The following is a 57315-nucleotide window of genomic DNA, read 5'->3' as shown; positions in this document are numbered from 1 at the left end:
TTTTGTTCCAAATCGAATTTTCACAGCAGATATCATAGAAACTGGAATATCAGAATAAAAACGCCTCACTCAACGATATGTGCGTGCAGAATTCGTCGAAAATTAAATTTTAGTTCTTTAATCATGCATAATCCATCGATATCAGTTTTTCTCTTCGATATTTCATGTATCTACGTGACATAGTCACGAATAAGGAATATCTGAACGATTTCGATGTTGAAATCCCCGAAATACAGTTTTACGTATCCTAAAGTGGGAATTTTGTTCCAAATCGAATTTTCACTGCAGAATCATAGAAACTGGAATATCAGTATAAAAACTTCTCACTCAAAGATATTTCTCTGCAGAATTCGCCGGAAATTAGATTTTCGTGTCTTAATCATGCTTAATCCATCGATATCGGTTTTTCTCTTCGAAATTTGTGATATCTACGTGAGATAGTCACCAATAAGGAATATCTGAATGTTATCGATGTTGAATTCGCCGAAATACTGATTTGCGTTTCCAAAAGTGGGAATTTGGTTCCAAATCGTATTTTCATAACTGATATCATCGAAACTGGAATATCAGAATAAAAACGTCACACTCAACGATATTTCTGTGCAGAATTCGCCGTATATTAGATTTTCGTGTCTTAATCATGCATAATCCATCGATATCAGTTTTTCTCTACGAATTTTCATGTATCTACGTGAGATAGTCACGAATAAGGAATATCTGAACGTTATCGATGTTGAATTCGCCGAAATACTGATTTGCGTTTCCAAAAGTGGGAATTTGGTTCCAAATCGTATTTTCATAACTGATATCATCGAAACTGGAATATCAGAATAAAAACGTCACACTCAACGATATTTCTCTGCAGAATTCGCCGTATATTAGATTTTCGTGTCTTAATCATGCATAATCCATCGATATCGGTTTTTCTCTTCGAAATTTGTGATATCTACGTGAGATAGTCACGAATAAGAAATATCTGAACGATTTCGATGTTGAAATCGCCGAAATACAGTTTTGCGTTTCCAAAAGTTGGAATTTCTTTCCAAATCCTATTTTCATAGCAGAAATCATCGAATCTGGAATATCAGAATAAAAACGTCTCACTCAAGATATTTCTCTGCAGATTTCGCCGAAAATTAGATTTTCGTGACGAAAACCTGCATAATGTATCGAATATCAATTTTTCTTTGCATATCATGAGGAATCTATGTGTAGTAGTCGCGAATGCGGCATATCTGAACGTTTTCGATGTTGAAATCGCCGTAATACCGTTTTGCAATTCCAAAAGGTGGAATTTTGTTCCAAATCGAATTTTCACAGCCGAAATCATCGAAACTCGCATATCAGTATAAAAAAGTCAAACTCAATGATATATCTTTGCAGAATTCGCCGATAATACGATTTTCCTGACGAAAATCTGCATAATCTATCGATATCAATTTTTCTTTGCATAATATGATGAATCTATGTGAGGTAGTCTCGAATGCGTCATATCTGAACGTTTTCGATGTTGAAATCGCCGTAATAACGTTTTGCGATTCCAAAAGATGGATTTTTGTTCCAAATCGAATTTTCACTGCAGAAATCATCGAATCTCGATTAACAGTTTAAAAACGTCAAACTGAACGATATTTCAGTGCAAAATTCGCCGATAATACGATTTTCGTGACGAAAATCTGCATAATCTATCGATATCAATTTTTCTTTGCATTATATTTTATCTATGTGAGGTAGTCACGAATAAGGCATATCTGATCGTTTTCGATGTTGAAGTCGCCGTAACACGGTTTTGCGATTACAAAAGGTGGAATTTTGTTCCAAATCGAATTTTCACAGAAGATATCATCGAAACTCGACTATCAGTATAAAAACGTCAAGCTCAACGATATGTCATTGCAGAATTATTCGAAAGTAGGTTTTTCTAAGCGAATACCTACTTTTCTTATCTACTTCAATTTTTCGTTGAATAATTTGACGTATTTGAATGAGATTGTGCTGGATAACGTATCTTTGAACATTTTCATTGTGGAAGTCGCCATAATAGCGTTTTTTTTTTTGAAGGGGTACAATATTTATCATAATCGAAGTTTCGCAGCAGAATTCATCGTCATTCCAATATCATTCATGAACGTTACTCTCAACGATATATTAATGCAGAATTCACCGAAACTAGGATTTTCGTGTCGAATAGTTATATAACTTATCATTTCAATTTTTCTTTACAGAATTTAAGGCTACTGAACGATTTAGTGCTGGATAACATATCTCTGAATGTTTTCGATGCCGAAACTTCTGTAAGAGCGTTCTACGAGACAAAAAGATACTATAAAAGATACTATTTGATACAAAATTGAATTTTCGTGTCACAATTTGTCATAGCAGTGCGTGTTGGATAATATCTGTTCATTTTCGATATCAAATTCATCGTAACAGCAATTTTCTTGTCAAAAAGTTTCAATTTTTATCACAATCGAATTTTCGTGATTTAATTCATTGTTCAAGTTCCAGATAGATATCTCTTTCTTGTAGCGAGTAGAATTTCATAATTCAATATGTCTTTAACGTGGATTTTTCTGCTCAAATTTTGAAGTTGTTATTAACCTCATTTTTTTCATCTTATAGTTCAACGCATTTCGAGGTTCTTTAATGTTACACCTGAAAACACAACTCTGAATGATTTCCAATTATTGCCATAACAGCGGTTTTTCTGTCGTAAGGCTTATCGTTTGATGAATGTGTTTTCTTTCAAGGCAGAATTTGATTTAACACGTATTTGTCCTAGGAACCGTCTTTCTGATGGAATTCTATGCCCTGTAGTAATGATTTTTTTCAGTAAAGTTATAATTTTTATCATTATCTATTTTTCAGGCAATAATTCGACGAATTTGTATGAAAATATCATATTGATCGTTTTCCATTTTTTATACCTAAAAACAATTGTATTCTTATAATATTAATGATTGCTTGAATGAAGATATACATTTTAGTTCAAGAAATTTGTAAAATTCTTTAATAGTTCGGAAGAAGATTGGATTACCAGTCTTCAAAAATTATTAAAATTTATATATATGAATGGGTAATATATAATCAATATTTTTCATCAAATGCAAAAATTTATATTTTTTTTTTATTTATAATTTTATTAGAATTTTTTCACTTAATTTTGTAGAAAATTTCGATATAGAATGTGATTTTTCTTATAGGATATTAATATAGTATCTGTTTAATATATTTTAATATATTGTATCTGTATCAAAGTCTGTAAGGATTAGCAATGTGATATTAGATAGAAGTTTGAAAATGATATAATAAACTATGTAATTGTAAAGATATGTAACAGAAAATTGAGAATAAGTTTATGAGCGAAATAAAAATAAATCAGGCGATGTTTTGATAACAGGAGGCATTTAGAAGCATTCAAAAAAAAAAAAAAAATCAAAATGCTGAAATTATTGAATGAAACAAATATATAAAAAATATAAATAGTAAAATATATGTAATAGAAAACAATTATATGTAATAATATATGTAACGTATATGTAACGTATAGCAAAATTGTCATATTTCACACTAAACGTAATAAATTATTGGTTTATATATAACTTTTATATATGGTTTATATATTACATTTGGACTATTGACATTAGTACTATTAGTTTAATTAATCGAGGTTTTGCTTATAATTTAAGATATAATCACAAGAATTTTTTTATGCTATTTTATAGCAGAGAAAGAAATTGAATTATTATGTAAAATATGATTTCAATGATAATATAAATAAATATAAAGTAATATATTAAAATATTATATACAGAATAATTTATTTTTGAACAAAAAATTTCTTTGTGTATGTGAAATCAACTCTCATTTTTTTCATGTTTTTTATTCTGGATATTTCCAATTTCTTCTGGAAATATATTATTTTCTATTTCCGATAATAGAGATAGAATTAAATATTATATAATTTAAAATTTTATCTTGAATTATTATTAAATGAAATTATGTAAAGAAAGATAAATAATATTGAAATTTGAAAAATTGGTTTTTTTACTTTGAAATGATATTCCATAATAAAAAAAAATAATTTCATATTATTATACTCGCAATATTTCATATAAAACAGAATTATTGTTGATTTCTATAACACAAATTTAATTGAATTTGTGTAAAGTGAATGAAAATTTCTGCGACTAACTGTACATAGAAAGTTCACATTAACAAGTTAATAATAATAAATAGTAAGTAAATATATTATATATAAAATGAATTATACTTAAATTAATAGAAGTATTTTGTTCTAACATATTATCTAAATTAATTTAAAAAAATTAAAGATTGATCTTATTTTATATGTGTATATATATATATATATATATATATATAGAGTAGGTTTTGTATTCTATATATATATATATATATATATAGAGTAGGTTTTGTATTCTATATATATATATAAAGTAGGTTTTGTATTCTTTTATAAAGGTGAAAATTAAAGAAAATTAAAGATTTTCGATAAAATAACTAATTTATATTTTTATAAAAAATTTTCATATATATTCTGTGTTAATATCGGTATTTTTTATTCGGTAAACAAATTCATGACACATATATTTGTTACTTAATTTATTAAAATATGTATATAACAAATTATGTTAAAATATTATTGTCAACGGATATGTTTAATTTTTAAATTATAATTATTTGATATCCTATGTTATTTTAAAAGTTAACATTAATTTAAATTATTAATATTGTATTTGGTCATTTATTTATTTTCGAAAATAACTTCTTCGTATATATTTTTTGTAATTCATATTCATATATAATAATATAAATAAAAATAAAATATATATTATAAAATATAAAATGAAAATACATTTCATGTATAATTTTAAAACATTGCTATGAATATATAATATGTAACATCAATAATCATAACCTATATAAAAGTATAATATTCGATAATAATAATTTTTTTTTAATAATAATTAATAATAATTTTAATAATAACTTTTTTATTGAAAGAAAATAAAAAATAGAAAGTAATCGATGAAATAAATAAATATTTTAACTAATCTTTATGAAATATTTTTAGTTTTCTTATGTATTATATTTTTAATTATATTAATTATATTATATTCTTAATAATATTTGAATGTTTAAAAAAGTAAATAATTTAAAAGTTTTTTATCATCAATATTTTTTAACAAATTTACAGTACAATGATAACAATATTTTATATAATAGAACTATAAAATATAAAAAAATATAAATCTCACATAGAGACTCAATCCATATCAATATACATAGTTTTGTTGATTTTAAAACGTTATAATTACAAATTATAAAAATGTAAATATACTCTATCTCATAATAATTTTTAATTATAAATATTAGTAAACATTCTTAATCATAATATTTTATTTTAAATATATTTTGTTTAATAATTTAATTCTTTATATTATTAATTTGGAATAATATTATTTAACATTTTGCAACAGGCTCTCACTCCTTTCTCTACGTCTATAGTTTTAGGGATTATATTAGGAAAAAGAAGATGTAAATTTACAATTTTTTATATCGTGAAATATTTGAATGATTTTCTGTGTGTTGCAACCGAGGAACATTCTTCTTTAGAAGATTAATCTTCTTTTAATTGTAACTAAATATAATTTTTTTATATTATTTTTATTTTTATTTTTTATTGCAGTATATTTTTATTTTGTTTAATTTAATTTTTTAAATGTTTGAATTATAATTTTTTTACAAGAATATATTTATCGTTGATTTAAAAAAGAAACATGATTCAGAACGTTGAAAAAAATTAGAAAAAGAATTGATTCAATATAAATCAAACTGTTTAGAGTATTATGAATGTGAGATTTTGATCAGAGAAATGAAGATGATGTTCGAAGATGTTATTAGATAATTTTGAAAGGAAATATATAAAAACAAGCGAAGTAAAAGAAAAGAGCAAAATTTGTTAAAGGAGGTATTAAAATTAAATAATCAAAATTGAAACTTAAATAAAATGGTGGAAATATATATAATTCACTGTTGAAAAGAATCCTCGAGAGACGGAATAGGACCAAGAGATATTCTTTGCAAGAATTATATTGCAAGGAACTATCTTTCAGATGTTTTGTTGATGCCACATTTTTGGTACCACACGCTATTAGCAGTAAAAGAGATGCTATACTTTGAATGTTCAAAATAGTGAGAATTATTTTATTTATGAATTTTTCATAATCATCTAAGATTGAAAATTAAAATAATTTTTTTTTCGAAACTATAAATTAATGATATAATAATAAAATACCTATAATATGTCTACCTTATTCGTATATATATGATTATTATCTTAATTATACAAAATACAAAAAAAAAATACAAAAAAATTAAACTATTGTTAAAATTAATCTACATATTATGAGATATTATAAAAAAAATATAAAAAATATTAAAAAAAAATTTTTTTATATTATATGAATATATTAGAATATTCTAATTATATGCCTACAGTGATATATCGATGTTAGATTCTTGCTTTATAGTTCTTCTCTGTTACAGTTGAATTAATATACTACTTTAGGAACAAAAGAACATGTAAAAATAGACGTTTATTTCTACATTAACTAATCAAACCGTTTTTTCTTTCCACAAAACTTTTATTTTGAATGTACGTATAGGTATTTTAATATTATTATTTTTAATTTTCAAAAAATCATTTAAAGTTCATATATATTAATATTTATTATATTATATTATAATATTATATTATATTTTATTTATTATATTATAATATTACTAATATTAATATTTAATTATCAACTTTTGAGATAGGGGAAAAAGAATTTTAATTTTTTTTTTTAAATTCTGAATTAAGGTTTATAATTAATGTTACATTGTTAGCTTCAATCTTTTCCTGGAACTGTGGTATAGAATAATAAAAATAATTATTACAAAATTCTTTGTTAAAAGTTCAATTAATAAGATGATCAAAAACAAAATCCATATGCTAATGACGATTTATGTTTTCACTAAAATCGAAATTATATGTTCGGAAAAAGTTCTAAATTCAAAGAATTCTTGAAAAATAAAAGATTCTAAAAGTTCGAAAGATTTAACGATTCAGAAAGTTCTGATAGTTCTGGTTCTCGAAATTCTGACAGTTCAAAAAGTTCCAAAACGATGGTATTCTCTAATGTCCTCTCCATATTAATCTCACGAGCTTGCAGATCTTCAGTGAGGTATGGTACAGTGAGTTGGTACACTGTCCAATAACACTGTGGATCAGCTCTCTGATTGAGCGACATTCCCAATCCAAAAAAAATTCCTGAATGTGTTTAAGGAGCTACGCCACTCCATTGATTCCCAGGAAGCTGTTGCGCTGTGTTTGCAGTAAGATTCTTCTCAAGTAGGATGTAGCTGATTGCCGTTGAGATTGTTGGAAGTATAGTTTCAGGCTCCAAAACCATATTGATACTCCAGCTATTCCAAATTGTTTTTACATGTACAAAGCGAAGGATTATCAAGTTATCAGTTTTTCTCTTAAAAACGGCATTATCTTTACAGAATTACCCTATCTGTTCAATATCTGTATACCAGTGTCTGAATAATTATTGTTGTTTAAGATAAAGAAAAGTGCAACAAAAATGATAGTGACAAGATGCAATTGGACAATTTCTTTATTTTTTTTATTTTCCTATTTCGTTTTTTTTCTTTTTTCTTTTATTTATTAATATATATCTTCTTTTTCTCTAAAGCGTATAAAGGATTTTACATTCTGGTGACAATATTCTCAATTCAGATTTTATTCGTTTATTCTAATTTTATTGTAATTTCTATGTTTTTATAAAATTCGATAAATGGCTAATATCATTAAATAATTTTAATTTTAATATTTCAAATATTAATTAACATAATCAACATAACATAAATTAATAAATAAAATACAATAAAATGTTACTACTGTATTCAGAAGTATAATATAATAAATATCATATGTTCATTATGTAAAAATCTACGTCAATATACAAGCAGTAACTCATATCGATTCGGAAATTTCGTGACTGACTACGATCACGAGAGTGACTAAAGGAACAAAAATGCATACGAGTCGCCATTAAATGGAAAAAATCATACATTGCCATCGTTGCTGACCCATGGAATATAGAAGAAAATGGAAAGAAATAAAAAATAATCAAATCAAATACAGAAATAAATCTGTATAAAAAAAAAGAAAAAATCATAATTTAAAACTATATATATACATATAATGATTATTTAAAAAAAAATTGAAATAAGAAAAATGAAACTCTAAGTTGATGAAAAATATTTAATAAAGATAATTATCTCTTCGCGTAATCAATAATTCCACTAATTAATAATAAATATTCGAAACATAGTTATAAATATTTGAAATAAGAATGTAATTTATTTAATCTTTTCTACTTTTATTGTAATATTTTTAATAATTCATCTGTATCTATCATGAGTTACTAACTTATCAAGTAGATATGTATTGTTACAATAAAAAATAATAATGAGGAAAATAAAAATGTATATATTTTCCATATAAAAAATCAAATGTTACCACTTATCTGATTAATCATTGTGTTGAACGATTATTGAAACGATTGTTCATATTAAAATTTTTTTTTCCCCTTTTAAATTAATAACTTACAGAAAAAATAATAAAATTTTTAGAATAAATATATAAAATTTTTTTGAAAATGTGTTAATGTATTAAAATAAGCCAATAACCAAGTTCAAATTTTATTTTAGAAATTGATAATATCTATTTCACGAATAAATTTAAGAATGTAATAGTTTAATACAAAAAATTGAATAAGTCATTCTTTTTGAAAGAATTATTAATTACAATAATACGTAATAAATAATATTAAAAATTATTGAATAAATTAAATAACAATATATAGGAAAAGTAAAATAATTAGGGAATATAATAAAAAGAAATTACAAGATAGATTAGTCATCTAACGAAACATCCAAAGACACAACTTTTGACGGAAGAATGACATTTCGCTGTGATTTCGATTATCGAATTGGACGAAGAGGAAGAAAATATGCTTGAAGTTCGGCAACAAATCGAAGTATGTCGAACGACGTACAATCATGAATCATTACCTGAAAACAAAATTTTTTCTACTTTGAACGTAATATAAAAATAAATATAAAAATGATACATTCTATTTTGTAAACAGACAGATTATTATAAGAAATATTCTCAGTTTTGAATCGAATGCTAAATAGACATATTTAGCATTAAATAGACATATTTAGTATACGAGAATGTGTATAAAATTAATTGACATCTCGTCTAATTACTTTTATTTCTTAATTACTTTATAAATGATTAAAAAACAAGAGAAACTTATAATAATTACTGTCTTCTATTAAAGTAAATCAAATCTTACCATACTTGCACGAAAGTCGTGCATAACCAAATTCGAAGTCATTCCACTAATTATCTAATCTCCATTATTTAATTAAACGATAATCTACAAATATAATAATTTTACATTAAATAATGTTAAAATAAAAATAACTAAATTCAAATCCGACTTCGAATATTTTTAGTATGGATTATTGGTAACAGAAAATCAATTTAATTTCGATGTAATAATACTTGTAAAAAATGATTCAATAATATATTAATATAAAAAAACATTAATAATTTACAAATTAAACCATTAAATTTAATAAATATCAAATTCCACAAATTTCGATATATCTATATCGATGTAATGCAATTCCCTCTATTGATTTTTTGACAATAGACTAATATCATATGCATTGATTCGTTTAAATTGTGAACTTATGCAGTTTCCTGATTGGCTGAGTGACATGGTTTCTTCTCAAATCGAGTAAATCGCGCGAAAAAATAATTCAAATAATAATAATGAATAATTTAATAACAAAGTTTAACAAGAAGATAAGAAATTCATCATAAGATAATTAAATACATAATAAATAAAATTTAAAATATAGGGAAAAAGTTAAAAATAAATTAAAAACAAAGCAAATAAAACACAAGAAAATCATAAAATTACATAAAACTGAATAAAAATCATTATATACTAAAAAATATAAGAATTCTTTCAACAGGCTTTAATATAGCAAAAATTAGAAATTTCATTTCATCATCGTGATAATTTTCGATTGGTTTGCGATTTTAATTTATGATTATAATTATTTTTAATATTAATAAATAACATTTAAAATATTTTAATATAACATAAAAATTAAAGAAATAATGTAAAATTAGATTAAATTTGTATTTGTAATGCATAGGAATATATTAAATTTTAAATATATTATTGTAATATAAATTAATAACAAAAATCTAACAATAATTAAATTGAATTATAATAGAAAACTTATTTTTCGTAACACATAAAATACATGAATACATAAAATACATTCAAATATAATCATTGTTATCTTACGTTGCATTACGATTATAGAGAAAAAAGATCATGATTTAAGAGTCACTTTCAAAGATCAAATTTATGTAAGAAATACATCGAATTCAATTTTTATCTAATTTTAATTCTTAATTTACTTTAATTTTTAACATTTAATTTTATTTCATTTCTAACTTTCAATTTTCAATTTATTGATTAACTTTTTATTCTTAAATTGTTTAATTATTTTATTTTTAATTTTTAAATTTATATTAATTTAATTTTATAACTTGCTTAAAGTTTTGTTATATTTAAAGTTTTATTTTATTTCATTTTAATTTGTTCTTCAATTTTTAATTTTATTTTAGCTTGTTATTTAAGTTCTAATTAAATAATTAAATTTAAATTTAAAATTTTTTTATTTATTACTTAGATTCTAATTTACCTTTCAATGATTAATTTTAATATAAATTATAATTTTTTATTTAACTTTTGATATTATTTCAATCTAATTATTAACTTAACTTCATTTCTAACACATAATATAAAAAAAACTTTTATCTCTAAATTTAATTTGATTTTAAATTTCTAATTTTTTAATAAGCATGAATTTATAATCTTTTCAATCCTGAATTAATTTGTAAATTATATATTACATTTATATAATATAAATATTATATATATATATTGACTAGGATGATTTTTGGATAGCAAAAAAATCAAATAACGGTTATAGATCTCTATGGGAAACATCAAAATATTGTTCAATCTCATCGACCAGTTACGCGTATATTAATCTGAATAGTAAATATAATAAATGCTTTAGGTTTTTTGGGAATTGATGAATTAAATGTTGCATGATGATTTGAATTTTAATTTAAATTCAATTGCCATAATTACTAGTAGAAATTATTATTAGCAAACAAAATTAGAATTACTCACTATTACCCACTATCAATTTCTTGTTTATTTAAAAAGTTTTATTTTATATTGTACCGTTATTTCCAATTGATCACTATGCGCATTTTAAATTATAGATAAAAAACGGCCCCTTATCATTTAAATAATCAATAATTGATTTTCACATAAAATGGCATTTAGAATATTTTAATACAATAACAGTTTCAATTTAGACGAAAACTAGTATTACAGAAATTTAAAATTTAGTTTTGTTTATAAAAATATATCAATTACGTTTATTATCGTAATAAATTGTTAAAGACGCGATAAAACGATAAAAATACATCAATTTTTTTATAAAGATACATAATTTTTTAATAAAGATACATCAATTTTTTATCGTAATAAATTATTACGATGTTATTTATTAGTAATAAAAGTTAAAAAATTGTTGATTTATTCGTCGTTGTACTCGATAAGTCAGATTTGGCGCAATCGGTAAAACGTTTTCGTCAAACTTCGTGACAGCGACAGCAATCTTTTACATACATACGATGCGATAGAGCGGTCACATCTCACGAACACACGTGTAGAGAAGATCGTTGATATTTTAACTAAATTTTTATAATATCGAGAACATTTTTTTAATCATTTATTGTGAATAATGAAATAAAATTTATTTAATACATTACTATCGTATGTTATTTTATTTTTTAATTAATATTTACTTATCGCTTCATTTATTTAATCATCAGCAAATTCATTTATTTAAATATTTATTTTATAATGTATTTCTTAATATATAATTTTCACTCATTTATTTATTCACTTATTCTTTTATCTATTTATTTCTTCTTTTCTTTTTAATTTATAGTTTATTATTTTAATATATATATTTTGTTTATTTACTCATTTATTCTTTCATCTAATCATTTTTAAATTTATTTCTTGATTTATTCTTTAACTTCTACTCATTTATTTATTCTTTTATCTATTTTACATTTATTTTTTGATTTATTTTTGAATTTATAGTTGAATGTGAGTCTCGATATAGTTACCACCTCGCTGGTCACCAACTACTCGGTAATCAGTTTCCAATTCTTTTTTTCAAAGTTTTGTCCACGTTAAAAAGAAATTATTCATTTCATGGAAATCGATGGCAAACCAAGAACTACGCATATATGCATTCCAATCTAAACCTTGCACGATTTATTATTTTTCTCAATCATTACACTGAATTGCATATAAAATTTATAGAATATTTTCAACTTTCTCTTACTAAGCATTGTAATTTCTGATATAAATTAATTATATAATTTTTCTTTTTTTCGCTTTAAATGAAATGAGATTATAATAATTATATAAGATTATAATATTTTTGTTATGTGTTATAAATTTAAGATTTACATTACTATTAATTATAATAAGTAAATTCAGATAATTAAAAATAATGTTAATATTTTTTTTGGTGAATGAAAATATTTGTAATAAATGTTATAATAGATAGAAAATTTATAGATGAATTAATATATAGATCAATATTTGCTATTCATATATTCATTTTAGTTGAATTTTAAAAAAAATATTAAAAATCTTTAATTATTTTTTTATTTTTGGATGCAATGAAATAGTATTTAGTGAATTGAATGATTACTTTTTTTTGAAAAGAATTATAATTTTTATTAGTATTAAAATATTATAATTTTTATAGAAAAAGTTTTCTTCTCCTTAATTAAAATTTTTTATCCAATATTTCTTTACTTTTCGAGATATTGCAATCTAGAAAAATCTTAAAAAGAATCATCATAAAAAAAGAATTGAAGTATAAGTTTTTATATTTTTAAGTGCTAGATATGATATGATTTTTTAACTAAGAAGGATAAGAGTAGTATATATCTAGTTAATTTTGATTTTTATAAATCATTTAATTCTATTGATATTCCCCCGTATACACACTTTCACGATCAATCTCTCTTACTTTTTCCCTAATATCTTTTGCATATAGTTTTACATTTGCTTTCAATTCGTTATGGGTAAGTTGATACACGCAATATATCCAGTCCAATAACATATCACATTGTATCATGTTCAACGAATATCGCCGGTATCATTGTTTTCTCGTGGATATGATAATTGCAAAAATATTCATCATAAAACATAAAGAAAGAGAAAAAGTGCAAATAATAATAAATCATCCTTAAACAATTCTGACAAAAAGATTGAAACATCATTGATTATTTTTTAATATAAAGAAATTTAAATCTGATATACGGTACTATATATTTTCTTTGGATTAATATGTAATTAGGATTACGATTATATGTATATGCTTGTAGCCAGATATATTAAATACTTTCAGAACTAAAAAAAATTAATAATATAATATATCTCATTTTATTTATCCAATGTTTTTTATTAAATTAATGTATAAAAAGAATAAGGAATTGATATAAACAATTTGATAGATATAAAAATAAATTTAAAAAATTTATTATATTATATATTATATATTATATATATATAAAATAATAATATTTTATTATAAATAATATTATATGTAATGAAATTGTATTGATATTTTAGTTATTAATGGAACCAAAATGATACAAGGAAAATTAGAATTAAAAATTATTTTCATCATCCACATCCTATTTTATTTTGCATCAAATTGATATATTTTAAAAAAATGTTATTTAAATTTTTGTAAATCATTTTTATGTGATCATATTCCGATTGATATTAAATTAAAATAAAAACACTACTAAATTTTTAGGCATTATTAATCATCCATTAATTACAATTTTATAAATTACAAGTATTGTTAATAATAACAAAAAAAATTTCGACTATTTGTTATATTATAATTTTCAATAATATAGCAAAAATCATAAATATAATTAATCGATATATCTTATTTTATCATATAATTTTGATATGCAGACAGAAATTATTTCTTTTGATACAACTAAAAAAAGAGAAAAAATAATTTAATAATTGAAATTTCTTTGCTAAAAAAAAATAGTTGAAAAAATTAAAAATCACAACTTTTCTTAATAATTTATTATATTATTAATAAATAAATTTAAATTAAAAAAGAAAATAAGCACCGAAATAATAAAATTCATATTAATATTCATATTATTATGAAAATTTTAACAAAAAATATTGTATAATTTTAGAAAAATAGCAAATGAAATTAATTTAAAAAACAATCATTTAAATTATGATCTATAATATATTTAAAATATTAAAATATAATGCAATTTAAACAGAATTAAATTATTTTTAAATCATCTGTTATATATAAAATGTAAATCTTTTATAACAGTAAAATCTAATTTAATCTTATTGTCATTCCATAATAGAATTAATAAAATTTATTAAATACCCTACATAATTCTCTACATTAATGCAATTATGATCATATTAAAATGATTTTCTAATGATATTCTGATTTTGTTATATTTTAATGTGCTGAATATGAATATGCAAATTTTTTTTCAGAATCCACAGTTTTTAAAAAAATCTATTTTAAAAATATCAATTTTTTATTTTTGAAAGTATTTTACATTTTTATAATAATAGATATATAATAGATATATAATAGATTATAATAATAGATATATAATAAATATATATAATAGATATTCACTTTCTCCTAAAGAAAAAAATTGATGATAATGAAAATTCACAAGAAATTTTCTCGAACAAAATGATATAAGTAGATAGTTATCGCAATTATAGGTATTACGATTAAAAGTAATGTAAATGATCAAAAGTAACAGAATTTCGAAAATACATTCATTTTTCTGATATTTTTCAATTTGTTTTATATGTTTGTATATCATAAGCAAATTGATAATTATTCGATTTTTTTTTCATTTCTTTCGGTGGAATTATTAATTCTTCATCATTTATATCTGAATACAATCATTCAATTATTTTATAATTCAACGCCAATCATTTGCACATCGATTATTAAGTTTCAATATTTATTGGAATGTATCCTTGATTCGAAATTTTCCTTTTTATTTTTTTATAACAATTATTATTATCATTCTTCTTTTTTGTTATTCATTCTATTTGATCAATCAATTCGTTATTTTTTTCAAACTTATCAAGGAAAGGTACCACAAAACAGAGAATGAATTGTATTAGATAAATATTAGATATAATAGTTGTTATAATAGATATAATTTGAATTTTCAATCTAAAGAAAATTGCAAATGAATTTGATAGAAATAAAAAATATGAATTTAATTTAATATAATAAGATAGAAATTCGATTTAATTTTGAACTAATAAATAAAGATAGTAAGCGATAGAAAATACATTAAAAGAAACATTAAAAATAAACAAAATGCAAAACTTTTTAAACTTTCTTCAAAATTTTTTTATTTTATTTATTACTTAATTTTATTTATTACTTAATTCAAAATCAATATAAAATATTATATGATATCAAACTTTTAAAATTTTACATTTTTATATTTTTAAATGGAAAAAGCATGATTTTATTTTTATATATAATTAAATACATTAAAGGAAGAATAATAATCTCATAATTTGTAAAAGAAATTCATTAATAATATAATAATGTAAATGTAAATATATATATAATAATATATATGTAAAATTCTCTGTTAATCTATTATTGAAAAGATGATTCCAAAAAGTTCTTCAGTAAATGAAATATATATATATATACTACAATTTTATTTTGCTCTAACAACAATGAATTTATTCGTCATTTTGAAAAAAATCATAAACGATCACGGAATAGGTTTTGATTCATTTCAAGAAATCTTTGTCATATAAAAGAAATGATTTGCTTTCATATCATGACATCGGTTAAAATATTTAATAAATTATTGTTTTTAATCCGCACTGCTATTCTATGAGAAGTTATTTCAAAAAAAATATTCATTTTATCTAGCATCAAGAAACTTTGAGGTGATTCGTGATATCCTTCATATTAAAAACATAGATATATCACTACATGATTTTTAGAATCTATTGGTGTTTGCTATTTGCAACATTTATGTGATAACGAGCCACGATATATATTTTATACATAAGATCAGATTTAGATTTATGCACCGGGAGTGCGATATATACCATGAGACATTATTATAAAACAAATTCTTCGTGTATTTATAGAATTATTTCTCCAATGAAAAATTTCAATTTTTGAGGATATTTCTACATCTAGTTTATCATTATTTTTAGACTAAATATATGTCCTATATTTTAAAAGATATTGATTATTATTATTATTATAATATTTCAAATCAACCATAAAATATTGTAATGCTTGAATTAAAGGATCGAATATATCTTGTGATTAATCTAATAACTAAGTTATTTTTGAGACTTATTTAAAATCGAAATGTTATGTCTTTTGAATTGAAGAATTTCAATTTTATTATAATTGATCTATTCAATAAATCACTTTTTATCTAAATTCCTGATAGAGATTCCATTGTTAAATATTATAGTTAAAATTAATCTATTTAATAATCAATAATCTATGAATAAAAAGTTTCAAAATTTTGAAAGAAAGGGATCATTCAATAATAAATCTCAACTTCTATTTTATTAATTTCTAATTTTAAATTAATAATAAAAATAATAATTTTTATTATAAATAATACAATATTTTTTATAAATAATACATCTTGTATTGAAAAATAAATATTCTTTTCTTTATCTATAATTTATTTCACATAATGTGTAGGTGTTTACAGGCATCGTTTCGTTTCAATTTTGGATTTGTTCATGCTTCAAATTTGTATTTGTTACATGCTATTTGTTACATGCATATACACGTTTCATTTGTAATAAGCTAGGTAAATAAAACCAAGAAATAAAATCAAATTGCAAATTAATTATTATTTTTAATTTCTTAAAAATTCAACGAATAAAATGCAATTATATAAAAAATACGTTATTTAAAACTTGTAATATAATTCTAATTTTTAAAAATATTATTTATGAATTATTTCGATTTTTTTTAATATTGTATTACTTATAAATTATTTTTCAAAATTTTTGAAATATTCCAAAGTTCAATACGAGCTCTAGAATAAATATATTTCAAATATTGAAAAATTATTTTTTGATTGTAAGTTAAAAATTTATAGAACAAAACATGATTAAAATTGATTTGTAAGTATATATTGAATTATGAAGTATATATTGATCCTATCTTTAACCATTTCTATAATAATCTTTCAGAAAATTTTTAATTTCATATTATGTATGGAACCACTTATTTATTTTATCTTCTTTATTTTATCGAATTCAATTTTCAATATACGGTGAACAATTTTAACTAATATTTTATAATATTTCTAGAAACAATCACATTTGGTATATCTTTCACAAACATATGCACGCGCATGCATATTCCATGCAATTATTAAATGATTTAACGCATGTGAAATAGAAAGTAAAATAATCTAATATCAAGTAGCGTAATTGAAATGTTATTAAATATTAATTGCTTCAGTTCACAGAACCACATGTTCCGTCTCTGAAGATACATAATAATAATAAAATTAATTTATTACAAAGTTTTATTTTAAAACGATCGAAGTTTATATCTTCGATCGTTATAAAGATTTATGTTTATCACTAACTTCACAAGGTTCTATTCGTTTTTCGAGATTACGAAATTCAAGAATTCGAAAGACTGATATATATATATATATATAATATAAACAATTTTTTTTCTATTTTTTTCTTTTATTAAAGCTGCTATAGAAAAGTTGTTTTGATCTATCATTTGAGTATCATAGATAAAATCATATTTGAAATAAAAACATTTTAAATTTTAATATAAAAGCACATCATATTTATTTTATAGTTAATCTTTTAATTTATAAATTAGTTTTACTTGTTCCTCTATTATTATATATGTGTAATATAATATTATACATATGTATAATATTATTATATAAAATATTATATTATATTATATTATATATATTATTTATATTTACATAGAAAAAAAATTTTGAATTGATTATTATCAGTTATCCAAATTATTAATTCAAACATAGAAGTAATTTAAATTAGTGTATTTTACAATGTTTAAGCTCCACGATACAATATTTAAATTTTTTCTTTTATTAAATGAATATTTTTTTATGTAATATTTAAAAGTTATTTGATTTCTTGTTATTTTACGATATGTTCACAAATTTAGTAAATACTTCCTAACCGAATTATTTGAAAATCTGCATATTTGAATGGACTTCTTTCCCAGTTAATCCAAATAATCGATATTTTATTATAATCTTCGAGGTAGGAATAAATCATTATTTGATATTTGATACTCTCATCAAATAAACATCAAGTAAATATTAGACTGAATATTTATGCAAATTATATATATTAAAATATATAAAATATAAATAAAATTTATTAAAAATAATATATTATAATACCAATGAAACACAATATAATATAGAATAGTGTATAACATTTATATATCACTATTCATATTCACTATTATATATCATTATTTATCATTATTTGTAATTTGCATTATAATATATAATAATAATTTTATGTTTCAACTATCAATTAATATCTTTTATTTAATTTTAAATAGATTAATTTATATGTTAAAGATGTTCTCTCAACATCACAAGCTTTTATTTTAAGTAAATATTCAATATTTGAATCAATTAATTAATTAATATAGATACTTTATAATAAAGTATCTATATTTAGATAATATTTATAATAAAGTATTATTTAGATAATATTTCGAATTTTAAATTATGTCTTATAATATCTATAAATTAATATATAAATAAAATATATAAAAATAATATATTTTTTTATTGCAAACACATACAAGTATCATTTTCAAATATTTCCAATTTCAGATTTCGCTTAATTTCGCTATTGATAAAACTAATTTTTAAATTCACTTAAATTTTACTACCAACAATCTTATGCAACTGAATATTGTATGATAATATTACATTAAAAAACAATATGATTTTTTATGATATCAATTTTGTGTATGTATATATTTCTTTCTAGAATTTATATATAATTATTATATAATAATTATATAATAATAATATAATTATAATAATTATAATAAATATATATAATAATTATATATAATAATAATAATTATATAATAATATATAATTATTATATAAATAATATATAATTATTATATAAATAATTATTATAAATGAATGTGTGCGTGCGTACATGTGTGTTATGATTCACAATGACATCATGCAAAAATATGATAATCTAATAAAATTTTCTAATTGAGATAGATATTAAAAATTATTATTTAATTGTACTAAAAAATACGTATTATGTAAAAAATACGCAAAATAAAAAATATATTTTTAGAATCCTAATCATAATATAAACTCATATCTTGATCTACCTAGATATTTTATCTATTAAAATATATTTTGTATAAACATCCGCAATCTAGTAATATATTTTACAAACAAAATTTAATAAAATAATTTATTCAATAATACAAATAATAATGATTTATAGATCATTATTATTTATATTATATGTTAGATCAAATAACGGATGATCTTGATGGTCTTGTGGTGCGACTGCCACAAGGTTTTTGGAATTTGTTAATTCGAAGATTTAATTTCAAATACTTAGAAAATTGCCAATTTTAAATTGGAAAGTTTCCTAATTCATAAATCAGAAATATATAAGATTAAATGAGTCCAAGTGAGTCTTGGTAATTATTTTCGGTATTTCCAGGTGCCCGGATCTGACCCGGCGGAAAACCTATTGTTAGATTATATACCGATGGCTAACCTCATACATTCCTTTTCTAAAACACATCTCATAGTAATATTTCATACAATAAATTTGTTCAATGAATTTAATTCGTTTTTTATTTCTTCAATTTGGAGTAGTCCTTCCAGCTAATTATTAGAAAAATCTGTTACTCCTCATGTTAAATCAAATCAATCTTTATAAATCAATTTCAAAAGATCTATGGGATTGAAGAATTAACATTGTATATATAAATTAATTGTTTAATTTTTTATGATTTTCAAAATTATCTATATCGATATCATACTTTAATATTGAAAAATATTTTAACAAATTTCAAAAAATTTATCCACGATTGATAATTATAAATGATATTTTTTGAATTTATTTAAATTAAAGAATAAATTTAATAGTAATATTCTTAAAGCCATTTCTCGCATCATAAATTTGATAATCTAAAACTAAATAATAATAAAAAAAACTCATTTACAGATGAGCAAAGTCAAGTGAAGATAAAACATAATATACATCACATCCGAAAAATTAATTTACAAATTAAATAATACAGAGATAAAACTAAATAGATTTGCAGAATATATTTAAAATTCTCATAAAAATAAAAAATGAATATAATAAAATAATTAATAATTTGCTAAAATTGAATGAGAATTATTTCATTTTACTTATAATAAGTTTTCTATTTATTAAATATTAAAATATTTAAAAACGATATAATATATAATTCTGATAATTTTTTGATAATTTTTTAATTTTTTTTTATTTGCTTAATTTTCAAAACAATTAATGTACAATCAATAATAAATTAATAAAACTAATAATATATAAATAAACTAATAAACTAATAAAAATATACTTTATTATAACTAATATATAATACAATAATATAGAATCGTATTTAAACCAATGTTTTCCTATCAATGTCATAGTAATACGAAAATATCTTAAATATTTGATATTTATATTTATTTACATTAAAGCTTATTTCATTGACGATCTTATTTTTAAGCTTATTTTTTTGACGATCTTGAATCTTGTTGTTAAGATCAACATTATAAATAATTTTTCTTTATATATGTATAAATTTAAAATCTCAATTTTATAATGATTCGAAATTTTCATAAATAAAACAAGATTTGGTTAATATTTTTGTTAATTATTTAGAATAAAAGATTCTCGTCGATATAATTCTAATTTTAATAATTCTTGGATGTTATAAAGAAGAAAATTTTGAATTTTTTTTATAACATAATTACCGCTTGACATTAGTTTTCGATTTTAGAATACATTTACTAAAAAGCATTATGCTCTTTAAGCATATACTATTTCATTATATATTCATATATTCATAACTATTTATAATTATTAAATTGAACGTTACAAATATTTTTATAGAAAATAGATTTACAAAATAAATTTCGTGATTCAAAAATATATTTTTTATTTTGCATATTTAACATATTGTATATTATATTATATTATACATTTTTTTTTAATATTGTTCGTATTCTTTGCATTTATCTCATGTATTAATAATATAATAATTTTTATTTATCTATTTATCTATTATTAAATAACTATCTCGCTTAGAAATTTAATCATATTGTAAATGATAACATATATATTATATATATAAATATTGATATTTATAAAAAATATAAATATATGTTAAATATCAGTATATTTACTTTCATCGAAGGGAAAACGACGCAAGCAACATTGCAATACGATATTGTCGTGCACTCAACTGAGTGTTCTCACTCTTTCATCGTCTCGCTCTATCTAATGCAAACTTACAATGCTTATAATTAAGCCTTATATGTGTATATGAACTTTTTTCATCGTTTGATATCTAGAATCCACTCTCCAAAGGTATCTCACATTTTTATTAACATCCTATATTTTATATGTATAGAATTGTTGATTTTAATTGATTATTTTATATTTATATATTATAATATATATCTAATATAAAATATATATAATATATTTGAATTAACAATTATAGAAGTTATTAATAAACGAGTAATTAATAAAAAATATTTTTATATATGTATATTATATATACGTATAGATACATATATATTTATATATATATTATACATAAAGATTTTCATATTTTCTTTTTTTTTTTTAAATTTTTAAAAATATTTAATATTTAATATTTAATATTTAATATTTAAAATGGAATATTTAAAATGGAAAAAAATATCTGGATTACAATAAAATATTTATTTGATAATTTGTTACATTTAAAATAATGTCTATTATATTTAAAAAATTATTAATTATATTCTATGATATTTAAATAAGATGTTTAAATAAGATGTTTAAGAACTTTACATTTTTTAGATATTATTAATTTTCTTTGTTTTCAGAATATAAAAAATAAAATATTACATATTAAAATATTTTACTAGATTTTTTTATATGCAATAAATTTTAAAAAAGAAATGAATTTTCATGAATAAATTTTGAATAAATTTGAGTAATTTGAGCCAAAAATTTGAACTAAAATTAAAATCAAGATTTGATTTATAATTATGTAGGTTATAGATTGCTAAACCCATATATTTCCGAATACATAAGCATGAAAATAAACAAAGCGAATTTATTTCAACTGTTTTATAATTTCATACATTTTACCATTTATAATCTTAGATTTCATTGTTTCTTATTGTGATCATAATTTTCTTGTTTTTTTTTTTTTTTTTTCTATCTAACGAAATCAAAAGGAATTTTTTTTTTTAAACCGATGAACGATTGCACATAATTGTGAACACAATTGCGCCTTTTTATTTCGTTTATATAAATAGTTGCGAGAATTCGAATTTGACCAATCATTTTTTTCTTTTTTCTTTTTATTTAGTTTTCTTCTGATTAACGATCGGTTTCGAATTTCGATAATGATCAATTCATGTACTAGTGATGAATTAACTAGAAGTTTCCTCTTAGCAACGAAAATAAGAATCTAGTAACAATCGCTTAGATATCACTACGAAATCTTTATTTTTTCTTTAAACCCATTGACAAATCCCATCATATTTTTCCTGTACATAGATCGCTTGCGCAGCCGATCATGATGTCTTGGTCTCTTGTTGGAGCCCAATTGTTTATCTTTTGCAATCGACCAGCTCTTGAAAGTTATTCAATTCACTTCTATTTTGGAGAACAAGTGACACAATAACCGTACCCATTAGAAGAATCCTTATGAACATCTTCGTGTATATTGGTTAAATCAAGTTCTTTAAAGTCCTATACATATAAAAGTATCTTGAGAGCATGTTATCGAGCATTAGAGAATTGATTTGCATTGATGAAATGATCTCTGATATGAATAAATACGGTGCAAAATTATGACTTTTTAACAATTCGTAAATATTTACGTTATTAGAATTATATCAAAATTATCCTACAATATATAAAGAATTATTTCTCTTTAAATATGAAGAAGTAATGATATTGAAGATTGATTATATTTTATTTGATTATGATTGTCGATCATTATAAGATATTTTCGCTAAAATAAGAATATTTTTTCGTTAATTTGTAAATGTCTGTGAGAAAGAATTTTTAATTAAAGAACAAATAATTAAACTTTTTATAATTTTAACGTTGACATATCATTAATTATAAAAAAATTTAATTATAAAATTATATTTGCATATAAATATAAATAGATATTCTATATATCAATATTATTTTATAAAAAAAAATAAAATAACGAATTATTTTTTATATCATTTTTACATATATTTTATTACTATTTAATATAATAAGAAATATTTTTCATTCATTCACATTAATTTTTATTTATTTTATTATTATTATTTTATCAAATATAATGTCACACACACACATACACACACACAATAAAATGTTGTAATCATTTTTAACAATTATTCAATATAATACTGCTATTCTCTATAAATATAAAAATATTTTGATTATATTGATTTGATAAATATTTCTATAAATATTTTTTTTCAATAAAATAAATCAATTCTCTCGAATTAAAATGACGAAAAATTTCATTTGAATTCTCTTTTTGATGGCAAAGATATCTTGAAGTTCATAAAATTCATCGACATAAAACAGGTTGCGTAAATCTATTAAGGAATAATAACAGGTTATTAATCTCCTAGTAATTTGATCTTCTGATTTTGTAAAATGAGTCATACAAGGGATAGGAGTTGATTATATTTAGTCAAACATGCGTAGGTATAATCTATGCAGGTATATACTTAACGAAACAAAACAGTCAAAAAAATTTTATTTTTGCGATCTTTTGATGTCTCAAACAATATTCACAGTTAACGTGAAAACACAAATATTGAAAAATTTTTCAAAAATTGATTAATGTAGAATAAAAAGATTTATTTAAAGCGATGTTTTAAATGTTTTAAATGTTTTAAAAATTAAATATATTTTAAATTACAGAAATTAATTTATGAATAAAAAATATTTTGTTTAAGATATTAAAAATAAAAAAGAAAGATGTGGATTGAATTCATGAAATTGAAAGATGAATATCAAATATTTTCAATATTTTTTTTAAATACTTATTAAATGAAATAAAAAAAAAAATAGAGAATATATATTATGTACAAAAATAAAAAAGAAATTTACGTATGTATATCAATCAAATGAAAATTAAAATTAGAAAAAGAATTATGTTAATAGAGAAAACATTTTAAAAAAAAAGTAATTTGGCAGTTTTATTTTTTAAAGAATTTGTAATAATAAAAAGTTATAAGAAAAATGACAATCAAATTGTTGTTATTATTTTAATATCAAATATGTTATTATTATTCTATTTATATTTCATGAATCTAATCAAAGATCTAATACAATATTTTGCTAAAATATTAAGTGATTATCATTGTAATCTTTGTTTTTTTTTTATTAAATATAAGTTAAATAATTCTTATTAATATAAAGTTAAATAATAATCGCAATAAATTAGAATTCTTATAATTTTTTAAAATATAATTTATTTATATTCGGGAATAGCTTATTTAATTAAGCAAAAAAAAAAAAGGAAAATAATTTTGTGACTAAATTAAATGCAAATTTTTAAATCTAAATATTAATCATTAATAATAATTTTCATAATTTCATACAAAAAATAAAAAATGATTATTCATCTCATATTATCAAAATATTTATTACATTAAAAAAAAATCGAAATTTCTTGATAAAGTTTATTATAATATATATTAGTTATAAATTTTCTTCTAAAACAAAAATGAAAAATCGATCATTTTACGATAATTCATGTAATTCATAAATTATAAGACAGTCGAATAAATGATCATTTAACTAGTAATAACAATATGAATAAATACCTAATGATATTATATTATATTATCAAAATATTATATTATCAACTAGAATATAATATTGCAAAATAATATATATTAATTAATAAATCATCGTGAATCCCCGCATTGCATAAATAAATCCTCAGCAATCTTGTTGCTGAATAAACATTTAACAACTGATTATTATAATCGATAGAAAAGTCAGAAATATGTAAAATATGTAGCCAATTTCTTTTGAAAAACTGGAGAAATCAAGACTAAGAAAAAACGCGAAACAATGAATATCAGATGCAAGTATGAGAAATTTCTATGTTTCACATGAAATTGACACTAAGGTTAATGAAGAAAAAAATATAACAAATGCAATTATTTTTGATATTGATAATAGATCGTGTAGATAAATTATAATTATATAAAACTTAAATAACAATAATAAAAGGAATATATAGAATTTATATTCGTAATCGAATTTTATAAAATAATATAATAGAAAACTTTTCCAAACTTTTACTAATAAAAAATGCATCAGAAGTTGAAAAAAATTATTTTTAAATATCATATATTTGATTTGAAAAATTTTTTAATCAATAGTTTAAAAATATTTTAAACTAAAATAGAAAATATAAATATAAAAAAATTTTTTTTCTTCAAAGTTATTGACAATTAACATGTTATTTTATTTTTACAATTTATATTAATAAATCGATAAAAAGATAGAAATTAAACTCATTAGAGATATTAAATATATAAAAGTTATAAAGATAACAAAAAATATATTGAAAAAAAATCAAAGTTTTGAAATCATCATATTCGCGAGCATTTATATTGCATATTATTACATATTAAGATTTATAAACAGCTTACTCTTTCCTGCTATTATTGCTCGGAGATCTCTATTAAACCTAAACAAAAGATGATATTATTTGAAAAAACGTTTTTGAAAATTTAGTTACACTTACAATTGTATATTTTTGACACACTGACACAATTCAGCCTGGTTGGAGTAAAACCCGATTCTAAAGATGATATTTCAAATATGGTTGACTTAACGTAACCAACATTATTCTAATTCGAAAAATTTTTCTCTAATTTGGGGATATCGCGAGTCAGGTACTGATTATTATTAGTTATTATGCACACCGAGAAATTGAGATCTTCTCAATTGAACTAGGAAGGAGGATATGAGCTTCATTTGAATAGAATCTCATTGCAAACAATTTTCTTGTAATTAATTATTTTTTTTCAATATGTGATATTCAGAATAAAACTGTATTAAATACATTCTGTAAACTAAAATCTTCTCTTTTTAGATTTCCTGTAACTCTTTTTTATATATAATTTATTGAATTATAATTTTTCTATAAACATTATAAAATTGTAATTATTTTTTATTGAAATTTGTTGTAAAATTTTCTTGTTTTATCTTTTTTTTAAATTTTTTTTTAAGAAAAAATCCCAAAAAATTCGGAGATTCAAAAAATTATAAAACTTAGGAGATATATCCTTATATAAGTATGCATAATTGCATAATTTTTTTCCTGCTTGAAATTACTTCAAGGAAATCAACTCTTAAAAATTCTATTTTTAAATTATTTTTCGATTTTATCTTATAAATATATATATATATAACCAAACTATAAGAAATACGAAAAAATGTTTTTAGACAAAAAGTTTTTTTTTATAAGAACATCTGGTAAAACAATTACTTTTTATACAATTGTTATATTTTTATATAATTATTAAAAAAATTATAATTATAATTATATATACAAAAAAAATTAATTTTTTAAAATTTGTTTTTCAACATAATAAAATTTATTTTATTTTATTACATTATTATATAATTTTATTATATAAATTTATTAAATTTATTAAACATAATAAAATTTTAATTAACAATATAAATAATTATGATAGTATAAAAAAATATTTTTCGTTTTTAATAAATACAATTTTGTCGTGTTCATTTTTATTGCTAAATTTTTAAAAATAGAAAAATTTATATTATATACTTTTATTTTTTATTAAACATTAGATCAACATATTAGATAAATGTATATTATGAGATCTTTTTATTTTTGATGAAGTCATCATTCTTTATTTTTTTATATAAATAATAAAGAGATTCAATAAGAATAAATAACAGTGAGGTGAATAATAATGAACATACAAGTTCAAAACATAAATAATATTATGAATTATTCTACATGATAATAAAATTTTTTAGAAAAGTGTTGTAAACATAGAAATTTATGCACATCATATAATAACATGATTACCACATATAAAATGATACATATAAAATTATCATTCAAAATCTTGTTGCAAAAAAGCAAATTCTAACAAATTTTTAAAATTATTTGATTTCTCATCATCATATATTGTTTAATTATGCATAAATAAATACTTTATAATATTTTTGAGATGAAAGTTGATTATGAATGAGAAACTGTAATTTAATATTATTTCATAGATGTAGATTTATTGTAATTATTGTTGTAATTATATAATATAACAAAATTTCTATATAAAATTTTTCTATATAAGTTCTCTATATGCAAAATTTTTAGCACATTAAGCACATCACATATAATTTCTATAATTTTCTCGATGATTGTAAATATTTCTATATAGATACTACTTTGTAATGTAAATGGACAAAAACTAATTTAAGAGTTTAATAATAATAATAATAAAACATTCTGAGATCTCGTATTTGGAACAAAATAAATATTTGTTAATCATTTATTAAATAGTTTTTTAGAAATTAATTTTCCAAATGTGAAGAGCACTACATAAATGTTTCACAATTGAAATAAAGATTATTTTACGCATAAATCGAAATCAGCACTTTGTTCTCTTAGAACAATAAAAAATAAAAAAAGAAATTTTGCTGTAACACTTTTTGATAATATATAATAAACAAAAAAAAATAAAAAAATTTGATAAGTATATTAAAAATAAGAAATATAATTAATATTTTTAATATAATTAGTATTTCTCTCTCTAAAATATTTATATATATAAGTTTTTTTTCTTTTTTTCTTTATTCTCATGTGATATATTGATATAACGTTTAAGAAAAGACAAAAAGTATATAATATATATAAACATATGATATATAAATTTGTCTATTTTCGAAAATTTACCAACGAAATATAGCAAAGCTATTTATTTAAAAACAAAAAATATTTTTTTATAGCATTGCATAATTATTTAAATTGCTGATTAAAAGAATGTAATAGTATAGATTTATGTTGAAAAATTTAAAAAAATTAATTTTTTGTTTACAATTTTTTTAATTATATAAACAATTAAAAATGTTTTACCAGATGATAATTATGAAAAACTGATTTTTTGTCTGAAATTTTTTTTTATTTTTCTTATAGTTTGGGAGTTATGACATAAAATCGGAAAATCGGAAAATTGGAAAATGAATTTTCAAAGATTGATTTTATTCCCTTAAAATGATTTTAAATTAAGCGATTGATTTTTTTTTTCATTTCAATTTCATTAGTTTTTAAACCATTAAATAAATTAATTTTTTTAAAATTCATTTAACAAAAGAATATAACATAGAGCCACTGATTAAAAAGAAATAATTTTTAATATATTAAAAATATTTAAAAGATGATAAACGAAATTAAATACTCAATTTTTAATATTTCTTTATAAACATTAATTTTTTTAATTACTATTTTAATTCTTTTAATTTAAATTTGTTAAATCTTTTGTTATTTTTAAAATAATGTAAAAATAAAGTAAAAATTTCTTTTAATATTAAACAATAGTATTGAGACAGATTTTTATTTTCTGGCATCTAAAGAATGTAATAGTATAGATATTTGTGGAAAAATCGATTGACTAAAATAAGCATAGATTAATATAAAAAAAAAATATTATTTATTAAGTTCTAAATAATTTATTTTAATTTAGTTTATTAGATGAAATGAGATAGAAATAGAAAAAAAGAAATCGATAAAAATTCTTTTCATTTGAGATTTTTTTTCAAATAAATGAAATTCAAAAAGTTATCAAGTACAAGCGAAATTAATTATTTCTGACTATATGCGAATCAATTATTAATAAAAATTCAATATGTGAAAATAAACAGAAAATATAAAATAAATTTTGTTCATTTTCAAAAATTAATTTTCAAGAAAATTAAATTTAAAAATTTAATTACAACTATAAATGTTTCATCTCGATTTTCTCGACACAAAAAGAAAATTTAACCTATTCGTTCGTATTATGTCGAAATTTTATTTGAAAAATAAAATTCGATATAAAATAAAATTCGAACTTAATTTGTTCGAAAACAAAGCTTCAAATTTATATTCTACATTATTAAAATTAAAAAAAAAATATATATGAAAAAAAGAAAAAAAGATTAGAAGATAGAAAAGAAAAAAAAAAAAGAATTATAATTAAAAATAAATTAATTATAAAAGAATATGTTGTATCGCCATAACATACCAGTTCATTCAGTTTTGGAACCCAAACAAAATACATAAAAGTTATAATATGACTGCGATAAAGTTATTTTTGAATAAAATTTTTTAGAAATAAATCAGATACTTCAAGATTTCTCCGTTTTTATATTCTATATTAATTTGTAGATAAATTGTCATGATTTCAAAATTTCGCGGATTTCATTTTGAACATTATCGTATCTCTTTCATTAGAAATATTCGACACCACGAAAAAGATAGATAATCTTGATTAGTTTTCCAAAAAAAAATCAAGATCATGAATCAGGAATATTGTGGCAAAATAAACGAACGAAATGAGCAACGCAAAGATAGAACAAATTCAATCATCGCGAAAATAAGATCGATTAGTATCATCCGCAAACAAACTTATTTCAACATCAATAGCATTATTTATTTCTTATTAATGGACTGTCATTATTTCAATAAGATTCAGCATCATTAAATTGAAATTAAATCATTGGAAGCGCCATAACAACATACTATTGAAACGTTCTCAACAATATAAAAATTTTATTGTATATATATATTTTCGACTTAATTCTTCATATAAAATCATTTCTTTCACAATTATATCATCATCTGCGGGATGATAATGGGATTTATAATTTCTATTAAATAGTTTATAATAAAATACTTTATTTTTTGCTATTTATATATTATATATCAATATGTTGTAAAGTATTTCTGTTGATTCATATATATTTAAGTTAAATAGAAATCAAAATTATACTAGTGATTTATATTTTTTCGTTATTCATTAATACTTGTTAAAAATCATATCAAATCATGTTCAATTTGAAATGAAATAAATTTTACTAAAATCTTTTTTAATACATTGCGAAATAATTAAATAAAAACTTTTTAGGTAATGGTTTGAAAGATAATTATAATTAAAAAGGAATAAATATTCTATAAGTATAATACTCTTTAAGTGTATAAGATATATTTTTCTTATTTGCTTAATAATATTGTTCAGATAATTTAAATATAATTTTAATATAAATATTCTATTAGCTTCTTAATTTATAGAGAATTGTGTAATCAATCGTTTTATTAATTAAGTTATTGCGACAATTCATCATTACTTCATATGACAATTTAAGCGACTTTTTTTAATTTATAAAATTATATATAAATTTATCTTACTAATATATATATTATTAGTATGGAAATATTGATACAGTTTTTCACAAGTATATTAAAAAAAAATTCAGCAAATCGTATATATTAAATAATAACATTACATATTAATACATATATTCCAAAGTTCCGAAGAAATATAAAATTTTCCGCTTTTATTCGTAAGTTTCGGATGTTTGATATCGTACAGGTACAATTTATTTCGCATCTATAAGAATCTATTATAATATATGAAAGTATTCTAAAAGCACATGCCAATTTCTGGCTCTTGTTTCACAAAAGGCTTTAAGCAGATCTCGGTTCGAAGATATGTATCCATTTACATATTCAATTTACATACCAACAATTTTTTATGTCTCTAAGCCAAGAAATTCATTTTTTGTAAATCTTTTGTATAAATTCAATAAAACTTATGGTACATTACATTTACGATTATAGAGTGTAATGATGCGTCAAGCAATGATTCATTTTACTAAATAAAATCGATTAAATAATATAAGTTAATTAAGTTAATTCGTTAAAAGGTTTTACATAGATCGAGTTTTCATTTTGTGATCATAACGCAAATAATTTTTTTAATTTTTCATTTTATATTTTGATATTTACATATAATGATTTAATATATTAATTTAATAGTAATATTATGGTTTAAAAAATGTAAACTTATTAAAAAGAATGATGAAATCTTGAAAAAATTCAGTAATATACAGAAAATAATGATACAAGTTGAAAATGAATGATTTTCGTATAAAAAATATAATTTTGGTATAAGATTTTGTTTTTAAAAAATCAATTATGAAATTGGTATTATATATAATACTTTCAAATATTTATTTTATAAAAAAATATTATAGATTACTTTATATATATAGTAATATAGTGACATAGTATAAATATAATAATAATAAAAAGAGATCATAACAAGTGATTGCATTGTAACTATATGATTCGGATTTCTTTTGTTTTTATCTTATGTCTTTAACGATGTATATACATTAGTATATACATTAATAAACTATACAAGTATTTATTTTATTATTCTTTTATAAAGGACACTTTAAAAAAACACATATGAAAGAATATTCTAATATATAAATAGATCACAATTACATAAACGAATTCGATTATTGGCATATTCGATATTGGCAATATTCGATTGTTGGCATAAAGTAAACTATTTTCTCTTGTAATTGACTTTCACTGATTTGAATGATTTTAAATTATTATATAAGTACATCTTAAAATGCTTTAACAGATCATAAAAGATCATATTATTTTTAAAGAAAAAAAGGAAATTGATTTTTCTATGATCTACATATCTATCAAAAATTATTTATGTTAAATTATGTATTATTTAATATTATACTTCAAATTTTTCTTCTACTTTGATTTGATTTTTTCCTATTATTAATAATAACCAATATTCAAAAATAAAAATATGTTTATTTTACATTTTTCATCGTATATAATAACAAATTTATGTGAAATCGAAATTACATTGTATTATCATTTGAAAATAAAGAATAGAAATACAGTTCTTTATAAATATAGTGAAAAAAAAGTTCAGCAAATCATATATATTAAGTAATATATATATATATATATTTGAATCTCTTTTTATAGAATTAATTTATACAGTTTTTCAAACAGATTTATATTTACAAGTTTGACTTATTTTTAATTATAAAAACTCACACTAATTTATTTGGCAAAAGATCATTAAATTTTACGTCAAGAATATTTGATATTCTTCTTAATATATTGTATAGTGCAATTGTATTTATTTTTTTATATTTCATATAGTTCTTTGTATAATATGCACACATTGTAAAAAAAACTCTTAGAAAGACAGAAAAGAATTATATTTTGGATGCATTTTACTTTATAGTAGACCATACCTTCATTTACAAAGATCATGTAGATTATAGCGAAAAAAGGAATTAGTACTGTTCATGAGAATTGGATCGCGTTTTCTGTTCTAAGACATAAAATATTTTGTTACGATAATATTTTCAGATAAATTATTTATAGATATTTTGAGAGTCGTGATTATCTTGAATAATTTTATGATTTTTTATATTACGAAGTAATGTACAAAATTACAAGAACTTTCAGTAAGAAATTACATAATCTTTCATTGCAATTTTTGCATTTTTCTTCCTCTCGTTTGTGTTTCTAGACAAAATAATCATTTGTATAACATTGATAACTCTAAAAATTATAAGCAAGATTTGTTTTATTTTGATTTCATCTTTCCTCGTTATGAATTCCTAATAGACTATGATACACTTGATTTAAAGATTTTTTTGTAAATTTATTTATTTAAATTATGAACTTTTAAAATTATATGAAACTGATTTTATTTGATTGCTATATTTGAATTGATTGTTCAATATTATTATTTATTTATTTATATATTTTATATATAATTATATATAATTTTATATATTTTATATATAAGAAATGATGGTACAAGAATAATAAAATTTTCTTTAGTTTCGTTATATGTTTTTAAATTACTTTTATTTAAAATTTGAAGAAATTTCTTTCTTTTTTCTGGATTTCTTGTTTCGATTTTATACTAAAGTTTTTTTTAAGATATTAAAAATCTGTTTACTGAAAGATATGAAAACGTAAGAATTCTATCAGCGTTAATTGGTAATATCAATCAATTTGAAAAAGCGTAAAAAATATTTAAAAGAAATCAGAAATCTCTTTTATTTAAAATTTCAATAATCTTTCGAAATCTTTTAACAAATAAATTGTTTTAAATATATGTTTTATTTTCAATATTTATTCTTTTCTTTGTTATAATAGTATTTTTTATCTAATTTTCTCGATAAAATCATGTGGAAAAGACATAAATTTAAAAATTTATAATATTTAATCGGTAGAAGAAGAATAACAAATCATGTTTCTTTGAATTCAATTCAATTCATTATTGACCAAAACTGAAATAATTTCTCATCGTATCGCGATATGGAACACCGAATAAGTTCATGAGCTAATAAATCGTAATAATCCTGATATGTTGGTATAGACTTACAGAAAATACTGTTAATGTGACGTTAGATAGATATGAGATACAAGAATCGTGAGATACATCCAAAAAAAATGAAAATTTAAAAAAATTAATAAAACGAAAATTTAAATTTCGAAAATTACGAATTTTTATTCATTTCGAATGAAAATTTGAAATTTGATAAAATCGAAATATCCAAAAATTTAAGACTTCGAAAATCTAAAAGTTAAAGTACTTCAAAAATAAAAACTAAATTAATTACTTAAAGATTAATTTAATTTTTTTAATTTTTTTTTTAATTTTTTACGATTAATAAATAGTTAATAATGAAAAATATTAATAGGAAATCAATTAGTTGAGAAAAAGGATAAAGTATTATATAAATGTTATCAAAACTGAATATTTCTTGATGATGTTGAAAAATATAGTATGGAAAGATTAAAAATAAAAAAGAGAATAAAAATAGAATAAAAATAAAAATTAAAAAAAATAACCCATCTAAAAGTTAATGACCAGAATCATTCAGTGATAAGTAAAATTTAATAATTGAAGTTACGAATAAAGTTACTTCGATAAATTACTTCAATAATTTATTGTTCAAAACATAACAATAATCGTAAATAATTGTAATGCTAAACGACAAGGTTATAAAGCGGAACAACTATAATAGCTATGAATAAATAATGTTATTTTAATATTTTAATAAATAGTTACTTTAAAATTTTTAAATAGTTACTTTTTTAATGGATTAATGCCCATTATATGTGCACACATATCTAGAAAATTGTTGCGATAATTTGATAAAAATAATTTTTATATATAATAATTACATATAAAAATTTTTCATTATGCATGGTAATACGTGGAATAGTCCGTAATGCATTAGATATATCCTGCATTTGCATGTATGCGTATAAGTGCTAATTTCATGAAATCTGCTTATCGCGGAATATACATAGCCACGGGACACCACCGTCAAGTTTTGCTTGTTGCGTTCGGATTCCAGATAACCTTCCTATCATCGTTATTTTTTCTATTTAAATAAAATATTTTTTATATTTAAATAAACAATTAACGTATTCTGTTTTATGTACAGAATTAATTTTAGAAATATCAAAAAAAACTTTGAATTTAAAAATTTTTTTTATTTTTTTTTAATTTTTTAATTATTTTTTTTATTTTAATTTCTTTAATATAAAACTTTAATTTAGATTAATTTCTTTAATATAGAACTTTGTATAAGATAATTTGATGCTTAAAAATTGCATAATATTCAGTAAAATTATTGTTTTGTTATTTCAGTAAAATTTATTTTATATTAAGTTTTTTTAAATATTAAAAAATATTAAAAAAATTGTTTGATATTAATATTAGGATTTTAATATTTTCAGTAAATCTAGAATACTTCTAAAAAAATCAGTAGAGGATTCTAATGATTTCATTTTTTTTTTTATTTTAGAATGTTAATTAAATTATTAAATTTAAATTTTTAAATTAAAAATGAGAATTATTTATAACATTTTAAATATTTAATTACAGAAAATAATATGATACTTTTCTCTAAAATTTATATCGTGAAATCTTAATTTTGATAATCATACAGAGATCACAATGAACAAATTCTTTTGAAATATTGATTCTCATCAACTTCTTAAAAATCGAATATACAATGGAAGTTACACCTTTTATTCATACTTAACTTTATAATTCTCGTATATTCGGGAAATGTGTTTTCGTGCCTTTATATCATATTACATATCGAATGCCAATGACTAGTCGTCAACAAACTAGCTATCGACATATGCAGATATTCGATTGATGAACAATTTACGGATATATTTTCACTTATTATTTCTTTATGATTAGTTACTTGAAAAATTAATATATATCGCAATATCGTGTGAATTTTATTAGTTTAAAATAGACATGTTGCAAGATAAACTTTCAAAAATATAAATGCCAAATAATAAGTAAAAATCAGTATCATTCCAGACTTTCTGGAATATTTTCACAAATGTTGGGGAATTATTTTGTGGATTATGTATTAAACGATTATGTTAATAGAGATAATTAAAATTTTAATTAATGGTTATTCTGTTTTATATTGATCGTTTCTTTATAGAATAGCGGAATATTAATATTAATTGACAATATATTAATTTAAATAAATTAAAAAACAATAAAAAATTAAAATAAATTAAAATAAGTTAAATTAAAATAAGTATGAAATATTAATATACTTATGATTGTTCACACCTGCAATAATAGTATTGTAATGATTTTGATGGATATAAGCTAATAGCTGGATACTGAAATACCCTTCGATAGATTCACAACAAATGGTATGCTTTTTAAAGATGACTGATAAGTGGATTGTATAAGTGGTTACACATGCGGAGCGCGTGTCAATTAGAGAGCATGGTTTCTCACAAAATCGCAGTAAGTAATCGTGTTCCACGGTCAGGCACGATGTAGTGTTAAAACAAAACTGATATAATTGTATCTGGCGATCGGACTACAACGTGTTCACAATGAAATCTTCTTAATAAATGATGTTCGTGCCTTCAGAAAAATCTCTTTTTGATTCAATTGAGAGGGTCACAATTTCTTGGTGGGGCACATCAATAACCAATAATATCGCTGCCGATGCCCAATTTGCGACAAATTTGAGGAAATTCCTCGCTTGGTGATCTGTATTCAAAGATCTCATAAACAGGAACAGATAAATGAATTTCTCTTATAGATTCCTTGAACTAGAATGTTATTTGTCTTTGAATTAGCCGCGTTTGGAATATATTACCGTTAAGATCGGTTTAGTTAGTTTGAAGTATGTCAGAAATATACAATTATAAGTGTCGGCTAAATTCTCAAAAATAGTCTTCTCAGATAACACTGTCTTTTGTTTAGGCTTAATAGAGATCCGCGTGTGGTAAGAACAAAAATTTTTTATATGACAAATTTCTTGAATAAGCTGTTTATAAATCTTGCGAATAATAAATATTCGCGAACAGATATTTTTGGTCGATTCTAAATATACACTAAATAAACACAAAAATTGATATAAGGTTTTCTTTAAGGTTTATTAGGTAATTAATAATTTAAATTAAATTAAATAAATAGCAAAGCAGATTTCATAATTAAAATCTCTTACTATCTAATGTAAACTTCAATTTTTTGTAACTTAATAAATAAAGTTTCAACATTTTTATATTTATTTGATTTCTAAAATTGATTTTTCAAGTTTCGCAAATGTAATTATATTAATATCTTGTATTATTATTATTATTATTATTATTATATTAATATCTTGTTAAATTTATCATATATGAGTTTACTTATACAAAAATAATTGTATAAAATAGATAAATTAATGCAAAAATTAGAGAAAAGAAATTATCTTGCTTGTTATGTTTGAAAAATTATTTTGTTAGATTTTATTTCATTAATGATTTTAATAAGAAAATAAAAAATAAAAATAATAAAAAAATTAAATAAAATTAGTTTTATTTACATAAAAATATTATAGTATTATGTCATTGTTGTTTTAATGATACATATAATATAAATAATCAAATAATGTGTTAATTCTATCATTCATCATATCATATATCATATCATATAATTGTATATAACCAAACAAAAATATATATTTAGTTTTGTATTAAATTTTTCTAAAATTGGAAATTTAGAAATTTAAAAAATTAAAATTAGATATTGCAAAAAATTGATATTTTCTTCGTTTTATAATATATTTTAAACAATCAAAATATTAAAAATTATTTTTTATTAACAATATACTTTATATTTTATTTCTGTTCTAGATGAATTTGATACTTTTTTCAATATGTATTATTTATTCATTCGATAGTTCAATTGTTTGCATGAGAATATTTATACAACTACAATATTTATAATAATTTAATTTGAAAATTTAAATTTACAATATATAGTATTGTGCAAAGACTCCAGATAATTTCTTTAATTTTTCTTTCAAAACAAAAGTTTTAAAAAATTTTTATTTTTATTTTTATTTTTATTTTAATTTTAATTTTTATATTTTATAATGCCATATATAAAAGAATATTATAAAAGAAAATAATACTATTAAATCAACGTTCATATATGTTTATTTGGAGAATATATATATTAACGTTCCTAGTCATTCCTGTAGGTCTGTAAAAAATCAGTAACTGTTTACATTTAAATAATATTTTTGCAGTATTATTATTTCACTTGGTAGTTTATTGCTAAATTGCAAAATCGCAAAATAGTTCAAAAGACACCTGTTAAAATATACAAAATTGTTATAAAATTATTTTTTAGTTACCTTATAAAATTGTTTCAATATTATCTATCGGCAAGATAGGTAAAAAGAAGAATATAAAATGATATCAATAAATATTGCGCAAAACATAGTGTAGAAGATCGTCTACGAAGCCTCAAAAAATCATTAAAAAGATTGATAAAATTATAAAATAAAAATCAATTGCGGATACAAAGAAAATCTATCAATATCGTAGTTGTATTACAAGCAAAAAACTTTGCTAATATTATTAATAGAAGTACAGAGATAAGAAGATTACATAAAATTATTTGGCAGAGTTAGTGCTAAAAAATCATTGATAAATATAAAAAATAAAATAATTCGATTAATGTTTGCCAAAAAAAATATACTTTAAAATCTAAATTCAATCTTTTTGGAAACGATTATATACGACAAATGTTATATATAATGTTATATCCAATTGACACAAAAAACAATATCAAATACCAAATACCAACTATTAACCATAGAGAAAGCATTATGATTTGGACAGCTTTTTCCGTTCAAGAAATTGGTCTTCTTATAAAAATTGAAGATATCATGAATGATATCATATATATAAGAAAATTCTAGAAACTAATATATTATTATATGCTGAAAGAAAAATGATATAAAATTGATACTTTCAACATTTGATACTTTCATAAAATTGATACTTTCAAGACAATGACATGACTTAAACATGCATTGAAAATTGTAAAAAGATGGTTGTCTCCAAATGAAGTACAAGTTTTAGATTAATCTTTTTAATCTGCAGATTTAAATTCAATAATAGAACATTTTTAAAAAAAAGATGAACATCGAATGAAAAATTATAAAAATTTTAATAATACAGAATGTTTTCAAAATTTAATACAAAAATAGAATAAAATATATGATTATATTACTCGGTTAATTGAATTCATATTTTGTCGCTATGCTGCTGTAATTATCAAAAGATATGGTTATAAAATATTAATATATAATAACTTTTGCACGCCACTGTATATATATAAAGTTCCCGGTCAGATAATTTCTTCAATTTTTTTTCCAAAATAAAAGCCTTAAAAAATTTTTATCAATATCATATATAAAAATATATTTCATAATTGAAAAATATATAGATAGTATTTCCCGGCCTGTTTAACAAATAAAATGTTTATTTTTCATTGTGTACATATATATATATACATATATATAGGGCACCTAATCTAATTTATAAAAAATCAATTCTACATTAACAAACATAACAAACTGAAAAAAATGTTGAAAGTAAATTAAACACAAAAATTAATATATTATTATAATATTATAAAAATACTAATTTATTTATTAATAATAAATTTACGATTAAATGAAATAAGATTTAATTCCTGCTAATCCACAATCTCATTTTATGTATTTCATTTCACTTGACATAAATATAAATTGCTTATTATTTAATAAATATTATTTAAATTTTAATATCTTTTGTACTTAGAAATCAAAACTCATTTTATATATTAATTTTTATATTTGTTTTGGTTTCCAAAAATAATTCTCTAATATTCTTTGATAAATTTTCAAAAAATTTAAGAAACTTAAAATTCTGTGTATGTATTTGAAGCTTATAAAATTTCCAATGATTTTATATAAGTAGCAATTAGTTAAAAAAAGCAAATAAGTCATGAATTAAATATGCTGTTATAAATACTAATAAATACTATATATTAATATAATATATATTACGTATAAATAAAATTATAATATAGTTATGAATGATATAATCAATTTGATGATTGAACAGTTAAATATATATTATAAATATATATTATAAATATTATGTGTTATTAAATTATATATACACTAATAAAATTTAATCGAATATTTCATTTTAAATAACAAATAACAACATAGTATAATAATTATGCTTTAGTACAGACAATATTATTCACATACTTCGCTATTATAAAATCGATTGAATAACGTGTAATTTAAGCCACGTATATAATACGTTATATAATCGCCACGTTATATAATCGCTTAAGCGATTTCATAATGTAATGTAACTGAGAACAGATCAATGATTTTTAATGTATATATATTCAAGTGTTTGGATATCAATAAAATATATAAAATATAACATTGGTTAGTTTTTAAATTTCAGGAAGTTATCTTGAATATTTTAATTTCATATTATAAATGACATAATTGAAAATATATTAAATAATTGTTAATAAATAATTGGGTAAGTTACTTATTACTATTTAAATTAAAAATTAATTTATTAACAATTAATGATTTAAGATATTTTTTTCATAATTAAAAAAAGTTTATAATTACATCAATTAAAAAATAAAATTGAATAAAAGAATTTATTATATTTATATCAATTCATATATAAAATAATTATATATAAATTTATTTTCAATTATAATTAATAAAAATATTTATATTGTACACTAAAAAATAATTAATACAAAATACATAAAGTTTGAAAATAGAAAATTCAAATTCTTTTAGAATTTTATAAGTTTTGTATTTTTGAATTAAAATTATTAATAATAAATATATTAATAAATAGAGAATCAATAAACACTTCATTTGAACTTATATCTGTTTAAACAAATATATTTGTATAAATTATTTAATTTATATATCATATATTTTGTTTCAAACTTTCTAGGAAAAAAGTTTAATGTATATATTATTTAATATCTTGATTGAATCTTCAATCTATATTGCTATATATAACTTTATGTTATATCGATACTATCATAGAATTGTTAATTTTATAAACAAAAAAAAAATAATAAATTATTAATAAATTATAAATTATAAATAAATTCTATTGTTATTATAGTTATATCTTTATTATACTTATAAAAATATCAATTTAAAAAAAATATTACTAATAATTAATATTAAAATCTTTTCGTAACCATTTTCATTGTTTTTTTTTTATTTTTTTAACTTTTATATTTCAGCATTTATAAATGTAATCAATTTTGTTCTAGTATATTTAATATATAATTAAAAATAGTTAATAAAACTTAACTCAAATGATTACATATAAAAAATTCTTGAAATTTTAATCTTTATAAAATGAAACTTTTCCTCAATAAATATATATATTTATTATATGTAAATATATATATATATATTTATTATTGAGATATATATTATAGATATATATATTTATACATATATATCTTTTTTGATTTCATATTATAAATCCATGACTAGTGATGGGATCAAACTAGTATCAATATACTAAATATAATCGTAATATATATACGTAATATATATATATATATATATATTATATTTCAATATTTATATTTATAGATATATATATTTATACATATATATCTTTTTTGATTTCATATTATAAATCCATGACTAGTGATGGGATCAAATTAGTATCGATATACTAAATATAATCGATACGTACAAACGTGTTTTAAATCCATACTATATAATGTTTGACCTCGTTTGACCTTAGAAGTACTCATGAAAGCAAAATGTATTAAGTTTTTGTTGATTGTATGTGAACGTAATAAGTACTTTAACAAATATCTATATTCAAATAAAATATATTCAAAGCTTATTATCTCAAAGAACATTATTAATCCTATTAATAAAAATATTACAATAAATCGATTGAGAAATAAAAAATTATTAAGTTAATACATACAAAAGATGACATAATGATATAATGTTTTAGTTCTACTTTATAATTCATATCTGTTATATTATATTTATTTATTATTGTAATTATTATATATATAACTATTTAAAAGTATATTATATATATAACTATTATAATGTAACTATTTAAAAAAATAATTTGTTTATAATTTTTGTTTATTAATCTGTTTCTTTCTTTTATCCATGTTGTTTTTAAAAATATTCTCTCAGCGGATTCTATGTTAGTATGATATATGTTAGTATGGTATTCAAATAATTTCTTTATTTTGATAATATAAGATATTTGATATTTTCGAATCAAAATGAAAATATCATTTGATATATTCTTTCATTAAATAGTTTGAATTATATTTTTATTTGAAACTATGATATCTTTATTGAAAAAAACTCAAAACTTGATCGAATTATTTTTATTCATATCATTGTTTTTTTTTTACATTCTAAAATATTTGTATTTGTCTCTCACTATTATAAATATTTGTATTTATAACTCTGTTGTTATTGGAAACATTAATAATTCTAATAATTGAATCCTGTGAGTTGATTCAATTTTAAAAGTAAATTGAAGAAATTAATATTTTAATATATGTTATATTTTTATATATATTCATACATGCATTCAATTAGTTGCATATGCATTCAATTATCAGTTTGATAATATTTATATTTTATTTATTTTTATAAATATATATATAATATAAATTTGTAATAAATTCAATATTATGAAATCAGAAACTACTATTTGTTACTATTTCAAAATCTTTCTATCAAAAATATAGTTTTTGATAGATATTATATTTTTTTATTTATATTTTTATTTATATTTATTATAAATATTTAATATAATTTTCTAATAAAAAATTTTTCTAATAAATCATATATCGTTTATAATATTTCGAATGCAATAATAACAAATCGCCAATAGCTTTCTATTTAGTTTATAACTTTTATGTTTATAACTTATGAATTCTAGAGAAATTATGGTCATTCCAAATTCAAATATTACTTTTGAAAAATTTAAACTATTCAAAGAAATATCAAAATATTTATAAATACAAGTATATGTATATCCTATAAAATAAACTTTTTTTATTGGATTTGATTAGATTTTATATATATCAATCCCATCATTATCCGAGATATATTTTTATTGAATTATTCAGAAACTCATCATTTGTAATTGTTTCTATTTCACAAATTCAACGATGAATAACATCAAAAAAACATTTTTATAATATGACGAAAACTTAAGCTTTATAAATAATGACTATTAGTACGTTTTTCTCGTATTTCTTATTATTTCTTATATCCTGATGGTGGTCTCGTGGTAACCGGTAGTAATTTTATATTATATATATATATTGTTGAGTGATGCGCGTTTCTTTGTAATATTTTGATTTTAATTGGTATTATTCGTCATTTGAGATACACCGGTAATCAGATTTGTTTTTTGTTCTATCCCTCGCGTCCAAATATCTTTTTGTAAACGGTGACTGTTTCCTCTGCCCGTTCATTATCTAAAAGAAGTCGACGCATATCTCTAGTGTTTATGTAATTTGCGTAGCTAGTTAGTTCTCATGCGATCTAGTCGTATATTCATTTTTTAAAGCTTTGATTTATAAATTCTCATTTCATTCAACGTTGCTATTTGCGTTTATATATACGTGGATATTTTTAAAAGATATTTAAAAAATATTCATATCGGATCAACTCAAAATTGTTCTTCTTAGGTATTCGTTTCTCGGTTGAATATCTCTATCCGAAAAATCATCGCTTTTAGAGAATTTTCTTTCCGTCATGGTGAAAGTGCAAATCGACAAGAAAAAGGCGCAAAGAAGTCATTCGGATAGCGACGAGGGACTTGGTCTTGAAAAAAAAGATTCGTCGCGTGAAAATAGTCCAACGAAAAAGAAAACTTGATTCTTTGCGATTATAGACGAAGAAAAAAAATTGTTTTCCCTGGATTCGGTTCCAAAATGAGTAATAGTGGTTTCTTCGTGTCGCAAATTAGATAACTTATAAGGATTAATTAAGGTTCTAGATGAATAATAATCTTCTGGACTGGTTTTATTTCTGTCATTAAGAAATATGCGTTTTGAAATAATCCGCATAATCCGTGCGTTCACATCTCAATGATATATCTGTCTCTATATTTGTCCGTTCTCGTTTCAATTGTATATCTATTTCGCGGTTTGATATCGATGTATCTATCCGATAGAATTTTATTGGTAATGTTTTTTTCGTATCCGTACGACCATTGTTTTCGTGGATCTTCTATTCAAAAATATACTTCTTTCTATTCTCATGATGTACATATCATCATGTAACGTTTAAGTGAAGCAATGCAATTAGGAGTGATCAGAGATGGAACAATCGGTCGATAATCTTGTGCTCAGATTTCTTCGGCATGTTCGTACTGTTCTTCGCAGCGAACAATCGATTGAATTTAGATTCAAAAAAATTACATCTTGCACTTAATTCGGATATCTTATTCGATATTCCTCTCAGGATTTATCTAGTAAAAAAATTCGTTATTATTTCGTTATCTAGCAATTGTACTATTGGCTCTATCACGACCGAAAGTATCTACGAATACTATGGATGTATAATTTTCAGATTTATCATATATACGCCTGTTTTTTTTTAAAATTTAATTCATGGTTTCCACGTTTTTACTCGCGTAATCTCTTATTCCAATGTAATGATTGATGAATTTATCTTTTTCATATCTAGATTTGAACGTGTTGATTTCGTTATTGTGTCGCAGCTCATTATTATAAGAGAAATCCATTTTACGATATTTCTTCTTCGTTGGACTATTTTCATGCAACGAATCTTTTCTTTCAAGGCCAAGTTTCTCATCACTATCCGAATGACTTCTTTTCGCCTTTTTCTTATCGATTTGCACTTGAGCCTAAATCACATTATGCATAGTTTGCGGGGATAGCATACCACATATTTATTCAGACTAAGAAAATAGTCGATTGTTATTATGATCGAATCTTGAACCAAATGAGACCATTGTTTTGATCAATTGCGGTAATGATCGATTGCTGAATAATCGATGAATCATCTTATGTATTGTTAACTCTTCGGTAGATCGTTGTTGGAGGTCGTATCAGCTGATGTGAAGTATGCTATTCATATTGATTTTGTGTACTTCATCGAATCCAGTGTTTTTTACGATTAGTAAAGGACCAGTTGTCTTTTCTTTTTCCTTCTGTTCTCTCTCCTTCTTTTTACTTTTCTTATTATCCACTTCCAGTTGGATAGGTATGTCAATTTCTTTATTTTTTTTTCTCGATATTGGCTTTCCGATATTCGCATCCTTCTCTTCGATTTTTTCTCTCGATAGATTCCGTTATCTTTTCGGCATTCCTTTTATTTCCACTTCTTTGATTCTGGCCTATTCTCATCGTTTTCAATCTTCAAACCGAAATAAAAAGATTGTTGATCAATGTGAGGCGATACTTCGATAATAGGGGATAATTGCTTTTTCATTCGATTATTTTTACATTCGATTATTTTTACATTCGATTACTTTTACATTTGATCCAAATGCAATCCTTCTGCTCTCGCTACCACTCCTCTTGCGATGATCGTAACAAGTTACTGATGCTATGATTAATCGACTTATGTTTCCTTTGTAACTTCAGAGAGAAGAACTTGAATGGACTTCTTAGTTTTTTCATCTTATATCGAGCGGTAGTTTTGGCTTTTTTTTATTACGATGCATTGGCAATGTGTTGAAACAACCTAGCAATCATCTGTGTCGTGAACAACGCAATGAAGGCTCCCCTCTTATTGAAGCACCAGCGCCACCTCCTGGATTAAAATGCTGATCGCTTCTTGCTCCTTGACTATGTTCTCCTAATGGATCGAGATGATGATCAACCTGTTTCCGTTAACTCTTATCAGATTCGCGGTCACGCGGGATGCTCCACGTCCTGAAACAATTTAATTAATAAATAGTTTAACCGAAGATTTGTAATAATAGTAGTATAATTGGTATAATAAGTATAAATTGGAAGATAAATAAAGTTTTAAAATCATGAGTATAGTATAGTATCATAAATTTTGTTATGACTCTGTAGAGTTCTATAGAAAAAGAACACAACTATATTTTTCTCAATTATTTCTCTTTTTATGCATTATTCATTAGTTTCTATTTATTAATAAGATTTTATTAGTATAAAATTTTATAAAAAATTTTATAAAATTAAATAAAAACATAAAATTAAATATAATTAATTAATTTTTCAATTAATTTAACAATACTTAATAATTTAATAATATTTATTATTTTACATAATTTTATATCAACTTTATTTAATTCATATCTATATAATCAATATGAAAAAAAGAAATCTATCATTTCTGGAAATTGTTTTGATATTAGTATTAAATAATTTTTCAGCTAAATTTCATTTTTTCTTAATCGTTTATTATATATATTCTTAATCGTATATTAAAAAAAATTGTAAAAAAAAAAATTGTAAAAATTGTAAATTGTAAAAATAAAGATTCGAAAGTTGTTTTCAATCGAATATTATATAATTTATAGAATACATGTAAGATAATTAAATAATAATAGAATTAAAAAATTATGATATATTATATATCTAAAATAATTAAATAAAGTTCAAATAACAAAATAAACTTTCTATTCACGTATCACTAATATAAAATTTTCATAATTCTTATTAATTTAATTTTCTTAGCATTGTACGAATTATTAAAAGGAATGTTTTTTATAGATTATTAAAAGCGAGAAACAATAAATTAACAATAACTTAAACAACTAAGAAATTAATGCATTCTTTCATAGTTTTCTCTGTTAATTTAATAATTTTCGTATTAACTTATAGATAATCATTCAAATATTAATTATCATTCTTATAAAAATGCGTCAATAATTTCCAAATCCTATCATATACAAATCCTAATTGTATTATGATTATGCATTATTTCATTAACGAAACGAACGTTATGTTATGTTTATTCCAACATAATCAATCTATTAATAATTTATAATGAAATTTAAACATTATTTCAAAGAACAATCATTATGATTACTTTTCCATTAATATATAATTAATATTTGTTCTTGTCAATTTAAACAAATTTTACTTTTAAACAATGAGTGTGAAAATTTATAGGATAATGAAATAAACATATTTATGTAAATAATCTAAAATTTCTTTCAAAATATTAATTAATTTAAAAATTTAAAATTATGAAAAAATTAAATAAAATAAATTCCAAGATATTCTAATATTTTTATAAAAGATTAAAAAATTAGCAAACAAAATATTATATTTATTATAATTCTAAAATTTTTAGAATACAAAAAAAAATTTGAAAGTAAATTTCTTCATGAGTCTTACGAACAAACCGAATCTATCATTTATGTAAAAAAAAATCCGTAAATATATAGATTAGAAAAATAAAAAAAAACTTCATTATTTAGAAATTAGTATAAATCATCATAATAAAATATGATGATTGATTTTCTTTTGTGTTTTCTTTTTTTTTTTATTTCTTCTTTGTCTCTAATAGTTAAAATTAATCTTGCAAGAATTGTAACTTAAGAACAAAAGAATTCTAAGTCGTATAATTTTAATTGGATGACAACGATTGATTGAAGAACGTTCATTAATAAACGGAGAAACAAAGTGAATTCTGTTGAAAATAATGGATTATTACACAAGATTTATTATTAGATTTATATATTAGTGATTTATATTAAATAGATCGTTGATCATTAACAATTAATTATTAAATTTATTTAAGTGTTAGTTGCTATTAAAATAAATCGGACATAAACTTTTATAATAACTCATTAATCGACAAAATATATATTTTCTTTTTATTTCTTGTTTATAAACAAATATGTATTTTCTTTTTATTTCTTGATCGTAAACCGAAACAAATATTTCGCACTACAACAAAAATTGCCATTCTATAATATGCAAAGAACATTTACGATAAGTGAACTAAATAATATGTTTGCTTTTAATAATCTTGTTTTTTAAAAATATAATAATAGATTTTTTTATTTATTATCTGATAATTTGAAACAAATATGTGACTTATATGAAAATCATTCAAGTCACTTTAAATCAATTAAAATAAATATTTTTTTAAAGTATTCTTCGAATACATTTATATTTTTTTTATTATTGTTTTTCTAATCACTAATACAAAAGTTACAAAACATAAATAATTTTAATTTTTGGATTTTAAATAATAAATATTCTCTAAATTTGATATCTCTTATTTTTAAATAATTGGTATAAGAAAAGTTATTCTATAATACATCTAAATAAAATTTATCATATAGTATTATCCATATAGTATTATTTGCAATGTTTTAAATCACATATCATTAGTTTGAATACTTTTATTAGTAGTAACATATATTAATGAATATTTATATATTTCATATTTCATATTTAAACTATCAAACTATTAAAAAAATATCTTTAAGTAATATTATATTTTAATTTAAAAATTTTTTTTTTATTATGTTTTAATTTTTAATTGATTTTCATATTTTATTTGTCTTGAAACTGCATTATGTATATATAAATGAAAAATTATATCAAAAAAAATTGATCTTTATATCTTCTCCATGCTTCTTATAAAAATAATGATATTAGATTCTTTCTTATCTCTAAAAACTGCAACTTTGATTTATTCAATCTATTTTTTTTTTATCATCAAAAACTATCATCTATCGAGCTATTCAAATGATTTGTTTTAAATTTCTATTTTATATAATCAATCGATTATTATTGTAATTGCAAGTTTTAATTGAGAATCAATTATTAAAATCTGCATAATAATATTTATTTCTTTTCGTTCATTCATTGTTTTATCTTATATTTTTTATTCCTCGATGAATAAGAACTTTAAATTTTTACATGATTTTTTATGAAATTTAGAAATGTTTTAAATATATAGTATAATAATTAAATAATTATCTATATATGTGTATATATAAAAGAATAAATTTTTTGCTTGTTATTATATAAAAAATAAGAAGTCTTTTTTGACAAATAAATATAGCTCTTTTTTTAGCATAAATAAAATATATGATAAAATATTTTACTTTTAAATGTGTACATATTCAAATGTTTTCCAAGTTTCAAAAAATAAAAATAATATTAAATCTAATGTTAAAATATTAATAAATATATATGAAAATTTTTATTGAATTAAAATGCATTTATATATTTATAAAAAACTAAAATATGAATAAATATATCTATATAATATAGTATAATACTTGTTATAATATTTAATAAATGAAATTAATTTTTATTTAAATTCTATTTGCATGTGAAAATATTTTAATTTTCAATTGTTATTTAATTTTTAGTCGATTGATTTTTTGAATTAACTTTAAATCATTTGAGTCTTATTAAATATGTCAATTCATAAATAATTATTATTATATTATATTATATAGAATATTATTATATAGGATTATTATATTTTTCGAATTTTCAAAGTAGATAATAGAAATCATGGCTCAGTTTAAAATATAATCGGTATATAATATACAATTTAATTTTTTCAATCTATACCTAAAAATTTGATTATAATTGAAAATTATTGATAGACTAGATAGAAGAATATAAGAATATATATTGATAGACTAGATAGAAGAATATAAAATAATGATTGCTGAAATGATTGTTCATATTGAAATTTCTTTTTCCCGTCTTATAGTAAACTAGTAATCTGCAGAAAAAATAATAAAATTTTAAAAATAAATATATAAAATTTTTTTAAAAATATTTTAATATAATTCTATTAAAATAAACCAATAACCAAGTTCAAATTTTATTTTACAAATTGATAATATCTATTTCACGAATAAATTTAATAACATAATAACTTAATACAAAAAATTGAATAATTCTTCTTGAAAAAATTATCAATTATAATAATACATAATAAATAATATTATAAATTATTGAATAAATTAAATAAAAATATATAGTAAAAGTAAAATAATTAGAGAATATAATAAAAAGAAATTACAAAATAGATTAGTCATCTGAAACGAAACATTAACAAAGACACAATTTTTGACGGAAGAATGACATCTCACATTGCGATTTCCATTGTCGAATTGGACGAAGAAGAAAAAGATATGTTTGAAGTTCGTCAACAACAAATTGAAATATCGATGTATGGTTATGAATAGTCGATTATTCGAAAACAAAATATTTTCTATTTTAAACGTAATATCAAAATAAATATAAAAAAAAATATAAAAACGATACATTCTATTTTCTAAATAGACAGAATTATTATAAGAAATATTCTCATTTTTGAATCGAATGCTAAATAGACATATTTAATATATGAGAATATGTTCAAAATTGATTGATAACAATCTCATCTAATTTTTATTTCTTAATTACTTTATATGTGATTAAAAAGCAAGAGAAACTTATAGTAATTACAGTCTTCTATTCACTTTTTCTATTCACTTTAGTTGCGCAAAAATTGAAATATAATTCAATTAATAATATTGAATAATTAATAATAAAGTTTAAGAAGAAGATAAAAAAATTCATCATAAGAATTAAATACATAATAAATAAAATTAAAATAAATCAAATCTGACTATATTTGCACGAAAGTCGTGATGCATAATCTATTATATCTTTGAAATCATTCCATTAATTATTTAATCAGTATTATTTAATTAAACGATAATCTACACAAATAAATAGAAGTTAGAACCGTAAAATCAATTTTACATTAAATAATGTTAAAATAAAACAATAATTAAATTCAAATCCGACTTCGGACATTTTGTACGGATTATTGGTAATGACAGAAAATCAATTTAATTTCGATGTAACAATATTTGTAAAAAATGATTCAATACAAACATATTAATTTAAAAAAAAATACTAATAATCTACAAATTAAATCATCAAATTCAATAAATATCAAATTCCACAAATTTCGATATATCTATATCGATGTAATACAATTTCTTTCTATGATAGACTAAACATCATGCGCATTGATTCATTTAAATGTTGAATTTTAGCGATTTCCTGATTGATTGAGTGATACGGTTTCTTATTCACCTTAATCGCACAAAAATTGAAATATAATTCAATTAATAATAATAATAACGAATAATTAATAATAAAGTTTAAGAAGAAGATAAGAAATTCATCATAAGAATTAAATATATAATAAATAAAATTTAAAGTATAGAAAAAAAATTTAAAAAATTAATTAAAACTGTTAATTAAATAATTATAAAATTATATTTAATAATTAATAATTAATTATTAAATAAAATTAAATTAATTAAAAATTAAAACTGAATAAAAATATTATATATTAAAATAATTCAATATTATATATTATATTATATATTGAATAATTCAAAACAAGAATTGTTTCAATAGATTTTAATATAGCAAAAATTAAAAATTTTATTTCATCATATCGTGATTATTTTCGATTAGTTGACGATTTTAATTTATAATTATAATTATTTTTAATATTAATAAATAATATTTAAAATATTTTAATATAACTTACAAATTAAAAAAAATAATGTAAAATCATATTTAATTTGTATTTATAATGCGTAATATATTAATTCTTATATGTATTATTGTAATAGAAATTAATAACAAAAATCTAATTAATCTAAAATAATTAAATTGAATTATAAAAGAAAACTCATTTTTCGAGAACAAATAAAATATTTAAATCCAATCGTTGTTATTTTACATCGCGTTGCGATTTCAGAGAAAAAAGATCATGATTTAGGAATCACTTTCTCAATCAAATTTTTGTAACAGACACATCAAGTTCAATTTTTATCTAAATTTAATTCTTAATTTACTTCAATTTTTAACTTTTAGTTTTATTTCATTTCAATCAATTTCTAACTTTCAATTTTTAATTTATTGATTAACTTTTTATTTTACTTTTAAATTTTTTAATTACTTTAATTTTAATTTTTAAATTTATATTAATTTAATTTTAATTTATAACTAAATTTTATTTATATTTAAATTTTAATTTTATTTTAATTTATTCTTCAATTTTTAATTTATATTAATTTTTAATTTTTAATTTTATAAATATTATTTGAAGTTATTAATTAATTTCGAATTAAATTTAACTTTTAAATACATTTTTATTTATTATTTAGATTTTAATTTATCTTTCAATGATTAATTTTATTTTAATTTAATTTATAATTTTTTATTTAACTTTTAACTTTTAATATTATTTCAATTTAATTTTTAACTTTCACTTCTAACTTTTAATTTAAAAAAAAACTTTTATCTTTTAATTTAATTTGATTTTTAAATTTTAAATTTCTAATTTTTTATTCTCATAGCTATTATTATTATAAAATTATTGTTCTATTTGTAGAAAATTTTTAATAGGAGTGAATTTTTAATAGGAATTTTTCCAATTCCGAAGTAATTTGTATATTATATATCATCTTTATATATTATAATTATTATCATATATATATATTGGAAGGTGATTTTAGGACTTAAAAATCAAATAATAATCGCAGATTTCTAAGGAAAATGTAACATCAAAACCTTATTCAACCTTATTGATCTCATCGATCAATTACATGTATACATACATGATCCGAATAGTAAAATTACTAAATGCTTTAGGTTTTTTGATATAATGGTAATGAATTAAATGTTGTATGATTATTTGAATTTTAATTTAAATTCAATTGAGATGATTATTAGCAAAAATTTTTATTAGCAAATAAAACAAGAATTATCCATTATTATCCAATATCAAATATTTTTCTTATTCACAAATTCTTATTTCATATTAAATTTCGTTATTCTCGATTGATCACTATCCGTTTAATTTTAATTTATAGTTATAAAATGGCCTATAACATATAAATTATCTATAATTGTTTTTCATATAAAATGACATTTAAAATATTTCAATAAAATTATAATTGGATAATTATAGTTAAATTGAAAACAAATATCACAGAAATCTAAAATTTAGTTTTAGTTTATAAAAATATATTAATTATTACATTTAAATTTTTAATTGTTATTAATTATTACACATAAAAATATATTAATTATTATGTATTTATTTACTATCGTAATAAATTGTTAAAGGCGTGATAAAACAATAAAAATAGAAAAGATATATTAATTTTTTATCGTAATAAATTATTATGATGTTATAAATTAATAATAGAAGTTAAAAAATTGTTGAATTATTCGTCATTGTACTCAATAAATCAGATTTGACGCAATCGGTAGAAAACGTACGTTTTCATCTAACTTCGTGATAATGACAGTGATCTATACATACAATAGAGTAGTCATTTTTCAACGAACTTATGTCGAGAAGATCGATGATATTTTAACTAAATTTTTATAATATCGAGAACATTTTTTAATCATTTATTGTGAATAAATTAAATTTATTTACTATCGTATATTATTTTATTTTTTAATTAATATTTATTTATCGTTTCATTTATTTAATCATCTGCACATTCATTTATTTAAACATTTATTTTATAATGTATTTCTTAATATATAATTTTCATCTATTTATATATTCATTTATTATTTTACTTATTTATTTCTTTTTTTCTTTTTTTTAATTTATAGATATTATAGATATTATTATTATAGATATATATTATTATTTAATTATTATTTTTAATTATTATTTAATTAAATCCTAAATTTATAAATTTACGATTTATATTACTATTAATTATAATAAATAAATTAAGATGAATGAAAGTAGTATTAAAGTATAAATTAAGCCTCATTGTTTTCACAATGTGGAATTAATTGCGAGCGATAAATTGCTATTACAATTCACTAATTTAAATAATAATTTCATTCGGAATTAATTTTTCTTTTCAGAGTTATTCAATTTTTATTTCTTATTTTTTTCTTCTTCCGTTTTTTGCATAATTTATTTAACATTAATTATTAATTATAATTCATTTCGATTATCAATTATTTATATTTTACATTTTTCTAATTTATTTATATTATATTAATTTTAATGTTTCGTACTTTATGTGTTCTTAATATATTTAACTGTTGTTGCATTTAATTTTTCAACGTTAGATGGGTATCGATGCGTAGTCATCCTCGTAAGACCTGGTAATTGATATTCATAGATAACTCTTTGAAAAATTTCCTTCGAAAATTTTCTGAAGATAAATTTTTAAAAATTGATATCAAGCTAAAATCTACGCAGTATCTGCAATCCAATCTAGAAAATTGTGCCAATTTTCTTTTGGATATTTTGGTCGTTTAAATTGGACTGCAACTATCACTTTATTAAACCCCCATCGGGGACATCGTATCGTCGGATCGTTACTGGATCATCGTGAGATCATTGTGGAATCATCGTGGGACGCATGCATCTTAGTTTTAAGTTAAGTTAAGATTATAAAATGCATAAATTAAGTTTATTGCGAGCGCATTTCGTACAAAAATTACACTCTCTAACTTCGAGCGAAATATAAAATTCTCTATATTTCTTAATTTATCGATTTTATATAGCTAGTTAATATTACTATAAAGAATATACTAAAAAGAATACTTTCTTTTTATTAATTATTCTCTAAATCTAATTCGAATCACTGTCCATCGATCGTCACGTAACGATTGCAAGAATTCATTAGGCTGGTGCTCTATTTTCGATGGCCAGTCGAAGATCCGCGCTCTTAATATCTTTGGATACCAATTGATCTGAGATATGTTCTGTATGTCGAATGCGGTCTTCTGTAAATCGGCCTCGATGGTTCTAGAATAACTTCCAGTTCCTTCTTGCGTGTCGTTTGGGACGTCTTGATAATCTGGCTCCGGTGGTTTTGTAATGACTTCTAGCTCTTTCCTTTGGTTGTCGTGACTATCGTGCTTTCAGCTACAATGCCGCTGTCGTAACCTTCTGCTGGTCGTGAATATCATCCGTTTGATGAGTTAAATAAATCGATTGATATTAGTCATGACGAAGATGGTAATGACTCGAATTGGTTTTTTTATTCTTTCTCTCATATTTATTCCTTAATATTTAAGTATGATTTTAATTTCATTTAATTTTTTTCGTGAATGTTATATTTTCAATATATATTTTTAATTATAATATATATATATATAATATATAATATAATATATAATATTATATATATATTATATATTATAATATATAATATATATTATAATAAATATTGATTTTTATATCTCAACGTTTACTCTAAACATAGAAGAAGAAAATAACGATGTTAGATTCTGTCTATTTTAATTTTGTAACAAAAACAGAAAAATGAATATTTTAATCTGATGAAGTTTTAGTCTAAGCTTTGTACTTTACTGCCATTATATTTTTAGATACTCGTTATACCGAAGGACCAAAAGTTCCTATATGTAGTAACTAAATTTCTTGCTTCGTTTCATTATTTACGTTTAAAGATGATAGAATAAAATAGCTTTAAACAGCTATATTTCTGCATAACATCTTAGGCCTGCTTGTATATGTTGATGTACACTGACAGACACATTGGATGAACTTTTTTTTATTAAAAAGAAGAAGTATTGAAATATTTATAACATAAAAGTCATTCATATTAATATCTGTCTTATTTTAATAATATACAGCTTAATTTTTAATTTTATTATGATATTTTTTTATGATTTTATGAAAACTTACACGACATTTAAGAACACTTAGTAGCAAAACTTCCTTCACCACTTCACCACAAGAAAACATAAAATGCAGTGGATTCTAATGAAACGAGTGTTGTTATTCATTACAAATTTATTAATGGCAATTGAACAAATCCGAATGATATTATCTTGGACCTTTATTTCAAGTTTATCTTTTACAAAAAAAAGTTGAGCAGTTATGCCAGTAATAAGTTTACATATGCTTCGGTTGATGAATTTTTTTTTTCATTAGGTTTTTTATTGCATCATATTTTATTTGTTTTTATAAGAAATCATGAGATCCATTAGAAATTTATATACATATTTTGGAATATTTATGAATTCCATTTAATGGAAGTAGTTTTATTTAAATCAGAAAATAGTTCCCTCAAATGCTCCTCATAAGACGTAGCTAAATAATATTATTCTTAATTAATAATGTAGAAAATTAAATTTGATTATGGAACAAAATATATTTAAAATAGATTATTATTATTATGAATGTTTATTAAACTATTTAATCATAAAAACTATTATGAATTTAAATATTTCTATTATTATTATAATTTCTAATTATTTTATATATTTTAGAAAGAATATTTTAAAAAAAATAATGTTCAAAATAACAAAACTGTGAAAATTAATATACATTGAAACTATATATGAGATTTTATTTATGTTCTAAAATTCTATTATATAAACAATTTTAAATTTTATAATTTAAACTTGTAAAAATATTGTAGAGAATAATAGTTAAATTATTTATACTTTTACACTTTTAAATAAAAGAAATAATATACAAGAAAATTAAAACATTCCACTGAACACTTATTAAAATATTTATTTGTTTTAAACGATAGATATTTTTTTTTTCTTATATTTTTCTTAATTTTTTTAATTTCAAATTTTAAACTTTCATATATGTTGTAATCATTACATATTATTTATTTATAACAATGTTTTGAAATTATGCATTATATTTGTTGTGTATTTTATATTTTATATTGTATTTTGAAATATAATATTAATATATATGAATATGATTCACAAAAGATAAATTCACAGAAATTTTATTAGAAAATAAATAAACGTGACGACAGAAAACAACATTTAAATTAAATAACCTAAATATATTTTAACTTTTATAATAGCATTCGATTTAAAGTGTATATATTTACAATATATCACATTGTTATAAATTAATAATTTAGCATACTTGTTAGCAATATTATTTTAATATAATTTGTTATATACTCAGTTCTAATAAATTAATTAACAAATATATGGTGTCATGAATTTATTTATCGAACAGATAATACTAATATTACCAGATGATATATATGATCGTTTTTCATAAAAGTATAAATTATTTCTTTTATCAAAAATTTTTTTTTCTTTAATTTTCACTTTTATAGAAGGATACAATATATATATATATATTAATTATATATATATATTATATATATATATTATAT

The 57315-nt window shown here is 20.4% G+C and overlaps 1 pseudogene; it reads right to left on the bottom strand.

Annotated features, from left to right (window-relative positions):
* Positions 1-7346: 7346 nt before the first annotated feature.
* LOC122711787 lies at positions 7347-47514 on the bottom strand (annotated as a pseudogene).
* Positions 47515-57315: the final 9801 nt, after the last annotated feature.

The sequence above is a fragment of the Apis laboriosa genome, unplaced genomic scaffold (assembly GCF_014066325.1).
Source record: "Apis laboriosa isolate Shangri-la unplaced genomic scaffold, ASM1406632v1 scaffold188_cov152, whole genome shotgun sequence".
Lineage (NCBI taxonomy): Eukaryota > Metazoa > Arthropoda > Insecta > Hymenoptera > Apidae > Apis > Apis laboriosa.
Note: the sequence above shows the minus strand (reverse complement) of the source record. Positions and strands in the feature narration are given on the sequence as shown.